General features: G+C 41.6%; 1 protein-coding gene across 1 annotated transcript; it reads right to left on the reverse strand.

The window, feature by feature from the left end:
- Window positions 1-22053: 22053 nt before the first annotated feature.
- On the reverse strand, window positions 22054-60376 carry LOC129328853 (serine protease inhibitor Kazal-type 5-like). Its single transcript, XM_054978161.1, has 15 exons — window positions 60286-60376; window positions 55785-55810; window positions 54043-54173; window positions 49755-49809; window positions 46878-47008; window positions 46729-46789; window positions 45253-45389; window positions 44391-44496; window positions 40906-41018; window positions 38602-38689; window positions 32974-33101; window positions 31437-31500; window positions 28473-28594; window positions 25544-25592; window positions 22054-22555 (listed from the first exon to the last, which is right to left on the reverse strand). Exons 1-15 carry the CDS (start codon window positions 60335-60337, stop codon window positions 22547-22549), a joined length of 1272 nt encoding a protein of 423 aa, XP_054834136.1. The 5' UTR covers window positions 60338-60376; the 3' UTR covers window positions 22054-22546.
- Between the last annotated feature and the right edge of the window lie 11713 nt (window positions 60377-72089).

Consider the following 72089-nt stretch of genomic DNA (forward strand, 5'->3'; position numbering starts at 1 on the left):
ACACATGGAGAAGCAGCTGAGATTTCGCGGCTTGCCAGAAGTGGAAGGAAAGACAGCGCAAGAACAGATTACTGAGGTGTTAGCTGAATACCTGGGAAAGGAAGAGGAGGAAGTTGTGGCTATCCTGGACGTGGTATACCGCGTAAATTCAAGAATTGCAACCCAGAGGAAATTACCAAGAGACGTAATTGTGCAGTTTACGACTCGAAATATGAAAGAGAAGATTGTGACTAAACAGTTTCAAGATCCATTGGAGATTGATGGCAAGACGATAATCATTATGAAGGAATTACCCAGATCAGTGTTACTAGACCGGAAAAAATATAAAGCGCTAGTTCAGGTTCTGAAGGACATGAAAATCAGGTATAGATGGGAAATACCAGAAGGAGCGTCCTTTGAATTTGGAGGGGCCAAAAAGCGTATCAGATCTGAACGAGAGATGGAGCGTTTTATAAGGGACAATGAAAAGGACTTACCAGCAACAAGATTATGATCATGGAGTGTAAAGTATTATCTTGGAATGTAAATGGACTTAATTCACCGAACAAGAGAAAAAGCATTTTCCACTGGCTATTAAAACAAAAATGTGATATCGTATGTTTGCAAGAGACCCATATTCGAAAACAGGATGTAAAATATTTAAAATCGAAAAAATTGGGTAATGACTTTGCAGCGGCCTCTAATAAGAAAAAAAGAGGAGTGGTGTTGTATATAAAAGAGGAGCTGCAGCCAAAGTTTGTAATGAAAGATGTGGAAGCCAGATTTATAGCAGTGGAATGTATATGGAATTTAAAGAGAGTGCTAGTAGTCGGAATTTATGCACCTAATGGAGCAAAAGAAAGCTTCTTTGAGGATTTGAGGAAGCAACTAGATGAGCTTTCATATGACCAGATAATTCTTGCTGGAGATTTCAATGGAGTGACAAATTTGGAATTAGATAAAAAATCACCAACTGCACAAAAGAAAAGAGGATTGTTACCAAAGTTATTTTTTGAACTGGCACAACAGGAAACCTTAGAAGATGTATGGAGAAGACAAAACCCTAAAAATAGACAATTTACTTTCTTCTCCGCAAGACATTCTACACTATCGAGAATTGATATGATCTGGGCCTCAAAAGACTTAGCGTTATGGACTAAGGAGGTGGAGATAATGCCGATGGTAGGCTCGGATCATAATCCAATTATGTGGAAATTGGGGAGAAGGAGCAAAAGGAAAGGATGGAGAATAAACGAGGATTTGCTACAAGAGGGAGAGAATATGGAGATGCTGAGAAGAGAGACAAAGTTCTTCATACAATACAACATGAATAAAGAAGTACCGACCAACAAAGTCTGGGACACCTACAAGGCAGTAATTAGGGGCATACTAATGGACTTAAATGGAAGAGCTAGAAAAAAGAGAGAGGAGAAGAGACAGGAGATTATGGAGAAAATAAAAGCCAAAGAAGTACAGTTAAAGAAGAGACCAGGGAAAAAGAAAATTTATCAGGACATTAAAATACTTCAAGAACAGCTGACAGCAATGAATAACAAAGAATTGGAGTGGAATCTTAAAAGATTGAACCAAAAAGCGTTTGAAGGTGCAAATAAACCTGGGAAATATTTGGCATGGCAACTGAAAAAGAGAAAGGAAAAGAAATAAGTCCAATTTTATTCAATAGGGTTTACTCCCAGGACAATGTTTTTAGTCCAAGTGGCTCTCAGCACTGGCAAAGCTGCTTGCTCAGTTTATGGGTAAAATGAAACATGTTTTATATTCAATGCCATAACATCAATGCAGCAGCATACAAGATATATCTGAAAAGACAGGCCAAGAGAAAAACAACAGGAACTACTATCAGTGGGAATCAAACTAATTAGGGCCAAGCTACAAGTGATGAATGACACAGGTTGGACACTTGTCAGCACAAAAGAAAAACTAGTCACACTCAGCTGAGTCATTGTGCTGCCGGACCCTTCCCATTGTGGCTGTGATTTGACATGTTGGTTTGGTACTGGAGCATGACTAGTATTTCTTTTGTGCGTGGAACCTGATTAATGCCCTGAGGAAGCAATGAATTGTGAAACGGGGAAATGGAATAATATGCAGGCATAATCCCGTTGGCGTTTGCATCAGAATCTTCAGCCTTCCAGTGTACCACCCACATATGGACATTTATTTGGATCATCATGGTTCTTCTGTATACATTGTGTTCTAAACCAACTTACTTTTGAGTTCATTGGTTATTGGTCCTGGTACCTTGCACATTACTAATTGACATTCATTGTATTTATTGTATCCTTATTATTAATTGACATTTATTGCATTTATTGCATCCTTTTCATTGTATTTATTGCATTCTTTTGGTCTCTGACCTTGTATTTATCTTGCAACATATGTTCATTTGACTAATTATTGGAGGAATTAATTTTTGTACAAGCTATTTATTTTGTATTTACATTACACTATTACCAACATATATAAAAAGTTTTCCATAATTGTTTAGTGTGGTTTTCGCTGCCTCCCCCCCCTTTCCTTATCTTGGTCTAGCGGGAAGAGCATACCCTCGTCTTTTTTCATTTACTCTTTAAAAACAAGAGCAAGCCCAATTCAGCTTGGAAATGTGATGTGGCGGAAGAAGGGCTCCTGCTTCTTCCCCACTGTTTTCATGAATTGAATCAGTGCAAGGGAGAACTATTTCCCCCTTTTTGCAGTTACACTTTGCAGCTGTGCATGATACCATTTCAGTTCAGGAAAACAGCATTGTTTGGGGGGGGGGAGGCAGGAGCCCCTCATCCTGCCATGGGACAGGTCTGAACCAAATTTGTCAATCTCTCATTTTTAAAGAGACATTCCCCACAGGTGTTGTGCAGCTAGGCAGGGCCGGTGCCAGGGCTTCTGGCGCCTGAGGCGAGATACCTGCTTGAGGCCCTCGCCCTGTGCGCGCATGCAAAGCACGTGTGCACTTCGGCCCTGCATGATGATGTCACTTGTTACATCATCGTGCAGGAGTGTCCCCCTCACCTGAGGCAGGCGGCAGTGGTGAAGGGGCAGGGAGATGGCCCGCTTCCCTGCTCACTGCTGTGCCGCCTAGGCACCCGGCTTGCTGGGAGCCAAGCCAAAACAAGCAGCAGTGGCAAAGTGGCAGACAGGTGAGCGGGGATGCAGCCCGCTTCTTGGTCGGGGGAGGGGTCATCAGGAGGCGGCACGGCACCTCCTTCAGAGTTCAGCGCTCGAGGAGGCTGCCGGCACTGCATCCATGGATGCATCAGGCCTGCGGCTAGGGGTCCTAGGTGCCCAACAGTGGTGAGCAACCTCCTGTAGTTTGTCCACTTGCTTGCTGGTGGTTGGCCACCTGTGGGAGCTTCCAAGCCACCTGACAATTGCTTGCCACTGGCAGGCACCCTGGGTACAAGCGCAGTGTGCTTGTTCCTGGCAGACATGACAACATCACTTCCAGAAGTGTTGTCATTGTGCTGGCTGTGGGAGTGCTCCCACACTTTGCTTGGGGCTGATTTTGGCCCCAAAAGGGGCATGATACTGGCACTCACCACAAAACGCAGGCGTTGTCCTACAGCCAGCACAATGACTTCAGTTCCACAAGTGATGTCATCGTGTCAGTGCAGGAGCACATGCTTTGCACGAGAGCAAGAACCATCATGTTGGTGAATACTGGGTCCCCCCCTTCCAGGTTTAGGGACCTGACAACCCTATGTGTGGCTACAGGGAGAGTAAATTGACTCTGGGTCCCACAGACCTGACTTTAAAAAATGTAATGTCTAATTTGGCATTTTAGGTTGTGGTCTCTCCTCATTACCTGAATCTCCTCCAGTTTGCCTAACCTCTCCTACTCTTAATTCATTGTTATTTGCTAGAGCCTTGAAAATCAGTGAAAGCAGAGGGTGGGAGGACACAGCACAGAAATAAAGTGAAGACTGATGGGATAATTTGCGTGATTTTCATGGAACTCGAAGTCTATGTCCACACCACCACTTACCAAAGCAGGAATTGCACCCCCCACCCCCACCCAAAAGAAAGCACAAGACATCCTACAGAGGCAATGTCAGTTCTCCCATCTCCTCCTTATGATCATGAAGGACAGTAACACTTACAGTAAGCAAATGTAATTGGGGTTGCCAGGTGTCTAATTTTGATTTGGACAGTCCAGTATTTTGGAGGACTGTCTGGGGAAAACATTCCCTCCAAACCAGACACCTTCCCTTTCCTCCTCCCCTCTCCCCTCCTCTGGTGGTGCGGCACATCCACTGGCAAGAGAAGTGGCCAGTCAGCCTGGGAACTTGGGTGGCCTCCTGCAGCTGTGTGGGCAGGCCAACCAACCCTGGTGGCCTCCTACAACTGTGTGGGCCAGTCACCCCAGTGCCCAGGCAGTCTCCTGTGGCAGCATGGTGCTGCCCAGGAGTGGCCAGCCACCCAGACACACACTCCTGAGGTTGTGTGGCACTGTCTAGGAGCAGCCAAACAACCCAGGTGCCTGGGCAGCCTCCTGCTGCTATGCCACACTGCTCTGGAGTGGTGCCCAAAAGTGTGTGTGCAAGGGTCCCCAGCACGATGATGTTGTGTCATATTTAAAGAAAAAATGTGGCCCAGAGTATTACCAGACCCCCCCCCCCCGGCCTGTTCCTGGGGTCTGGTAATACTCCAGACCCCATCTGGCAACCCTAAATGTAAATGTAACCCGTATCATTTTCTCTTTAACGTTGTTTTATTTATATTAAAAGGCTTGGAATTTAGAGCCCAGGGAGCCACAGAGCATGAGCAGTTAGTAAAGTTGATCCTATATTACAAACTGCAAGAGCCCTGTTCCCCTCCATCCGTCTGGCCTTCAGCAGGAGAAAGAAGGTCTGGAGCTTGACTGAGGGAACTGCTAATTTCTCTCTCTCTCTCTTTTTTTTTACAAATTTTTATTGGATGGGTCATTATACAAATATAAAAACATACACAGTTAACTTTCCATCATATTGTAATACCCCCCACCCTTTCCCCCCTTTCCTGTTGACTTCCGACAGTTTTCCATTCCCTTTATTACCACTTAAATAAAACCTTAACCAAGCTAAAATATATATAATATAATATAATAATACCTATCTAATGATAAATACCATTATCCAACATTCCATATCCTTTAGTACTATCTATCCATAATATCCAATAACCTACAATATAATATGTCCCCTATATTAATAGCTATATACTACATTCTAAGAATGGGTCATAGTAATATATTTTATACCCTTGCATATCTTTAGATAGCACTATTACATATATCTATCATAGCTATAATGTTCAAAATTATTAATATCCTTTATATTTTTATCCAATTCATGACGTTATAACCTAGTAAATTGTAACAGGAACTGCTAATTTCTCTGCAGGCCCAAGACAGAGAAATAAAGCAGCAGGAGGAGCAGCAAGACCCGCTGAAGGGTACCAAGGAGAAGTAGCAGCCCTGCACCTCTTAAAATTAACATTTTGGATTTGCTGTTGTCTTTGTGTTACTGGACATAATTTGTTAGGACTTGCCTTTGTTCAGAGAGCCCTTTTTAAGGGAACTGAAGATCCTGCAAATGTTGCTATTTTCATAGCAATTATGATTCAGTTATACCTGTGGTTATAAAGTTATTGAGTTTATGATAAATGTTACCTTGTAGATTATAATACCTTGAGCATTTTCTTTGTGAAGCAATTTCATAATTTCTTGCCAAGCCACAATGGTGCTGTCATTTATTTACTTGAATTCTCCCCCCTCCCAACTCTCCAACTGGGGAAATAATTTAAGAGAGGGATCTATGCGGCCAGGGTTCTGCTGGGTTACACAAACACAGAAACATAGCTTGTCAGTAGTTAAAGAACAAAAGGAATCATTTGCTCAGAGCCTTGTCTAAACTGTGCTGAGATCAACAATCATCTCATTTCTACATATTTTGTAGTGTGAACAGGAAAAAGCAGTGCCTTATTTGTTATTCTCAGCTACATACAGTTAAGATGTGTAACATATCTCCCGATATATAGTTTAGGTAGACAAGTTTGGCACATCTTAGAGCTTCTGAAATGCCAGTCTGTAAAACAATTATTTGACTTAAATATTTGCCCAAGGTGTGTCTGTTGCATTGCTTCTGGCTGTTATATATTGTTAATTGCTAGCCAGAGTGAAATGATGGATGAATGGTATATCAGACTGCACTCCAAGTAAAATATACTCCAAGATAAAATGGAGAAGAAAATAATATAAGCTTGAGTCCCCACTGGGGAGAAAGGCAGAGTATAAACAAACTAAGTAACAAAGTACTAAATGTATTATGAAGAATGAGTTACGCACTGAGCAGAAGGATGGAACTACAATCTCATTTACCTTGCATTAAATGTTGACACTCAATATAGTTGTTATTAATTGCAATAATTATGAAAGTGAAGTGTTTCATAATTACCTTAATTAATATGAAAACAAAATAGCCTATCATTAAAAAAATCATAATTTTCTTTCATCTATATATCCAATTTTCAGCTGTACCAAATATGAGGATACTTATTTCAGGAGATTGGAGGCACAGACAGACAAGACAGACCTTACTATAAATCTGAAAAATGCTCTGTTTGCAGAAAAATCTGAAATAAAAAAAATACACGAGGGGGTTAACTCCCCCCGCCCCCGAAAATGGTTAAAGGATTGCCTATACCTTTAAGAAATGGATGCTTTCAGTGGCCATTCTTAGGCAACCACATCAGTTCTCAGCTTGGTTTCCTTCAGTAAAAGGAAGAGCTCATATCAGTGCTATTTTGACATTTGAGGGAGGACTCAACAAGGCCAGGACTTGTAGCAACCAATAGGTGATTTGGATACCACATGACTTCCATGACTCAACTGTCCCAGCTATTTGCTACTGTTTAACAGCAACCTCATGAAAACCAGGGTGGTGTAGTGGTTAGAGTTTTAGACTAGGATCTCAAACCCATATCCTGCAATGGAAACTCTCTGGGTGACATTGGACCACTTACAGGCTCCTCCTCCAGTGGCAGCCATTTTGTGGCTTACCCTAACCCACCACACCATGTCAGAATTGCAAAGTTTCCCACAGGCTCAAAAAGGTTGGGGGCACTAGTTATATATTAATTTTACAAGCATGTAATAAAGTCCTACTTGATTTTTAAAAGAAAGATTCCTTAGTAGTTTGTGTTGGTAGGTCGTGATGGTTAGTATATGTACTTATAGTTTTCAGCTCAGTGATACAGTGATTCATGATAAATGAAAATACCTTTTTTTCCCCTCGGCCTGTTTTCTCCTTGAACTCTGCCTTTTAAAGAAGGGCTCCTAAGTAGGCTTTCCAGGTCCCTCAAGGCCCAAACTGGAGGATGGGAGGAGGTCGGACACAGGGTAAACTCACTGTGTATGCACACTTTGTGCATGCGTAGTCCAAAACCGTTGTTGTTGTGCCTGTAATGATGTCATTCCTAGCACAATAATGAAGGGATGTCCCTTGTGCAGGAGTATTTTTGCTTGAAATCAGCTGATTTTAAGCAAAAAAAAAAACCCATGCGGTGATCTTCCCCTTGTTGGGTTAAGAATGACGTCATTCCTGGTGCAACAACTAAGACTCCGGAGTGCACAGGAGCTCCCATTCGTGTTCCTCACACCTTCCCCCCCCCCCACTGGCCAGGTAAGAGGTGGGGGGCAGTAGATCGGGGGATCCCCCACCTCAACTGAGGGACTGGGAACCCTACTACTAAGGAAAGCTTTTGGTACAAGCAGGAACGACTGGAGTAAATAAATCACATTATTTCTGTTCATTAAAATGTTTTTCAAAACTTTTCATTACTTTGTCATATTTCCATAAATCCTCCTTACTCCCAGTAAAATATCATCTACCTGGTTCCTCTTAGATAGATTTAGGCTTGCCAGGCCTCCGGCTATAGTGGGAAGCCTCCACCCAGCAAGCTACATTCATGCTGCTACTCTGAGCAGCAGTGGGAGAAAAATAAAATAAAATAGCTCTAGGAATTTCTGGCAATTCTTATAGCTACCCTTTGTCACTTCCTGGTTGTAGCTAGAAGTGATGTAGCAACATTGACAATGTCAGTAATGTCACACTCACCCCCCCCCCCCCGTGTCCCCACCTCTCTTGCTGATCTGTAGAGAGATCAGTGTGTTGATCTGCTGTTCTTCTGACTTGCTTTTTAGCCTGAAGCTATCCAGAACCTTTCAAATTTGCAAGTCCATTTGGGCCATTCACTAGGGGTAGAAAATGGAAATAGCTCAGGATACTCAACATTTAATAAGCCGCTTCCATTTCTTCTCTCCTTCACTGTTTGTTGTTAGTCCTTGGTTTTTTCAGTACTATATTTTTCTCTTTACATTCTTCTTCAGGCTTGTAGAATCTGCCGCACTGCCAACTTGTGTTCTTAACTGAGCAATTAAACACCAATTTGAAAAACTCCAACACTTGCCAGTAACAGAAAGCAGTACACAACATGATTAAATAGACTGATTTAACTAACTGTTCACACTCTAGGCTTCCCCCTTTGTCTCCTCTGGACATTCTACCACTTTGGGCTTCACTTTGACCACCGAACCAAAAATTTCTCTCACTGGATCAACTGGACTGTCTAAGGATACAAAAATTAGAGGATAAGGAGTTCCCATTTTCATTATTATTTGAGGCCAGTAGCGCCTTAAAGACCAACAAGAGTCAAAACTCCCTTTGTCAAAGTTTTGACTCTCAAAAACTTGTGTGTGTTATGTGCCATCAAGTTGCTTCTGACTTATGGTGACCTTGTGAATGAATGCCCTGTAAAATGTCCTGTCATTTAAAGCCTTGCTCAGGTCTCGCAAACTGAAGGCCATGGATTCCTTTATTGAGACAATCTATTTCAAGTTGGTTCTTCTAAAGTTTATACCCTGAAAATCTTGTTGGTCTTTAATGTGTTACTGAATTTTACTCTTGCTGTTCTACTGCAGATCAACATGGCTACCCATCTGAAACTGTTTTCATTAGTTCTGCTTATGGCTGTCAGGCCTCTCACTTTGACTGAAGGCTTCTTGTGTTAGCTCTTGTTCATGAGACTGCAGGATTAGAGTCCCCAGCTGCCTAATGACATCCCTCTGTCCCTCACTTTGAAGGTAGGAGGCTGGCAATTCTAGGCCAAGTAAAATGTTCCCTTGTCTCACCCAATGCTGGGGGCCCTGATAGTGTGCACTACGATGTCCCTTTCAGGGAAACGCTAGGAGTGAAGTAGGATAGCTCTAGGAATTACTGAAACTCTATGGTAAAGCAGATGACATCACAGTTTTCTTTTAATTTCTCCTGCCACCACTCTGAGTGGCAGTGGGCAACTGGAGCTGCCAGCAGGAGGTCTGGCATCCCTGCTCCCCCACGAACTATCGTCTGGGAGACAGGGAGCATTCTTCTCAGCACCATGATCAGTAGGGGTGTGCAAAATGAAAATATGAGCCAGGAATTCATATGGAAATTGCTGTTTCTTTTTGTTAAAGTGGCTTCCAGAATGGTGAGCCAAATCTGGGAAACCAGCTTGTAAAGACACCCTTGCACCAAAAAGTTGGTGTGTTTTGTTTCAGATCTTACTGTGGAGCAGCAGGCAGGCACTGGGCCGCAGCATCTAGTTTTCCCTGTTGACATTGTCTACCAATCTGATGCCAAGAGGAGAGAGCCAATACATTATGTTATACCATCTAATTAACTTTGTTGACGGAATGGGGGAATGTGCACAATGTGCATGAGTGCATCTTTCCCCCCCCAGTGCTACCCAGGCAATGGCATTATTTTCTTGCCAACTAGGTTCTCACAAGGGGAGGTGCACCAATCCCTCCCTGTTTATTGCCTGTGGAAATATACGTTTAACTTCCTTGGAGGGAAGAGAGAATGACAGCACTACTTAGATAACAGCATTGTTTCCCTGCCTATTCTCGCAGTCAGTTCCTTGTGCAGGTTTCTCTGCAACCAAATCTACTGTGGCAACATCTGATGTTGTGATTTGTCCTTTCAATTAAAACTACTCATCACTTATTTTTAAGTGCCAAAAGAATGCTTTTTCTGGACTTTTTGGTTCTGGAGTTCAAAGATCAGAGCTGAGTTGAGTTAGATACTAACACACCAAGTCACTTACTCTACTAGCTTCTGTAATTATAGAATAATAGAATCATAGGGTTGAAAGGGACCTCTAAGGAGACATGGGCACAAATCAAAATACGAATCAAATTTTGTGATGAATCGGACCAGTTCGACTTTTGTGAAACGTGTTTCATGATGCCATGGTTTTCATGAAATTCACAACTTTTTGGGCCAATTCATTCAATTCGTGAATGATTTGTGATGCCAGACAGGCTGGTGCCGATCCATTGATTCCCTAGGCAACATAGGCCTGGAATGTCTGCAGACCTTTCGTTGCCATTGGAAACCCCAATCTTAGCCCACATAACCTTGATAGGCACCTCTGCCTGCCAACTGGAGAGCTTCCATTCTGCCCTATACAGCAAGGAGCAGGGGGGTTAATCCCCGAGGCAACTGAGGAGATGGGCCTTCTCTAGCTATGGGAACACCAATCTCATCCATCCAAACTCTGTTAGGCAGGTCTGTCTGCCAACCAGAGATTTCCTGTTCTGCTCTATGTGAGCATTTCTTATATAAGGCACAGCTCTCTGCCTTGCACTTTTCAGTTCCAGTAGGCAGAGGGAGAGGGAGGACCTGTTGCTGGGATTTGGAGTGAGAGAGTGGAATTGGGAGATTTTGGCTGGATTTGCTGCTGCTGTAAAAGAGACTGAAATGCCTCTTTCTTATTTTCAGCTTTTGGCCTTGCTGGGAAGGTCGTTGGGTGAGGGTGCCTTCTTTCCTCCACCCCACCCAACCCCAGTCTCAGGGCATTGCCTGGCTCTGGGGCCTAGCTTGACTGAGGCCTACCTTTTTCCCTTTAATTTTCTTTGCTTATATTCTTATTTAGAGCATTTGTTCTTGCTGGCTTGTTGGGTGAGGGTGGGTGGAGGAAAGCCTGCTGAAGTCTCCCTGCGAGTTGGACATCTCTGGATATGAAAGGGGACATTGATGTGCCCTGGGTTCTGACGAATCATGAAACTAATGAATCGTTTCACGAAATGGGGAAATTTTGTGAAAGTTCATGATTCATGATTTGTGGAATGCAACAAAACAAGAAATGCTCATTTCGGTTTTTCCCCATTTCGTGCCCATCTCTACTCTAAGGTCATCTAGTCCATCCCCCTGAACAATGCAGGACATTCACAACTATCTCCCCTCTCCATACACCCAGTGACCCCTGCTCCATGCCCAGAAGATGGCCATCAGGATCCGTAGCCAAACTGGCCTGTGGAAAATTGCTACCTGACCCCAGCAGCTCCTTCTCCTTCTTCCTCTCATGCTTAACTCCTCTATTCAAAAACTGAAACTGAGGCCATTTTCATGTTTTAAAAATAGCATGATACTTACGGAAGGCTGCTAGCTTCCTTGTCCGATTTTTGACACCATCTGTTTACAAATTGGAGGCAGGCAGCCATCATCACGGATGGTGCCAAAAATCATACAAGGAAGCCAGCAGTCTTCCGTGAGTACTGTGCTATTTTAACAACATGCGAAAATGGCCTGGAAAATCATCCAAGATGAGTATAAAGGATAATTTATTTTTGAAAACATATATGGAAATTGGTCTAGACTTGTCTGGAGTGGTTGTCTTGTGAAGGGAGCACCTAGGTTGCTCAGAGAGATGCACTGCTCAAGAGCCATGACTCTGGTCTGTTTCCTCCTCCACCCACATTAGGGCACTTGAATGGTCTGTCACGGTTGTCACTGTGAGGAAAAGTGTTGCTGGGCAGGGTTAAGGTGGCCTGTTTGATTAATAGAACTTGATAAAAGCCCTAGAAGACTTCACTCATAGTCATTCAGGACTTTCTCTGAGTCAAATAGCAAATTTCTGCTACTCATCCTATGCTGCTGTAGCATAGTGGTTAAGTGGCTGAGACTTTAACAGCACTCAGCTGGTTCAAATCCCAGTGCCATGAGCTCAGCGGGTAAGTCACTTCTCTCAGTTCCAGTTCCCCAGCTGCATTGTGGTGATAATGACAGCACCGACTTTATTTACCGCTCTGAGCGGTGCACTAATCTGTCTAGAAGAGTGGTATATAAGTGTACTGTTATTATTATGCAACAAACAATCTAGTTTTCTCTTATAGTTTCCATCCTACTGCAAGCTTGCCTCCACTACCATCCACCATCCACTTAAACATTATTTTTGAAAAATTCTCCACATCCAGCTTAAGTCAAGCCCCCTGCAAGCCATTTGCCTACTCCACCCTTTCAAAAACAATCCTGTCTGCCCACAGACAAAGGAAACCACATGGGGAAAACATAGGTCTGTTTACTGAGGGGGAAATTCAGACAATCACTTGGGTGATAGAGATTGGTGGTGATTCAGGGAAGAGCACACATATACCCCATTTTGCTGTGGAGCATTGAGAGAGTCAGAAGGAAGGATCCACCCCTCATTGTGGTAATGAAACTGTAAAGCACAAGGAAACATGACAGCAACAGGCAACAGCAGGATACAAAAGTAATAATTTATTGACACTATTATCACTTAAAAAAAGAAAAAAATGATCCAAAACCAGGATTTTTAAAAATGTTGCTGCACTTGTTAAAGCATTCTCCTGCTTGAGTGCTGCCCTGCCACTGCTGCCCTGTTACCACTTTGCCAGTTTCCCACAATATTGTGCACTCACTGACACCTTCTTTTGAGTCTATTGTTGTGTGCATGTGTAGTGACTTGAGGAAAAATTCAGTGGGTTGATGAGGGAGGGGGACTAATAGTTGGTGTGGGTTTTGATTAAGTGCAAAAATAGCTGCCCCATAGCCTCATTTCCCCTCCCCCACCCTCCTAGAAAGGACATTGTGCATGTGCACAGCCAACACTCGCCTTGATGCCTTCCCCAAGCATTCTTCAGGGTCAATAAACACTGAACCTTGTTGTTGTTTGTGCTCAAACTCAGTGGTCAATGGTTTAGAGGGAGGACTGTGTTCTGGTTGATTTTGGTGCTGTTAAGTGCAAAAACAGCTGCCCCCAAAGTGCCTCAAGGTTCTCATTGCAAAGAATGGGGCAGAAATTCATGTTAATGGGGAAAAACACCAATAATGGTAAATAGTTTGTCTGAAAACCCTGGATTCAAACTGAAACAAAAATTGTCACCGTTCATACCTCTACTTTTCAAACCACATTTCTTTTGATACTTTTGAGGAGACTATGACAGTTAATGGTGGAATAAAATTTATGTATTTGGGTTTTTTAGCCATCAGTATGTCTCATTTCCATTTTTATAGTTATTAGCATTTCTCTATAGAAAGAATAGATACATGCAGCACCTTCTTCAGAGATCTGAAAATTGGACCAGTTTTTCCAATTCACTTGAAACTTGGAGGGGCTTTTTAAAAAGGAAATACTAGATTCCCTGAAATTATGTTACCATTTGGTTAAAAACTAGCCAACCTGGAAAGCTGAGTCCCCCGCCCCCACCCCCTTAGGAGATGATGGAGCAGATGTCCAATATTTCCAGAAATGAAAACTTTTTACAAAATTAATTTATTAAATGATATTAGTACTCCCAACTAGAGATGGGCACGATCTGGATTACGATTAAAAAAAAACCCACGATAATGGCAATCTCCCAATCGTGACCTGGTGGATCGTTGTCTTCCACGGCAAACGATCCAGCAGTTGGGACTCTGGGGCGATCGTGATAGGACCGGGAAGCTAGACATTCAGGCGCCAACCACCTGTTCCCCTGGCAACGGAGGCAGGGGAATGCCTGAGCTCTGTTTGAAACTTGATAATATTTCCCCTAGCGAGGAAAAGCAAACAGTTGAGTGAAAAGGTGGCTTCCTGAGAAAAATATAAGCAAAGTGATTGGGAGAGGAATGGGTTAAGAGAGAGAGAAAACTTTGAGTGCAGCTATCAGTGCCGTTGAAAGAGTTAAGAAGAGATCTCTTCTCAGTGTTAACTCTTTCAAAAACCCCTTGCTTTGAGAGCAGCTATCAAGCTGTTTTGCACTCCTCTCCTGAGTTCGTTCAGTGCTGAAAGAGTTAACTGAAAAGAGATATCTCTCTCCTCCTGGCTTCTCAGCCCACTGCCTGCTTTTTGCAAGAAGTTGGTATGTGATTTGATGTTTCATTTGTGTTTTCCTATTTAAAAAACCATAGGATCCGCGAGGATCCGTGTGGATCCTGGTTTTACTTTCTTCCTGTTTAAAATATGCTTTTGGAAGACTGGCTGCTTGCTTTTAAAATCGGGTGGGATGGAGGATTCTATCCCTGATTTTTTAAACAGCTGGCTGAAACTTGTTGACGGGGTGTCTCTCTCTCTATTTGGAGAGGCAGGGACGGGTTAAAAACTCCCCCCCCCTCTGCTCTAACTGCGTGTGTGTGTGTGTGTGTGTGAGAGAGAGAGAGAGAGAGAGAGAGAATGCCAGGTTAAAAACTCCCCCACCCCTGCTCTAAGTGTGTGCATTTGTGTGTGTGAGAAAATGTCCCCTCCCTGAGGGGAGGTGGCTCGTCGCCGGGTTAAAAACTTTTTTCCCCATCTGCTCTAAGGGTGTGTGGGGGGGGGGGGCGCCCCTCCTATCCCAGATCCCAGATCGGAAACGGGACTTGATCGGAGTGAATCGGTGATCTGGGGTCGTCACCAGCATGGATCCACGAACAGCTTGATCGGTATTTTTTTTTGGATCGTGCCCATGTCTACTGCCAACATTTTCTGAAAATGGGAAGCAAGCCCTTTTGAAATTACAAAACAAAATGAAAATAATAACTTTTCAATTTCATGCCCCTATTTTAAATTGTCTCTTAATATGAAGCACATCCAAAAATCATCTGGAAGACATTTTTGTATACCTCTATGACAGGAATTCTATGTACCTCACCACTGAGTTTGCTGTCAGAGAACATTTCATATGGCAACTGGTTTTATTGTTTGTCTTGCATGAGACAAGCCAATGGAGTTCTTAGAAGGCATTTTGGTTCACTGGGTCCATGCCTTGAAGCTGGAGAAAGATTTGGGGGGGCTTATATGTCGGTATCATTGATACGTCATATTATACGTTTTGATCAGTATTTGACATCTTTTGTTAAAGGTATGGTTGCTGCAACGGCTTCTCTCATGGTTTTAACCTAATACTCTTGTTCACATTGATTTTGGCAATAAATAGGTGATGAAGCAACCTCTTCCCTTATTTGTACATGTGCGTGGACTAGAAATGGAAGTGTCTGCCAGCTTGCTTCTCTGTATCCTTTCAGTTAGTGCAATATGGATGGTTATGTACTGCCACATATTTATTGAGATTAAGGGGGAAAAACTTCCTCAAACAAAGAAGTAATGGATTTTGAGAGTCAGATGCCAATGCAGATGAGTGAGGGAATTAATGCTAACTGGGAATTTCTTTAAGTCAGGAAATGAGACATTTGGCAAGGCTTGTATATGTGTCTCACAGACAGAATTATTGATGTTGTACCTGTTGGTTTGACTCACATTAAACTCACCTGTCAAATACAGGGCACTGATCTTTTTGTCAATCAGTGCAGTTGTTCATGAACAGTTCAAGTCTTTTGGGTTAAGTTTCACAAATTCAAGCATTATAATATAATACAGCACAGTACAATGCAATTCACAAATGCACATTCTCACAGTCCAATGAGAGTTCTAGTTTCCCACCCAACCTATTATTGCTACATCCAAATTCAGAGAGAGCAAATCAATCAGTCTGCCAGTGATTGTAAATAAACACATTTTTTTTTAAAAAAAATCTTATGGATGGTTTCATACATCCATGTTACTGAAGTTATTTCAGGCATGCACATTTTTGTACAGCCTTATGAGAGGCACAACCATACCCCTACATACACAATAATTTAACTACCTCTCTTGACAATCATGACCCTGAAAAGTATCAATTTCACCTAATGCACAAATGCAAAATCCTCTGCAAGGCAAGGAAACTGTGGGAAGTGATGGACTTTATGCTGTCTCCTAGTCTCAGGTTTCAGAGGGGGACAGCAAGAGACCCTGCAAGATAGAGAGGTCAAGGGTCCAAGCATCCTTCCCTTTCTACTATCATAGTCTTATCCCTTTGAGTGTTATTTGTTACTCTTAGGGACTTCTTGCCTTGCATCTTCAGCTCTCTCCTCACTCTCTTCTCCATCTTGTACCCATGAGTGCTGGACATACTTCCTGCATCTCTCAGCATCCTAGTTTAAACAGTTAGAATAGAATGCTATCTTTACTCCTTTACTTCCAGTGGAATTACTTAAATAAAGGACTTATATTTCTTTGCTAAAGATAAAGCCAGGCTTCTAGTCACTATTTGTTCCTCAGCACACATGCATATGCTTTGCTTTGTTGCACTCGCTAGAACACTGTGCTTCAGAAACAATACCCCACCATGACAGATACTGCACAGTCACAAAGCTGTTCCAGCTATTTGAGATGGACGCCAAGCATATGGAAAGGTTTCTGGATGACTTGAAACCCGAGGCATCTCTGCTACACAGTGTAATTATAGATCACTCTGCTTACAATCACAGCAATAAGGATCACCCAAAGCAAAAAAATGTAAAATAGATTTTCAAGGCTCAGCACTTGTTCCCTGAGGAGATTCCTAAGAGACTTCACAATTGCTTTAGTTCCCTCCCTGGGCTCTTCAGCCTGCTGGAGCTTCTGCTGCTCAAGGGGTGGAGGCATGCCTCATGGCAGCCTCCCCACACTCTCCCTCTCACCACTTCCCTTCTCTGGCAGTGGCTGGGGGGGGCACCCACTTTGTTCTGGCTGGTGGATAGGGCATGCCTGAATTCTCAGGCAGAATGTTGGTGATTGATTGCTTTGGTGGTTTGTTTACAATGAGGTCAACATTTTCACAGGATTTTTCTTCCAATCAGAACTCTTTTTCCAATAATGGGGAGAGGGGGAACTGTGCGAACAATTAATATTGGGGAGAAATCCCACCCCAGTGCAGAGTTGCATAATGAAACAAGCAAGTAATGAAACAAACAACAATGAGCCAAATAAAAGAATGGGCTTTCACTTCTGAAAAGACCAGAAGCAAGGTGCGAAAAGGGTCAGTGTTGAGAAATCAAAAAGAGTCCAGTAGCACCTTTAAGACTAACCAATTTTATTTTATTGTAGCATAAGCTTTCGAGAATCAAGTTCTCTTCATCAGATGCCTGATCCGAACTGGTTGAGAAAGTGTTGAGAAAGTATTTAAAAGCTTCTGTTTTAGCTCTCTGCCCCCTTCCCCACTAATTCTCTCCAAAGCTAGAAGCCATCCACAGCTGCTTTACACAGGGTTACCAGCTTCAGCTTGGGAAATTCCTGAAAATTGTGGGGGGATGGACGGACCTTGGAACAGTGGAATAATAGGAAAGGGAACTCAGCAGGGATATGATGTCATGGAGTCTGCCCTCTGACTATACAGTTTCCTCCAGGGGACTTACTTGCTATTGTTTGGAGATCAGTTATAATTCTGGAAGAACTCGAACCCCTGCCTGGAGACTTATAAATCATTGTTTTACTTTATAGATGAAATTTGGGGGGGGGGGGGTTGGAGATTCTCAGAGCTATGTGCAACATGTAAATCCACTCTAACTTGTTCCTTTATAAAGTTTGATTTCATCTCTTGTTTCCTTTGCATGAACAATTAGCTGAATTATTTATAACTCTTTAAGCAATTAAACATTGAATCATAGTATTTAGCAAGTGTTCAAACAAGACTGAAGGGCTGAAGACTTACAAGAGCACTTCAAGAAATTTTAATGATTCTCACTATACATGATAAAAGACCAGCAGCCATATCTGTACAATATAGAAAAGTTACTGGGAGAATGCAGAGAACTTGGAAACAGATGAAATTCTTCTGCCAAAATGTACAAAGGACTGCCACAGTATTTTCAGCATAAAGGAATTGTTTACACATGACATAAAAAGTAAAAGGAAGTACATCCCAATGTTCTGCTAAAATGTCTTGGATGTATGTATCTGTGAAGCTGTATAAACTAATGGAATATTTGCTTTGAGGTAAAGGATAACAGAGATAATTCTACTTGTTTATATGGCAATTTATCAGTAGAACTAGTGCAGAGTCAGGATTGTGCAGTCATAGGGGATGGGATAATATGGTAGCTTCATGGAAACCTTTTAGTCCTCAGGGCACACTTCTATTCTTGATACTTTTCCCTATGTAAAACCCTTAGGAGAAATCATTCATGGTTTTGGAATTTGGTGTTATCAGTATTCTGACATTACCCAGCTCTATATCTCTCTGTCCCATTCTTCTGTTGATATGGCAGAGAGCTTGAGCTACTGCCCAACTGCTGTAGTTAAATGGCTATGAGCAAATAGATTGACATTGAATCCAGACAAGATGGAGGTAATGCTGGTTGGGAAGGATGAAGTCTTGAAGGACACTTCTAATTTTTGATGGGTTTCAGCTGACCCTGCTAAGACCCTATGACTTGATGACTGCCAAAAGGTCCTATCATTGACAGCCTTGTTCAGATCTTGCAAACTGGAGGCCGTGGCTTCCTTTATTGAGTCAAACCATTTCATTTTGGGTCTTCCTCTTTTCCTATTGCTCTTCACTTTTTCTGGAATTATTGACTTTGCCAGAGAGTCTTATCTTCTCATAATGTGACCAATTACAATAGCCCCAGTCTTGCTATTTTAGCTTCTAGGGAAAATTCAGGCTTGATGAAATCTAGAACCCACTTATTTCTCTTTTTGTCCATCCATGGTAAAACTATCCTTGAGCACCACATTTCAAAAGAATCAACTTTTTTCCTGTGATCTTTCTTCATTGTCTAACTTTCACATCCATACATAGTAATAGGAATACCATAGTATGAATTATCTTGAGCTTGGTCTCCTGTGACACACCTTTATCCTTAAGGATTTTTTCTAGTTCCCTATTGGTTGCCTTTTCAAGTCTCGATCTCCTTCTAATTTCTTTGTTGTAGTGTATAGTATGCATTATAGGTTTGCTTTATGAGTTTTCTCACTCTTAGTGCTTTGTTTTTGTACCTATGCAATGCCATTTTCCTCATGGTTTAACATATCATGCCTAATACTTCATACTTTGACTGTAAACCTAAGGACACTTTCCTAGGAGTAAGCCCCATTGAACAAAATAGGGCATCCTTCTGATCAGACCTGTTTAGGATTGCTCTCTTTGTTTCAGACTGTGGTAAATTTAGTCCTATTACATTGCTTATTAGCTATCTCCTCCTACTCATTGCATTGACTTACATTATGTAGAATGCTGTGAATCTGGGAGAGAAGGGCAGATTATAAGTAAAATAAATAACATATCATGACAGACTAGAAACTAAGGCTTGCATTCACAACCCAAGAAAGTAGGCAACACGACAGTGCAGGCAGAAATATACAAATAATAAATGAAATACCATAAGGCAGCATATTTAGCATGAATGTGGTAGCATCTATATACTGGGAAATGAGGGACTGAATGAGGGCACAACTGGCATAGTCACTACTCACCCTGTAAAGTAGGTGTGTGTGTGTGTTATGTGCCATCAAGTCACTTACGACTTATGGCAACCTTATGAACGAAAGACCTCTGGAACATTCTATCAACAGACTTGCTCAGATCTTGCAACTGAAGGACATGGCCTCCTTTATTGAGTTAAGCCAACTAATTTTGAGTCTTCTCTTTTCCTACTGCCTTCAACTTTTCCTAGCATTATTGACTTTGCCAGAGAGTCTTGTATTCTCTTGATGTGACCAAAGTGTGATAGACACAGTTTTGTCATTTTAGCTTCTAAGGAGAATTCAGGTTTGATGTTATCTAGAACCCATTTATTTGTCTTTTTGGCCATCCATGGTATCTACAAAACTCTCCTCAAAAACCATATTTCAAATTAATCATTTTTCTTCCTGTCCACTTTCTTCATCCACTTGTTTTCACATCCACACATTATAATGGGGAATACCATCATTTGGATTATCTTTATTTTGGTCCCCAGAAAGACATCCTTCTCTTAAGGATCTTTTCTAGTTTCTTCAGGGCTGTTCTTCCAAGTCTCAATCTTCTTCCGGTTTCTTGGTTGCAGTCTCCCTTTTGGTTGGTGATTGAGCCAAAGAATAAATAATCTTGAACGATGTCAGTTTCTTCGTTGTCAACAAAATTGCATAATTCCTCAGTAGTCATTACTTTTGTCTTGATGTTCAGCTGTAATCCTGCTTTTTGTCACTTTCTTTAACTTTCATCAGTAGTCATTTCAAGTCTTTGCTATTTTCTGCCAGTAACATGATGTCATCTGCATATCTCAAATTGTTGGTGTTATTTCCATCAATTTTCACTCCACCTTCTTCTAAATCTAATCCAGCTTTCCTTATGATATGTTCTGCATATAGATTAAGCAGACAGAGAGATAATATACATCTTTTTCTGACACCTTTGCCAACTGGAAACCATTCTGTTTCCCTATATTCTGTCCTGACAGTAGCCTCTTGTCCAGAGTATAGGTTGCACATCAAAACAATCAGATGTTGTGGCATACCCATTTCTTTTAACACCATCCATAGGTTTTTGTGATCCACACAGTCAAAAGTTTTGCTGTAATCTATTAAACACAGGCTGATTTTCTTCTGAAATTCCCTGGTATGCTGCATTAGCCATTGTAAATTTGCAATGTGATCTCTAGTGCCTCTTCCATTCTGAATCCAGCTTGCCTATCTGGCATTTCTTGTTCAGTAAGAGTCTTTGCTGTACAATTTTGAGCATCACATTGCTTGCGTGGGAAACTAGCACAATGATCTGATAGTTGCTGCACTCTTTGGCATCCCCTTTTTTCAGATTTGGAATGTAGAATGAGCATTTTAAGACTGTGGCCCATTGTTTCATTTTCCATATTTGTTGACATATTCTTGTTAAGATTTTGATGGACTAAGATCTGTAGCTTGAAATAGCTCTATTGGTATTCTATCTACTCCTGGTGATTTGTTTCCCCCAATTGCTTTGAGTGCAGCCTTCACTTCAATCCAAGTAAGTGATAGCAGACAGAGAAAGAAACAGACAGTGATGAGGTGGAGAAGGGTGGGGGGAGAGATAAGAGCTGGAGTTACTGTCATGGGAGCTAGAGAAAGAAAGAATAACAACAACAACATTCGATTTATATACGGCCCTTCAGGACAACTTAAAGCCCACTCAGAGCAGTTTACAAAGTATGTTATTATTATCCCCACAACAATAATCACTCTGTGAGGTTGGTGGGGCTGAGAGAGCTCCTAGAAGCTGTGACTGACCCAAGGTCATCCAGCTGGCTTCAAGTGGAGGAGTGGGGAATCAAACCTGGTTCTCCAGATTAGAGTCCCATGCTCTTAACCACTACAGCAAACTGGCTGGTAGGAGTAACAGTAGGCATGGAACAAAAAGACACAGAGAGAGAGAGAGAAAGAGTATCAATAGCCATGAGGGAGGGAGAAAGATAGAGACAGACAGAAAGTAAGAGAAGGGATGGGGGAAGAGGAAAGGACTTTGTAAATGTTATTGTGAAATTCAGTTGTTTGCAATTTTTAAGTGTTTTACAAATAAGGGTTAGGTGTTAGAAAAGGCTGTATGAGAATGAACCAAAAGTTAGTTATTTTTTATAACAACCTTGTAAGGTGGTTAAGTTTAGATTTTTGCTATAGGTAAAGAAATCTAAGGAGCAGAATGGCATGTTGATTTACTCCCCTGGCATAAAATATATTGTGTCTGTACCTGGTATTGTATCTGACAACTGGATATAGTGGGTAGGCAAAACTTTTCTCTATTGCACTTCATTTGAACTTTTTCTGTGTCTGTTCCAAACAGCAGCTACTGAAGAACTGCTGAGAGACTGAGCTGTGATTCAGGATATTTTCATTTCAAATTTCACCTTTTGTCAATGGCCTTAGCCACGTTACTCTTTCTTAGCCTGTGATCTGCAGCATGGGGTTAATACCGGCCTACCTTAAAGAATTACAAAAATAAAATAAGTAAAGCACTTTGAATGCTGAAAGAGCTATATAAATGTGAAGTTTTATTATTAAGGAATCCATGCAACTGTTCATTGTAAGGAAACTCTTGATGTGAATGAGCACAATATTATTTGAATTAAATCAAGGTCAAAGAAACAATGTACTGAAAGTTCCATCAACTGACATTGTTATTCCTCCTTCTATGACAAAAAGTAAACTCTTCTACTGATTAAATATATCCTTAGGTATGGAAAACTGTTAGGGATGCTCCTAATTTATTTTACTGGAGAAGCACATTGAGACTGGTGGAGATGACAGGATGTTCCAAAGAGAGTACTGGAGAGGCAAGAATGGAACTCAATAGGATGATATAAATCTGATGGTTTACTGGGCCATTGAAGTCCAGCCCCATCTAGGACAGTTCAGGATTGTGTCAACTGTATTATCATATATGCTGCATAAACAGAAGAAGGATGAAGGCAGGCTTTGAAGAACTTGAAGATTCATTTATTTGCCTGATGTCACATGTCTTCTATCACTTGCCCTGGAGAAAATATAAGACATTTAGTACCAGCAGTGGCTTGTTGAGAAAACAAATCTCTGTAAAGAAGCTGTTATTTTGTTTGTTTGTTTGTTTGTTATTTAAAGCATTTGTTAGTAGAGATGGGCACAAATTGAATTATGACCCAAAAAACCGCACGAACCAGTTCGGTTCGTGGTTCACGAACCAGTGGTTCATGGAAGCTTGTTTCCACGAACTTCCACAAACTGGTCTACTGGTTTGTTTGGGTCATAAAGGGGCAGATTAACATTTCCTGTGGCTTGCAAGCCATAGGGCCCTTTAAACTGCCCAACTGCCCCACATTTACCTTGCCCTGCGTCCATTTGAAGGTTGGGAAGGCTGTTTTCAGCCTCCTCCGCTGCCCTGTGGCCCCACGCAGTGGTGGAAGAGGCCAAAAATGTTCCTGCCCCTTGCAGGAGGAGGGGAAGGATGCCACTGGCCTGCAGGGCAAAGTAAGTGTAGGGCTGGGGCTGGGGGGCTGGGGCTGGGGGCTGGGGTTTGGGCAGTTTAAAGGGCCCTGCGGCTTGCAATTGGCAGGCCCTTTTAAACTATCAGCTAACAGGTGGCGAGGGGGGATCCCCCCCTGCTGCCTGCCTTGCAGGAAAGGGCCCTTTAAACTGTCAAATGCTCTTTTCCCTGCCGCTGCTAAGCAGCCGGAAAGGGGCATTTAAACCCCATGAACCACAAAATGGTTCGTAAACTGGCCCCAGTTCATGCCGGTTCGTGGTTCCTGGTTCGTGAAAACCCATGAACCACAAACCTTGTGGTTCGTTTTTCTTGTGGTTTGTGCCCATCTCTATTTGTTAGCCACCTTTCTATCTTACAGCACTGAAGGTTAGTATTATTCATAACACCCTAGAAATGTTTAAATCTAAACTATTCCCCAAAATGTTGTATGGTGCACCAATTTGGGGATTTGGAAATTTATACCCACTGGAAGTAATACAAAATAAATTCACTCATATGATGCTGGGAGTTCCAAATTCCACATCATCAGTTATGGTAAGATCAGAGTTGATCTTACCCCCCCCCAAGCATCACTCTTAGTAACACTGGCATACAATGAGATGAAAGATACATCGTGGAAATCTCAGGTATTGTCCCTATTGGTTAAATTAGGTCTATCCAAAGATTATTTAAGGAGCTACGACTATATAGCTGCTAGATGTCTAATTAAACAAAGACTACTGGACAAAAGTGCACAACATGACCAGGGGCTTCTTGGTATCATGAGTTCAGCAACTTTGTATAAACAACTTATATCTCATCCTATAGCCCAGCCAGCTTATTTGGATGACCTAATGGTCACAGAGTATAGGACGAAGTTCGCTAGGGCTCGGATAAATATACTTCACTTGGCAGTAGTGAAAGGCTGTTATAACAAGATCTCATTTGCTGATTGTGTGTGCCCCTGTGATCATAAATCCATTGAAGATATGACCCATGTTATGTTTCGATGCCCGAGATTTGCAACTATTTGGGAGAAGTATCTTAGAAATATTTTACAACTGATGTCAGGGAGATCAGAGCAAGATAAATTAGTGGCGCTGTTGGCAGATAAGGATAAATGGATTACAATGCAAGAGACAAAGTTTGTAACATTGGTAAACAAAATACAGTTAAGACTATTGAAGTAACTTTTATTAATTTAAAGGTATTAATAATAAGTTTTTATTAGTAGGATTATATTATATTATATTATATTATATTATATTATATTATATTATATTATATTATATTATATTATATTATATTATATTATATTATATTATATTATATTATATTATATGCTGCTATGGATTTTGTGGATTCAGAGTTTTAGATGGAGGTTTGTTAACTTTTGTTTAAATTCTATGATGTAGTAATTTAGTATTAATATTATTGTATTTTTCTTGTTATTTGCTATGGCTGTGCTGAAGCAATAAAGCATTCTGACTGACATTACAGGTATGTACTTCTGCATGTTTTTGTTTGAATCACATTGATATACCAAGTGATTCAATCCTTAACATTTAGATGCCAGGTAAAGGTGATGCTATTTAGGAGAGTTTTTGGGATTCCTATTTAGAGTTATACATTGTTGCTTTTTAGGGATGCTACCAGATTTCATGAACACACAGAGCACTTCACTTTTATCCTCCTCTTCCATGTGTTCTGGGAACTCTGGTTCCCACAGCACCTAATATTAACTATCAGGCATTTTGGGCACGAAAATGCATGGTGGGGAGGGAAAAACAGGTGGCAAGTAGTCTGATTTTACCATTTCATTGCTCCCCTCAATAAGAGAAATGTTAGAATGGGACAGAAGAGGAAAGTAAAATTTGGGTTGCTAACTGCCAGGAGTGGGAAAGATATCCAAAGCTAAAAATATGCCTGGCTGAAGGAAAATAGAAAGAGGTCTTTCTTTACAGTGGAAAATTGGCATGAGTAAGAGAAGCTAGGAATCCCTTACCCACAACCACATCCTTCCTAGTAAATACCCCTCTGCCCATGCCTTCAGTTCCTATTATCTTGGCAGCCATGGGTTTGGGAATGTAATTGCTAAGATGACATCATATTCTAAGACTGAGGTCCAATCCATGGCTTATACTACTTTGTAGTAGCCTATATCTCTGTTCTGTTAATTTACCCTTTCTTTACCTTGGCCCTTCTTTATCCCTGAAGCATTCTGGCAACCTGAAGTCCTTTATGTCTGAGAACAGAATCATAGTGAGAGTATTGCAAAGTACTGCAAAATGTAAAAGTCCAGATTTGTCAGAGTCCCCTTAGCAGGGAGGGGTGTGATAAGCAACACTTTTCTAAAAAGATTGCTGGTAGGACAAAACACAGAGTGAGTCAGACCACATTAATTATTCTACACAGTTGTGACCTCCCTTGTTATTGTAGATGGGTCACTTAGTTATTATAGGTATTATAAAGCATGTCTCGGTCTGGACTCAGCTGATATAATAAGAAAAGAGCAAAGCAAACCTTAGGACAGGGTCCAATATTCTTTATACCAATCTCAGATTTCATTTTCCTGGGAAAAGAGAACAAATTAGTGCAACCACACACGCAGTCCTACTGATTTTACCATCAGAAAGCCCATTGTACTCAGGGTTAAATTGAGGTTCAGACTGGGATCTCCCTTGTGTTTTTTTTACTGAGCAGTAGCAGACTTCTGATTGTATCAGAGCTAGGAAAAGAGGGGCTTATGCATCTCCCTCATACTGTTTTTTTCCAAACTTAAATTGCCCCTAAGGGTTGCCACTCCCCTTACCACTCTTTGCATATCTCTGCTGCAAGGAAATTTTTCCCACAAGTGTGGGTCTGTGGTTTCGATATGGGGAAGAAGGGGGCTTCAGCCTTCCCTCCTGTGTTGTTTTCCCAACACAACCTATATATTTACATCCCCAGAACAGATCAAATAGTACCTCTAGAGCATTTGACTTATTCCCAATTTTCTTAGCTGTTGATTTCCAAGCATTGACTCGGTTTCATTATGGTTCTTCCGCATGTCTGCCCTCCCTTTGCATTTTATAGTTGTGGAGTTGTTTTATTTTGTTTTGCACGTGTCTTAAATAATCAGGATTTTCAGGTGAGGATGCTGTCATCATTGAAGTCATAGCACCCTCTTTTATTTTTTGTACATGCTTATAATGTTATATCAATATAAGGGCTGATTTTTAAAAAAAAAGATTGAAAATGAACACATGAGGAAGTCTTTGCAAGGGAAATCCCCAAAGGGGAGCAGCTCTGCCGCCACACCTTACCTCCCCTTGCTCAGTCCCAACTGGAGAGCCTCACTCAGGCTGACCCAGAGCTATGAGGCAGAGGCCAGCACTGGCAGGGCAAACTGGCCTCTCCTGAAATAGAGCCCAAAGCCCAAAGCAAGAACGACTGTGTGATTTTCAAACTGCTTTTATTGGCACAAGAAGTGGTCACTACCTCTTCCCCTGGGCCCCCAAGAGCTTTCCTTTTTCATAGTGTTATATTGACCTACCAAACAATAATACATGTAGCAGATTCTCTGAATTCCCAGCTTTCATCTTTTTTAAAAAGCAAGTCTCTAGTCCCTTCCTTTACAGTGGAAGAGGCTAGAGACTTTTTTAAAAAAATGAAAGCTGGGAATTCAGAGAATCTGCTGCATGTGTTGCTACAATGGTAGGTAAATATAATACTCTGAAAATGATGATTTTTAAAAAGATAGAAAAAAAAAACAATGGGCAGGGAGGAAGAAGGTGGAGGAGAAGAGCGGCCCATCAAAAAGTGGGTAGGAAGTGGGTGAGAGCAGGTGGAACTAACAAAACCAAGAAAAAAATCAATTCAGAAAAAGATTGGAGTAAAAATAAAGGAGGGGGGAAATGGGGGGAACCTCCCCTCAAAGCAAAACCTAAAGGCAAAAATGTATGTGAAAATCATGGATAAATTGAAGCAGTATGGGCCAGAACCAATGGGAAAAAACCATTTGGAAACCCCTATGAATTGGGAAAACAGCACAGGAGGAAGACCAAAGTCCCTTCTCTTGCCATGCCTTGGTCCTGATCCAACTTGAGGCCCTCCACGTTTTTGGGAAATTAGTTCCTTCACAGTTGACATATAAAAGGTAAAGGTCACCCCCTGTGCAAGCACCGAGTCATTACTGACCCATGGGGGGACGTTGCATCACGACGTTTTCTTGGCAGACTTTTGTTACGGGATGGTTTGCCATTGCCTTCCCCAGTCATGACTGAGTCAAAGTTAGGTTGGGGAAACCCATCCACAAGACATTAAAATGGCTGTATCTTGTAGTTTGGCTCTTAATTAACGTGACATTCCACTTATTTATACTAAATTCTCATTGGCATGATCTCTAATCCTGTTGTCAGAGCTTTGGATAGATTTCTTTTCTTACTCAGGCTGAATTGGGACTACTGCTCACAGCTTCCTCATCTCTTGTAAAGATTGCGTCACAGGTGAGTAAGGATGAGACAAAATGTGGTTTGTTTCAAATTCCATTTCAATTCTGAGTGTTCTTTTTGAAAAATGAATCTGTAATACTTCTTTTAAAAACCATTTTTCCTCATGTTGAATTTTTCCAACTGGAAACAAATTTTCAACATTTTTGCATCAATAATATATAATTCAGAAGCAAACAAGAATCATATATGACAAGAACTAAAATGTGATGAAGCTTATTTTCCATGAAACATTTTAACTTTAAATTATAATCCAGCCCTTTGAATTGAAATTAATAATAATTAAAAAATCTCTTTGCCTAAATGTTCTGATAGGGGGAGGGGTTGTCATGGTGGGAACATAATTTTTTGTTAGTGTAATTTATCATAGCTCTTCCAACAATTACTTCATATTGAGAGATTTGTTTCATTTTTCCTAGCTAGCCTACTCCTTTACTGAGAACATTGTATTTTAAAGGTATTTTGATGTTAACAGTCTCATCAAACACATAAAACACTCAAACCAAATTCCATCCGCATGCAAATCATATTTCCATAACGTGAATTACTTATTGGAATTGGCCTATTTTCTCCAGCAAAGTATAATCTTTCCAACAGTGGGAGGTGCAATTACACCATCTGCCAGAAGAGGGCATTAAGGCCATGGCTGTAGATTTTAATTTAATTTCTCTCTTTCACATACACATGACTTTTTCACAAATTGGTAACTTAACAAGTTTCTGACATTTTCTTCACTAAGAAAATGCAAATGGTTCTGATGTCATGTCCCTCTTTATGTTTATAGCATTCCACTTAAGTCTGTAAAAATAAAAGGAAGACTAAAGAGGACAGTTAAGAGGCCAGCTTTACTGGCAGTTGCCTTTTTCTTAGGAAGCATGTCTTAACTGATGAAAAAGAGGCATATGACCCAATGTGAGCCAAGGAGGCTGGTGAGGCTTATACAAAGGAAGTGGTATACTCACAGGATTCTGTCACAAAGCGTACACTCGTTGCTGTATGTCTCACCATCTGTGCCGCAAACCTCCTGAGTACTCCTCTTGCAAAGGACGTTTCCTCCGGTCTGGGAATACTTGCTGCAATCAACCTAACAACACAGTAACCAAAATCCCAAAATCAGCACTTGCAGAAGATGGCTTCACTTGGCCTTTCTTCTCCAATATCCTTATGTTTTTGAGCAACATTGGAAGAGACACTTGAAGAATGATTATCGATAGATGTGTAACCCTGACTTTGAGGAATTCCATTAGAGTTAATCCTGTTCTCAAATTATTCACAGAGCTGAAACCAAAGAGAATGGTTCAGCTAAAAAGAATACAAATACTTCTAATTTGAATTGTTTTCTATGTTCACATAGTGTCCTCATGGATCAATGGGTACCCCCGAGTTTCTAAATTGTAGCAGTGGCCAAGAACCTCCTTCTCTGATATGCTTCCAACCGCTGTCACTTATGCCTTTGTCACCTCCAGGTTTTATACTTCATAGAGGCTGTCCTTAGGCCTAAATATTATGCACAACCCAAATCAGGTTGGGTATCCCCCAACAGAACTCATATGTGATATCTAGGCGATATCATCCCCAAGTGCTGCAGGGCTGGTTTCTGCTCCTGAATGCACTGTGAGGGAGGGGAAGCTTCAGCCTTCCCTCCCACCCCATTTTTCAGAACTGGAGTTGCGAAAGGGAGCAGTTTGCCCATCTCTGGAACTCCATGTGTACTGATTGCAACACATGATCCCCCAGAATGGAGAAAACAGCCCCCACCCCCCGCAGCCATTTCAGCTCTGGAAAATGGTGGGAGGGAAGGCTGAAGATCTTTCTCTCCCTCCACTGCACTCATGAGCAGAAATTGGCCCCGTAGTGATTGGGGACAGTAGTTCCTGGATGTTACATGTTCTGAAAATCAGGTTTGGGAATCTCCAACCCATCTTGAGTCATACATCATGTGTAGTTGAGCCCTTAAAAGCCATCCTGATTTTCAGCCTGGTGGTGAACAACACCAAGGGACACCTCCCTGACCTAGACATTATGATAGCATATAAGAAACAAAGCAACCTGGAGGTTATAGAGGACCAAAACTTCTTAGAGGTTTATGCCTGGAAGGCAATAGTAAGCCAGCATAGATCAATAGTCCTCACTTTTCCTACCTGACTTTGCCAAGAAGGATGTCTGAGTCTAATTTGAAATTGGTTGTTCACATTTCACATTTGATGGGGTCCAGCTTATGCTTGCTAACTCAGTTAAGAGCCTATGGTTCACAATGGACCCAACATTATTTCTGGACAAGCAAATAACTGCAGCCATAAAATGCTTTTTCCCACCTTCAATAAGCCTGGAAAATGACTCCCTATCTTGCCTCGGCTTATCTGGCCATGTGAACCCATGCCCCATTCCACTGTAACTTCAAGTCCAGACTATTGTAATGCACTCTACATGTGTCTGCCCTTAAAGTCAGCTTGGAAACTCTGGTTGATATAGAAAATGCTTCAACTCAATTGCTAGTGGGAGCTAGGCGGAACATGCATATTACACCCATTCTGCAGTCACTCCATTGGTTACCAATCTGTTACCAGGTTCAATTCAAGATACTGGTCATCACTACAAACAGAATTGCCCATCTACAAAGCCCTTCATGGCCTTGGATCTGCTTACTTGCAGGATTGCCTCTCCTATTAGGTTCTGCTATGTGAGCTTTGCACATCTGAGCAAAACTTTCTAAAGGTGCCACTCTGAAAATTGGTAAGATTAGTAATGACCTGTACATGTACATTCTTTTTTGTGGCCTTCCCCTTGTAGAATGGCTTGCCTGAGGAGATCAGGAAGGCTCCCAAACTTCTAGTATTTTGCAGAATGTGTAAAACAGAAATGGTATTGAGTGCATTTTTATCAAGGGGTTAGAACTGTAGTATAACAACAGCTCAGTAGGATGCTTTCATAAGGGAAATGCTGTCCCCCAGACTTAACTGGGGGATTCTTTTACAGGTCATGCAGGAGAGTAGCGTGCAAGTCGGCCATCATGTTGAAGGGCAGTGGGAGGCTCCCTGTGGCCTTGGTGGGGCAACTCGTGCCACCGAGATTCAAATGCTGAGGCCAGCCAATCAGAGCAGGCTGGCCTAAGTGGCAAGGGGCAGGGGAGAGGGCTGTGGACCTGGGAGGCACAGTCTCCTCTCAGGTGCGCTGCCGGCCCTTTTAAGGAGCGGCAGGCCCTGTCGCTCAGCACTTAACTCCATCATGGTTGTTTTGTGTATATTTGTTGCCTTGCCCCCGCCTCCAGCTCTCCTCCACCCTTTGGTGATGGCTTACATTAAATATTGTAGTATATTGTAATGTTTATTGTATGCATCACCTTCTTACTGCATTGTAAATCTACTTCCTCCATTATGTCTTAGATTTCAGTTTGCATTTTTTCTAATTCTATAATCCTAGTCCTATTGCGTTTTATCTTTGATACCTTATGCTGTCTGATTGAATTGCATTTTATATTTTGTAATGTTTGCCTTGAGTCTCACCTTGAGCAAGAAAGGTGAGAAATAAACAAACAAATAAATAAAAGCTGAATGCCAACAGTGGTGTCCTATTACCCCCTTTGTCAGGCCATCTGTACAGGAACCATCAAAGTTTCCAGATAAAGTTCTTTAGTTACCACTGATGCAAGTTTTCAGGAACCAGTTCTACCCTCATTTATCTGTCATAGCTTCTCACAAATAACCCTATTTTGTATCTAAAGCTGCAGGATCTTAATTCTGGGGCTTTGGATTGCTACAGTAATGCGAGCAATAAAAAAATATATTGGTGGATAAAAGCAAACAATTATTATTGAAATCATATACATGCTTACTTGGGATTAAGTCTCATTGAATTAAATGAGACTTACTTCTGACTCCAAATAAATATGACTAGATCAAGCTGCAAAGAATGAAGGACAGTCTCACCTTTCCATTAACAACTTTAGAGCATTCCCCTTCATGCTTCAGTGCAAGGACATCTTCAGTTCTCCTGCAAAGAGTAGAAAGGGTATTAAGTGGCTTTCCATTATCATAGAATACAATTATCCAATAAATGCTTGGAACATACTCAGGACAACATATATCCTGATGAAAGAAGACTATCAAACTAAGAGTGGACAAGTACTTGATGATTCCAGTACTTCTCTAGTCTAAGCATCCCAAAGTGGGGTACTACTCTGTTGTCCTCGAGTATGATGAGGAAGGACTGAAGGTGCTCCTTCAGTCATAGATTTGATGAGCTACTGGTTGGAACCTTCCACATTCAGGACATCCCAGTACTGCTCCCCACCCTGCTTTATGTCTTCTCTGTTTCTCAGTGTCCAGCACTATCCCAGCACTATACATTTCACAACTAGACAAATGCAGCCCTTCTATCAAGAGAAGTGCTGGCCGGCCAAATCAAGAATGTTTTCACTTGAGTACTGGGTGTAAATTCAGGGGAGTAACCATGTTAAACTGCTGTAGCCAGCATTTCAAAGAGTCTTGAGGTGTCTTAAAGACTATATTGTATTGTAGGCTTTCATGAGCTGGATCCTATTTCATCTGATAATGTGTGCTATGCATCTGATGGAATGGGTTCTAGCTCACAAACATTTGTTCTATAATAAATGTATTAGTCTTTAAGGTGTCACAAGACCTTTTGTTACAGTACATGCAAATCAGTCATGGGAAACGAGCTCGTAAAGCCTATACCTGGTGGTCTCCACTCTCCACACATGCACAGTCACATGCACTTTGTACCATGCACAGAATTCAGTTTTGTAACTCTGTAAAAATTTGATAAAAACTATAGTAGGACCCAGAAGCTGAATGCTGCATATGGCAATTGGTACATATGAGTTTCCTCATGGACTGGAACTCAGAAGGCACAGGCTTACCAAAGGTTCTCCTACACACCCCAATGGCTAAGTGGATCAGTTCTTAGTAAAGGAATAGTGATTTCAAACACTCAAGTGGAGCTTGGTAAATTGCATATCTTTTTATTTAAGGTCAATGCTGGCTACAGTGACATGATTTTTTACATCTTTCCATTTTCAGAGTCACAATTTATCCCAACAGCTTCTTGAAGATGGGTTTTTGAAGACACTCTGAAATTGTAAGGAATTTTTGCACACCATTCATTCATTCATTCATTCATTCATTCATTCATTCATTCATTCATTCATTCATCCATTCATCCATCCATTCATTCATTCATTCCATTACAATAGATGTCCTCATTGAACATAGCTGAAGCTTCCAAATGACTGATGACCAACACAACATTCTTAAAAGGGTTCATCATTATTCCTAATTAGCTATCATCCTTTTAATTGGGAATGTTTTAAATTCTGCATTTGTCATGGCAAATCACCACGGAAATGTTTGGTAGCTTGTTATGATATAAACACAATTAATGCCCCACAATGAAAGCTTGCATCTGCCAAATTACATTTACAATGCATTATTTGTTTATACTTACTCAATTTCCAAGCACAGGAGACATTTATTGCTGTATGTTTTTCCATCAGTGCCACAAACAGGAGACCATACAGAGCTGCAGGCATTCCCTTTCTCCTTTAGAGCAGCTAAAAGCTGGCCACAGTTCAACTGAAAAGAGTGTGTGGGGGGGATAAGTTACGCACTTTTCAGATGTTCGTTCACGTGGCAATCTAAAATTGTTTCCAGCTAGGCTAAAGTGGTAGCTAACTAGTTGTCCTATGAGCACAAAAGAGATTATGGCTGTCCAGTTCCTCCTGATGACTTTAATTGTGAATAAAATTATGGCTGACAAATGTCATTGTTAAAAGCTCTAGATTGACTCCTAACAATTGGATCTCAAATGTCACACAACTTAACACTCACTCATTAAACAGGCATATTCTGCTGTAATCCTAAACACACGGACTCAGGGTCACCCAGTAAGCTTCAAGGCAGAGTGGGGATTCAAACCTGGTTATCCATGGTCCTAGTCCAACATTCTAACCACTATGCCACCTCAGTCCTCTAAACATTAACTGTTCCTTATTAAAATCACAGTTTGCATTACTCTGTGTGCCTTACTCTCAATCTTCTCAGTAATGTTTCGGTAACAGTAGCAAGGGACTACCCCAGTGAGTAAAAAAGATATACAAGGAAGCTTCCCTGAACCCTATTAGCAATACTACACCAGCAGAGCTTTCCTTAGAACCAACTAGTGTACACACTAGGGTTGCCAGCTCTGGGTTGGGAAATTCCTGGAGATCTGATGGTGGAGCCTGTGGGAGGGGTTTGGGGAGGAGAAGGACCTCAGCAGGGTATACATTATTTATTTATTTATTTTATTTGACTTATAACCCACCCTTCCCGCAAGTGGGCTCAGGGTGGCTTCCAACAAAATATACTGTTAAAATACAATAAAACATTATTGCCAAATAATCCAAATAGCATAAAAATCCAGGTGCCACCAAACAAATCAGGCTACTGCAAAGTCACCATAAACCACGGGCAGTGCCATGATGTAACTCTAGGGTGGTTGCAAAAGGAGGGTATGGTGATCAGAAGGGGGAAAAAATGCTGGCCCCAGTCGAAGGCCCAGTGGAACATCTCCATCTTGCAGATCCTGCGAAACTGTAAAAGGTCCCACAGGGCCTGGATCTCCATTGGGAGAGCAGTCCACCAGGCTGCAGCCAGGGCAGAAAAGGCCCAGGCCCTAGTTGAAGCCAGTCAAATGTTCCTTGGACTGGGGACCACCAAAAGCTGCTTATCCACAGAGTGCAAGGTCCTATGGGGGACATAATGGGAGAGGCAGTCCTGTAGGTATGCAGGTCCCAGTCCATGGAGGGCTTTAAATACTAGAACCAGTACCTTGAACTGGATTTGGAACTCAACCAGGAGCCAGTGCACCTGGCATAACACAGGGCAGATGTGAGCCCTAAATGACGTCCCCATAAGGACGCGTGCTGCTGCATTCTGGACCAGCTGTAACTTCTGGGTCAAGTCCACAGGCAGTCTGGCATAGAGATAGTTGTAGTAGTCCAATCTAGAGGTGACCATTGAATGGATTGCTGAAACTAGGTCCTGGGAACCTAGGGTGCCAATTGCCTGACCTGCTGAAGATGAAAAAATGCAGATCTGGTAATGGTGGCAACCTGGGCCTCCATAGAAAGTGTGACATCCAGGAGTACACACAGGCTCTTCACCATCGACGAAAGCTGTAACTGCACTCCGTCGAGGGCTTGGAACTGGATTCCCAGTTCTGTCAACCCACAATCCAGATACAGAACCTCCGTCTTCTGGGGATTCAACTTCACCATATACTCCACCCTCCATAGCAGCCATTTTCTCCAGGGAAACTGATATTTGCAATCTGTTGTGATTCTGGGAGATCTCCAGGAGTTCCATGGCTACTGTTGGATAAGCCATTGGCTGTAGTGACTGGGGTGCTTTTTACCTGCCGAAGCTGGTAGACCAGCTGAGGACTTTACTAGGCAGAAAAGAAATGGCCACTATGATGTATTCCCTGAGAAGATCTAGATTAGATTACAGCAATACACTCTACATGTGAGTGCCTTAAACAAGGGTACTCACTGGTATCACTAGTACAAAATAGGAATGTGCAAAATGAAACAAACGTGCAGAAATACACCTGGGAATCACTTTTCATTTCATTAAAGTGGCTTCTGAAACAGTGGGCCAAATCCAGGAAACCAAGTTATAATAGCACCCTCCCACCAAAAATCTTGTCTTTTTTCATTTCAGTTCTTAATGTGCAGTGGTGGCAGCAGGCAGTCAAGTACTAGGCCAGCAGCATCTTATTTTCCTTAACAGCATTCTACCAGTCATATCCCAAGGAGAAAGACTTGTTACGTAACTCTACTGGAAGGAAGGGGGAATGAGCAAATGAGTCTTTCTTTCTTTCTTTTTTAGAGTGCTACCTGGGCTCTGGTCTGTGGTTTGTCCCATCAGGACATTTAGACAGTTGGTTACTCTGAGGAAAATCTACTTTTCAGGTTTCCAAACTACTGCAACCTGTGCCCCTCCCCCCCCCAAAATCTGGCATCTGCCAAGACACTTCCCAAGCACTATTGAATAACATGGGACTTACATCTGAATAGACCTGTTTAGGATTGCTTCAGTAGTCTTTTGAGGTTCTTTCTTTTTCTGAATCAAATGGCAAATATGTACCCCAATGAAACTTCAACCACTTCACAGTTTCCACCTACACAGCAACCAATCTAGTTTTCTTTTCAAGTTTCCTATCCTACTTCAATCCCACACCTCCCCCTGCCCATCCAGCATCTACCAAACATTACTAGAAAAAAAACTCAACATCAAACTTAAGTCAAGCCCTCTGTGAGCCAATGTTCTACTTTGCCCTTTCAAAAGCAATCCTGCCTGCCCCCAAAGCAAAATGAAAACTTATGGGGGAAACATAAGTCTCTTTGGGTTGGTGGGGGTTCATATATTCTGCCTGCCTGCACTTGGGCAATGGAGAAGATGGCAGTGATTAATGTGAGAATGCCATATTTTGTAGTGGAGTGCTGAGTGTCAAAAGGAAGGATTCAAGGGAAAATGGCAGTAACGGGCAACAGCATGATGCAAGATTAATCGGCACTGTAGAAAAAGAAAAAAGTGAACATGAAGCAGGATTGTTTGTAATGTTGCTGCACTGCACTGGTTGGAGCGCTCTCCAGCTTGGGAGCCACCCCCACCACCATCCTGCTACTGCTTTACCTGCCAGTTTCCTGCCATAGTGTGTGCCCACCAATAGCTGCCTTCTTTGGGGTCCATTGTTGTGTGTGTATGTGTTATCATATTTGACAAAAAAAAATCTGGATTGATGGTTTAGACTGGGAGGGAAATAATAGTTAATATGGTTTTTGGTTAAGCATGAAAATGCCTGCCCCAGAGCCTCATTTTCCTCCCACCCAAAAGAACAGGGTGTGCATGTGCAGCTGCCCAAAACATGCTTTGATGCCTTCCCCAAGCATTCTTCAGGGTCTATCAACACTGACCCTGTTGTGGTTGTGCATTTAAACTTGGTGGGTTGATGGTTTAGAGGGAGAACTGTGTTCTGTGCAATTTTAGTGCTGTTAACTACAAAAACAGCTGCTCCAATGAGCCTTGAAGGTCTCATTGCAAAGAATGGGACCAAAACTCAAGATGAAGAAAAAAACCAAACAGATTAGATCTGAACCAGCAATGCTCCACCCATGAAGAAACCAGTAATGGTACATAGTTCATTCAGAAACCCTGGGTTTGAAGCTGAAATAGAAATTTTCACAGTGCACACCCTTAGTATAAATGCTGCAGCTAGAATGCTGGCTGAAGTGGGTCATAGGGAACATCTTATTCCAATCCTATTCCAGCTACACTACCTCGCACTTTGCTCTGGGCTCAATTCAAAGTGCTGATATTGACCTTTAAAACCCTATTCAGATTGGGGACCAGCATGCCTGGAGGGCTTCCTCCTCCCATATGAACCTTTCCAACCCCTACAGTCATAAACAGAGAGGCCCTGTTTCGGGTGCTCCTACTATCTGAAGTTAGAAGGCTGGTAAACTGAGAATAGTCCTTCTCAGCTGAGGCACTGCAAGCATGGAATTCCCTGTCCAGGGAGATTCTTTTGTCCTCCTCTATCACTATCTTCTGCCAGCAGGTGAAGACTTTCCTTCTGTTTATGTATTTGTGTCTGTGATTTTGTGTTTTGCTGAACTGCTGTTATTGTTTTATACAGATGCATTTTAAAATGGGTTTTAAAAATATTTTGGCTGCATATCCCATTATATTGAGCATTACCATTAATCAGCTATGTGCTGACTTGCTTGCTTATATTTACCACCAGGCATTCATACTAGTTGTATGTTTTTGTCTGGTTTTTTATCATTTGGTGTCTGTTTTTTATCATTTGGTGATTCAAAAGCATAAGCAATACAATGTAGCCTTAAACAAACACAAATGACAAAAAGCAAGATAACTGACCTGATCTTTAGGTCTGGCATTTGCTGTGTAACATTTACATGCTTTGATGTAAACACACAATGAGAGAAGGAAGTTACAAAAGACAGCTTATAACAATTGCCTACTATAAGTCAGGAGAATGTACCCACCAGTTTCCCAGAGGGCAACTTGTAAATTCCTAAACCACATTGTAGAAGCCAGTTGCCACAATAAACTCTCTGATCACCAGGACTCAATACATATTCAAGCATAGCTCATAAATGATGTGATATGGCCATTTATATGGTATGTCTGCATTCTTTGTAAACAGCCACAGGTTACATCCTTTGATGTGGCACTTCCTTGTTATTTAGTAGCTGACATAAGTGACTATTTTGATTGCAGTCACTAGCGGGCAAAGTTTCATCTGGCAGTGGCAATTAACATATCTCACATTTACTGGATGTTTTGGTATCCAAAGGCACAGCCACATTTGTGAACAGCCAAACAGAACCAACTGTGTCCTTCCATGCATGTCAAATCATTTAGCCATTTACACACAACATGGAAAATAATTTTTCATAGAAAAGATAGTATCTATTTATGTGTCCTCCAAAGATTCCAAAGTTACTTTAAAATCTCATAGCTTAACCCTAATCATAGGAATTGCCAGATTCAGCACAGGATGGCATGGTGTACATTTAAGAATTGTAGTAGAGAAAAAGTTGCAAAGCTTAGGATCAGCCATATCTTCTGAGGTTTTTTTGCAAAAGGTTTAGGACTACTGTCCCCTATTGAAATAGTTCGCTTTACTGTAATCTTAGATGTAACGCAAAATATGAATGTAAGATCTCAGCCTGAGGGGTACAAATCATGGCCAGTCTTTCCAAGATTTTATGTATTTGTCCCAGAGAATCTAATATTCCTACAACATTAATGGATCAGATTTGAGGTGCTCTTTTGCTGTTGCAACGGCACTTAAACTAATGAAATGGTGCTTCCCTTGGCAAAGGAAGGAGGATTCCCCCTCCCAGTGCATATCTCCACTATCCCAAACACTGGTCACATGGCCTCCCTGATATCCAGGAACACGATTCGGGGGAGGTTCAGTGGGCACATGGCATCCACATAGTCATTTATATTTTGTGACAGAGACTTGATCCATTATGATATCACAAATTGATTTTACCTTGTGGTCAATGACAGCTTTTCTTTTATTTTTCCGGTTGAAAGGCCGCCTTTCACAATTTGCATTGGATTGCGATGACTCACCTACCCTAGAAGAAAAGGGAAGCACATAAATTTCTTTAATCCTTTTAAAAAGCCATAACACCTTCTGGCAGCAGAGAATTTCACAATTTAATTATTAGGCATTGCATGAAGAAGGTCCTTCCCTTTTTTGACCCAGAACCTACTGCCAAGCAGTTTCTTTGGGTAACCTAAAACTGTTCTGAGAGGCAGAAATTAATCTCTTTGTTCTCTACAGCCACACCTTCCATAATTTTATAAACTTCTATCATGCACAACCCATCATCTTTTTTTAAAAAAATACACGCTCCTTTAGTCTTTGCTTATACGGCAGGCAGCCTACAAACCTGATTTGAATATCAGCCTTGGCACCCTCAGTCTGGCATATGGGGCTGACCATCATCACATTGCTCTTATAAAGATTACTATAATGTATGTGAAATGCTATGACCGCTCAAAAAGTGCTATATAAATGTTAAAGAATTGTGATGATTATTACAATTATACAAACTCTGCCTTCGTCAAAGCAAGCCTGAAATCAGGATAGTTTTCACAGCAACAATAACAATAGCAAAATCAAATAGTTAAAACAGCTAAAAACCTATTTACAAATAATAAAGTGCTAGCCTTTTCTAAATGAAAGGATTTAACCTGTCTTTTCAAAGACAATAATATTGGACAAAACCAAGCTTCCCTAGGGAGGGTGTCCACTGAGTTAGCTGTAAGTAGGGTGGTCATTTCCCCAGTTGGGGGCAGGGAATCCCTCACTCCCACCCTCCACTTCCACCCTCCACCCCCACCTGGCTGATGGGGAGGACAGGCGGGGAAATAGGCCTCCTGGGTGCACTCCTGGGGCAGCGCGACAATGTCACTCCCGGAAATGAGGTCATCACACATGCCCAGGAGTGCGTGCATGCAAAGAAGAACAGAAAGTTAAATGTCAGGTTCCCCCCTCCCACCGGGAGGGTAAGGGGACCTGGCAACCATATATTCCCAGGAGTCATCCCCATAAGACACTTCTTGTGCCACTGGATATGAAGCGAGTTCTCCCTTAAAATCTCAAGATATGTAGCAAAACTGAGAAAGAAAGCAATGCCTCAAATAGCCAAACCCAGGCCATAAATGGTCAAAACAAACAAACATTGTTCATTATCTCATGATGACCTGCATCCATAAGAAAATAAACTACCATATTTCTGGATCAACTGATGCTCAAGAGTAGCTGCATGTATAATTCTTTATGGCAGATCAACTTTAAATGTCACAAAAGCATTGGTTGCTATTGTTCTCATTTCTAATAAAACATGCTCCTAGTTACTGCTGCTATGTATGGCTTCAAACACTGGGTTGGTTCTTACAGTTTTGTTCCATTAGCAACATTTGCAGGGTTTTAAAAAACTTTTTGTTTAAATACAGGTTCCTTACAATTTACATTTAACTAAAGGCCTGAAATGTTACAAACAGAAGGGGTTAACCAAATTTGCAGTTTATGTAAGACAGAAAGAAGCAAGAAAAAAATCTGAGCAACTATAATATTGGTTGTTGTAGATTTTCCGGGCTGTATTGCCGTGGTCTTGGCATTGTAGTTCCTGACGTTTCACCAGCAGCTGTGACTAGCATCTTCAGAGGTGTAGCACCGAAAGACAGAGATCTCTCAGTGTCAAACTGAGGAGAAGATGTTAGCAGATGTTAGCAGAGATTTCCAGGATATCTCCAGGACCCACTTGGAGACTGGCAACCCTAGGGGAATCCCAAAGAACCTCTTTGTCCAGGGCCTGTGATGTTTCTTAACAGCCCATGTCAGCCCTGGAGCACTTTGTATCAGAAAGTGTCTTGTGCTGGAGAAACACATGGGTGCTTTTAGGATTCAACTTAGTTCATGGACTTGGCTCAGCAATAAAGAGAAATGCATCACTCATCAGATGACAATTAACCTTTACAAGAAGGAATTTCCAATCACCAACACTTCTGTTTTGTCTGTACTCAGTCCACATCATCAATTTCATCCACCAACTAGATGAGAACTGAAGCAGGAGTTCCTGGTTCAGATCCAACAAAAAGGAGGGATAGCATTGTACTCCATATCTCTGAATAGACATGCTCGTGTCCCTGTTTTATTGCAGCAGAATCTAGTGAGACATATTTTGGATCTTAAAAAGAAGCCGGATATTTACATACTGATCCCTTCATTATAGATCAGAACTGACAGGTTTTTTGCATGCTTCCATATTTGTTGAATACTCACCCTCCACAGTTGGTGTATGATCTGTAATCACCCTGGGCAATCCTACCATCCTCTAAGCAGGGATTATTTATATCATTTCTGTTAAGAGACCCACCAACTGGACTGCAGTTTTTCTATTAATGGAAAAGAAACATGTTTGATACGAAGATTACCTTTGTGCTTGTTCACAAAATGTAGGACTTTTCTGCTCTTAGAAGCAAAACAGTCCAATGCAGTATTCATTCTCAAGCAGAAAAAGAAGCTGTTAGAGCAGCTATTGCCTGCTCCTAGTCCTAGGTAGTGTACAGAACTCAGGTCAGTGTTGCAGCAGTTCTGAAATCCTTTGAGAAAGAACTTTGTAGAGGGCCCATAAACAGCGCAAATAAGCAAAAAGAAGTACCCTGGTATGATCACTGTAGGGAAGAGATGGCTATGAAAGTGATTACACAGAAATATGTGAAAGCCATCCAACAATATGGGTGGGATGACACCTAGAAGGGGACAGAAACTTGGGAACTGGAAGAGGCTAGAAGGCCTCTTCCAGGGGATTTCAGGAAAGACTTCTTTGACCCACAAGGAGGTGATGAACAGAGATAATAAAACTCTTTGGCACAGAAGGGGAAACTCACTTTAGCTGTAGCCACACCTGGGCTACAGCTGAAGTCAGCCATTGTCATGTGGAGGACTGCCTGAATAAAGACATCAAGACAATGAGAAGTTTTAAGAAAATTGTAACTTTTACGTTAAAGAGCCTGCCTTAGAGTAATTGCTGCTAGGGCATGTACAGAATGGAGGACAGAGGGACTGTTTATATCTTTCTCTTTGGATCCCTCGCTCAATCTGTTGCTGTGCTGATAGTATGCATGTGACCATTTTATTTTTAACAAATGCTTTTTAATTTTGAATGCTAGTATGTGTTCTATGTATCACACAGATGTCCACCATTCAAACACACTATTTAAAGTAGGTGACAGGAGAAGCAGAGGTCATCAGCTGGCAATTCGTTAATTTCCTATTGGTGTACAAGTACAGTAAGCTGTCTCTGTGGTAGCCAGGAACTAGATAGTTAGAGACACAGACATGAGTCAGGGACTTAGAATGGCAACACAGGGAAGGGAAGCTGGTCTTCTCAGTGGGTAATTCCTACAATGGCCAATTGGGGGCAGCAATACCAAAAGAGGGAGAAAGAACCCCTCTGAGGGTCAGGAAAGCCAGAGAGTGGTGCTGTCAGAGACTGCCAGCTTAGATCTCAAGTAACTTCACTGCACAAGTCCAAGGATGCGTGAGTTGAAGATTTATTGATAGTCTAAGAGCTCAGTACAGTACAGTAGACATTGCTGTGTCTCCAGCTCTCCCAAAGCATGTCATAGAGGAACAATGTTAGTCAGTATTATACAGCATGATCAGGCCCACCAGTGAACCCCCAAACCCCTCAATGTATGGCAGGGACCACAACCCTGACAAGTGCATTACTTAGCAGAGACTCAGGCAGCTGCTGGTGCTAGATGCTTTGGAAGGCACAATGGAACAGTGCCCTTGAGTCAGTGGAGCTGTTCCACCACAAACACTTATACTAGTGGTCAATACATCCCACAAATTAATTATGCATTGTGTAATGATTTGCTTTGGTCTATCCCACATTTACTGCCAAAATTATAGTATTTTGGAAAGGGGAGAAAAAATTCTCTCTTGCCCATTTTCTCTATACCATGCATATTAAAAGCAAGCAGGCCCAGACAAAGATGCCATGTTTGTTTGGGTAACAGAGGGAAGATTGATGTCTGATTGACGAAGCTGGAGCCACAATGAATGGAGTCTGCATCACCAGAGAATGGTATTTTCTTCCAGATATTGATGGTGTAACAGTTCCCCATATGGAAAACAACTAGCGCAGGAAAATTGTATGGAGACTGGAGATAAACAGTGTACAAAACAGTGATGGAAGAACCAATCTTCTCAAACAGTCCTCAACTTGGGTTCTGTTTTCTTTTAATCTGGAAAATGGGCAACACTGGGCTTGCATACTATGATAGCATTGAGCCATATGTTAATATAACAAGCTCAATTAAATTGCCTGGAAGCAAATCTGATGTAATATCCATCAAGCATCACAAAATTAAAGTAGATTCATGGCACAGCACTGCGCCATTAAAACATTTGATTCTAACTACATAGCTCAAAATGATCTGGCCGTACATACATAACTGACAATGAAATGACTGAGTTGTCACTTTGGAGTTGCATTGAGTATGAGGAAAATATGCTCGTGTGAATCCACTATTACCCTTTTAAAGTGCATCAGCAGCAGAATTGCTCAAGTGAGTTTCATAAGTTCATATGAGAACCCTAAACGTTCTTATATTGCCTACCACACAGGATAAAAAACATTCCCTTCTGTCACTTGCTTTAATCAATGTTTTGATTTCATTGACTGAAATATTAGCTTGGACCAATCTAAAAGTTCTGTGAATAGAAGTGGGAATTATTTTCACTGATTTCCCCTCTGCTGCAGTAGGCCTCTGAAACCCCCAAGCTATTCCACAGGAGCAACATTTCTAGTGGCCTTTTAAGCTGCAGTGTAAGGAGGAGTCATGCTATGCACATAACTTCCTTTAAGATCCTTCCATCCAGTGGAATCCAAGCCATTATTTAAATATTAATTTGCAATCTTTGTAGATGGCCTTTCAGTCCTAGTTACTATAGGGATTTACAGTAAAAGCAAATTAAAAACACATGACAATTAAAACAATAAACACTTGATAAACACATCACCAATAGGCAGGAAGCCTAACCAAATAAGAGAAGGGCAATCTCAAAAAGGCATAAGAAACACAAACCAACAAGCAAAATTTGCTTAATGTAATCTCTGCAGTAGAAATGAAAGCTTTCATTCCTCCCAAAAGTGAGGAGAGACTGTACATGCTGAACCTTCAAATGGAGGGTGTGCCAAAGACCAGAAGCCACTACTGAAAATAACAATTTCATGGAAATGAATTAACCATAGGTTTTCTGTGTGCAAACAATGAAATCAGGAGGCCAGAACAATATGAGATCGTTGTGTCATCTTTCAGGTGTTTGAGCCTTAGGGGCTTTCTTTATTCCTTTTTCCCTCATAACATTCTTCTACAAGATGAGAACCGTATCCAGGTGAACTACCTCCATAACAATGAAATATTCCTAGATTCTGTCCCTTCCTAACTCTGATCCTGTAAAGACTATTAGGCAATGTTCATCACACAGAAACTGTGGTTAGTGTTCAGAAATTACCACAGGCTGTTAAGTCTTTCGGCTTAACAAATATCCAGCCTGCTAAAAGCCATTTACTAGCAGCATGTATTGTAATATCTCAACCTGAAAATGCCATCTAAGTTATGAATATTCTGGTGTAGAATCTGAATTTCCTACACCATGGGAATGAAAACAAACAAAATGACTGGAAAAAAGACAGCATGGGAGTGGAGAAAAGGTAACCATCAGGTTGCTACTTGTACAACATTCCTCCTCACCTGATTTACATCTCCTCGGTTTACATTGCCTTGAACAATTCTGTTCCCATTAGCATTCTGGATTGTTCCTCCACCACCAAACTTGCCTTCTCTAATTTCTTTTTTGCTAGAAGGTACAGAATGTCAAAAAGAATTATTAGTATGATCAGGAAAGTTGGATTCACCTGTTAGAACTTAAACCATTCAGTGCAAGAATGAATTACCCATAAGAGCAAATACAATCTCCATGTAAGAGAAAGGAAGCAAGAAAATAAATTTATATGGAGAGATTGAAGGTACTGGGCATGCTTAGCCTGGAAAAATGAAGACCGAGGGGATGACCATACTTTTCAAATACCTGAAGAACTGTCACACAGATCAAAGACTTGTTCTCTGCTGCTCTAGCAGGCGTAATTAAATCTATGAATAGATTTTGGCTGAACATTAGGAGAAATTTCATATTAGTGAGGTCCAGCAAATGGAACCAATTACTTAGGGTGTGAGTGGGCTCTCCATTGCTGGAAGTCTTCAAGCAGAGACTGGACAGCCTTCCATCAGGAATTCTCTATATTTTATGCACTGGGCAGGAGGTTGGGATTCTGCACTGATGGAAGAGGGAGGAGGAGTAATTATATCCCCTTCCTCCTCCCCACTACAGCATTCAGACCTGCATGGATATGAGTTCCTGTGGGTCCTGGACACTGTGAATAAATTATTCTGGGCTCAGATGATACTGCAGTGGGGAAGGGAACATGGGAAAGATCCCGGATACTTGCACTGATGGATTGTGGGCTCCAACCCATTGGTAGCAAATTTGTCATTCTCTACAGTTTTCTAATTCCTTCTAATAACATCATTTTCACCTGTGGTTTATAAGACTCACAATATTTCTGCACACATCAAGCATGTGTTGATATGCATTCGGCCAAAAATGTCACGTATTGGGTCATTCTCACGGGTGCAGGTGAGTCCTCCATCAGGTCTCACTTGTGACCGATATTCATAGCACTCATCACCCCTCTGCAGGGAAAGAAAATATTGTTTCTTGTGAGGTGCCTTCTTTGTTTTGCTGGAGGATATTTATCCAGTATAAATGCTTCACATATACATTGTCAGGGTGTGACAGGGTGAACCACATCATGCATTACCTGGTGTCTGAGTGGGCTGTTAGAAGAATCATGAATGCCTTTCTTAGTACCATATGTTGGGTGTTGCCTCCTATGGCCAACCTAATTATTGTTCTTTGGCAGGGATATTCAAAGCATGCAATTGATCTGAGTGATAAAAGAATCTCCCCCTCTTTTCCCAACATGCTTAAAATACAGTCAATGTTTTTTCCAGATTACAGCAGCTACCACTAGGTAGTCAACACCACTAAAACCATTTAGTCACTTCATACACCACAACATCAGCCATCACAGAGTGTGATGGGAATTTAGGATCAATAGACAGTTCAGTTCAAGGCCAAACAGGGAAGAAAGAAATACCTTTTCCATTTGGCCTTCCACAGGGTTTCTCTTATCAAAACTGCTGCCTAGACATAGGCACGGACCAAAAAAAACCAAATGGCCATTTAAACTGCCCCTGTAAATATGACCCAATGAACCAGTATAAAGTTCGTGGAAGTTCTGGAAAAGGAGCTTCCATGAACCTTGGTTTGGGAACCCTGAACCAGCCTGTTTCATGGGTTTTTTGGGGTTGTATTTCGGTTTATGCCCATCTGTACTGCTGCCACCCCTCCCAAGTTGTCATCTGTACTTTAAAGGAAAAAAGACAGGCCCTTTTAAAAATTCCATGTTTTCCCTTTTAAAGTGATATTAATAGCACGAGAGGGGAATTCTGGGAGAAGCAAACAGGGTTTAGTAAGACCAGTGAAATATATCACTGTGAGGAATCTGAAATGGAAATGAAGCAAATATTGCTTTTGTTGAAACCAGCAGTTCTGTTCCAGGATTTGCATAATGAAATAAACTCTAACTCAATGTAAAACACAGAATGCAACAATTCTTCAAATTTATATTAGGAGTAAATTTAGTTGTCATGGCTTATGCGGGGATGGGGAAATTTAAAGGCACCTCAGGGAAACTAAGATGAGTGCATAAGCCAACACTTTGCAAATGCACAAAAGATTTTACCAACTTCTGCTGGTATAAAAATACTCTATCTAGCAGCAGGATAAAACATCTTTACATGTCTGAACCATGTAACAAGTCTGTGATTTTTGCAGCATGCTTCAGGGCAAACCATGACCATGAGTAGTGGAAAACATTCTACAAGGGCATTGCAACATCCCATGAATCATAATGGAAATGCAGAATGTTAATGGTTGGATACAAATCTGGATAAAGTTCAATCTCACCTCCTTTCTTTCAATTTCTGCTTCCTTCTTCTCATATGATGCAGTGTAACCTTCATTTTTACTATGAAAAAAAGGTTACAAAATATTACGCAGCTGTGAATAGCATGACTTGACTTAGTTAACAAGCTAACGTGTCATTCTCTACTCACAACTTTTGTGCACACATCATGCACTTATTGCTATATTGTCTGCCAAAAACATCACGAACTGGGTCATTCTCTCGCGTACAGATAATTCCTTCTTTCTTGAAATACGGCATGTATTCACTGCAGCCGTCATCCTACATTGAAGGGAAAAGATTAGTTTTTCTTCTTGCAGCCTTACTAAAGATAGAATCTACCTTAGGTCATAAATTTGCCAGAGTGATGAAGGAATGTAAATGCCAGTTTATGGGATATAAGAGAACAATATGATAAACATGTTGATCGATCACCTCTGACTAAATTGAAACCAGTAGATAATTTGTAGCTGGGAGGTTTAGAAATATTTTTGGTATAATATGATTTAATCATGCAGGTTACAGTCCAGGTAAAGGTAAGCATTTTTAGGCCTTTTTATCAACAATTTGCTTAAGCACATGTTCACTCACCTGTAAAATCAGTAAGACTGGGGCTTCCTTACATGTTTCAAAGTCCTTGTGCTTGCTGAGCAATAACATAAAGATTTTGAAGTAGGCGTTTGATGGGAGTTTTGCGTCTCCCAGATTCACTTGTGTCCTTTTCTCCTTCTTAGTGGATTGCATAAGCAGAAACAGATTTAGTCTTCCCCCTTGCATTGTTTTCTCCTCCTTAAAGCACTTAATGAAGTTACTATTGGCTCTTTTTATGAAATCATCTTATTTATATGGCTGATTATAAGTTTTGCAATAGAGCCAATAGGGAGTCCATAAGGCACTTTAAGCTGGAGAAAACATGGAGCATGGAGAAGTCTAAAGCCACTTCTGCCCATGTGCCCCAGAAGCATGAAGAAAATGGCTTCTGCTTGGAAGTCCTCAGGACAGTGTTCAATAAACATGAAGACTTTGTAATGCAGAGATGAATAGAATATTGAGCTAGATCATCCAGTTCTTCCGAAGCAGTGGGACACAGCTTTAAGCCTTATACCTATTGCTTCTATGGCTTTTAAGATGTGACTTATTCAGCAAAAAAATATGTTTAGGTATATCAGACACCTTGTTAGTAAAAGATTAAATACAGTGTCCTATTGCTTACATTGTAACTTACAAGATGTGTCTCTTAAGCATATGCTTTGGATATGACCTGTTATTCAGTATTTTTGGAAGGAAGTCATTACTCATATTAATTTTGTATTAGAATATTCATTTATTTTTGAGGATGTTTTTATACTTGTAAATTATTTGCCTGTCTCATAGAACTTAACTGATGGTCAACAGAGATGGACCCTCTCCTTGCCCTCAGAGCCATATTATTCATAAGGCTGACTAGGCTGAAGCCTTGGGGCCCCGCAGGGACTAGGGGCCCACCTTTTTTTTTTTGCTGAGGAACACCCCCTCAATGAACTTAGTTGTTCATAATCTGATAAATATAATCTGATAAATATTGGGATATAAATCTTTAATACCAATAAATAACTAGTTTGGAGTGCCCCTTCTAAAATGTGAAGATGAGATGGCTGTGAAGGAACATTTTATATTTGGCTATGGATGTCATATATTTAAGGCTGAGAAGAAATATTGACAAACTACAGGTGCAATTTTAGAGGTAGAGCAATATAGCCATTAGAGTTTTAGACTAGGATGGGGAGGCCTGGGATCAAATCCTTTCTCTGCTGTGAGGTTCACAGAGTGACTTCGGGCCAGTCACTCTCATAGAATTGTTGTGATGATACAAAAGGGAGGGGAGAATTATGTTTGCACCAACACATGTTTGGAGAAGGATAATTTTTTTAAAAAAATGATAGCCCAGATATAGGCAGAATTCCGGACTGTGTGAGACGTTTAATCTCATGTGGAGCTGCAGTGAAATGAGCTGTCACAAAAGCCTGTACTATCAAATTTGTTTTTGGGACCATTTTCAAAAGGTAAGCCAGGAGGCAAAGCCAGATCCCCATTTCAGAAACAAATTTCACTTTGCACAGCACCTTTGATTTGTTGCGATGTGTTGCAGTAACAGCAGCCCTCCACTGCATGCACACATCTCCATTCAGATACAAGGTGAAATCCCTTAATAAGCTCCAGCACACTTGTGTTTCTGATCCATTCACAGATATCAGAAAACATTGGATACCTAAGACTGGCATCCTCTTCCCTAAACATGTCTGAATCAGCTATTGGGGATACCCCACAATAAGCGTGGATCTACTGGAGTATCTCTGTGGACAGAAGGATTTTCCTCACCAAGTGTGACCATTTCACACACATACACACCCTTCCAATGTAGCTCCAACTCCCCCAAATGCTGTTTCTGGGAGTGCCCTGTCCAGTGAATCCAAGCCATTATGCAATATATATGAGCACAATCACAGAAACCAACAGGGAAGCACATCCTGTCTTCATTGGGAAGTGGAAGATGGTGAGTAGGCCTTCAGTTCCCAGTTTTCAAATTTCCAGTCTCAATCAACCCTAGATCAATTAATAAAAAGCTAGTGGTGAGGGGCAAAGAACCACAAACTAACACAATTGTTGCTGGGAATTTTTTTTTGTTCATAACATATTCTGGTAGTCATAAAGTGTGCATTGAAAGTGGACCACTCCTGGTGTGTTTCTAGAGAGACATCAAGAAAGCTGTGAAGGAAGAGACCATTCCATTCCACATTTCTGTGTACAGGTCTGCACTTGTATTATTCATTTTTAAAATTGTGTTCAATACAAAGATTAGTCAGTATCCTGACTCTTTAAATTCATTTAAACTCTTGTAAATCTGAGGTATATATTCCAACTCACAAAGATATTTGAAGTCTTCCATTTCAACACTGTCACCACCAAAATCACTTCATCAATTACAGGATTAAGCATCATCAGATTACATAATAAGATTTCTCAGGATTTAGTAACAATTCCTTCCCACCTTTTCTGTAGTACTCGTAGACCAGCCATCATTAATAGCGAATCCTCTTTTTCTTCTATTAATAAAGACAATAAATAGCACAGGGCAGGGTTATGAATGGAGAATTTAAATGACATATAAGCTGTATGAATGCAGTCATTCCTACAAATGGTTCCTTCTCATAAGAACATAAAAAAAGCCCTGCAGGATCAGATTAGTGGGCCATTTAGTTCTGCGTTCTGTTTCACATAAGGGCCAAACCAACTGCCCTTAACAGCCAACAAACAAGGCACAGAGGCCAAGGCCTTCCCCGATGTTGCCTCCTGGCACCCATATTCAGAGGTTAACTGCCTCTAGATGTGAAGATTCCCTTTAGTAATCATACGTGACTAATAGCCACTGATGACCTATTCTCCATGAATCTGCCTCAACCTCTTTTAAAGCCTTGGCCAACGAGAATGTCGAAAGGGGGAATGTTAGTCCAGCACAGTTTTTGGCCCTGGATTGGCCAAGTTAAAAGCCTACATCTCTGAACAAAACGGATTTCAGAACTTGACTTTATTTATTTATTTACTTTATTTATTGAGAGTGTTTTAATGACACCTTTCCAGGAACCTGTCCAAGGTGGCTCAATATAGTTTGCCATCAGCAATTGTGACTTTTGGCGAGATTGCAGTGATACAGCACTGGGTCATTTTTTGCATTTTATGAGAAACATGGAACTGTAAGTGCCTCTAACCACAAGTACCTTTTAATACTGAGACAAAACATTTATTCAAGGGGGGCAGCCTGTCCAAATGAATTTTTGCAAGACCTCTCCCTCCAGACAACTCCACCTATGTTTGGTCATGCAATATATTTGGGATATGGAAAGGCATGGATTGCTGGACTTTTGGTCTTACTTGGAGTTAGGGTTGCCTGCCTTGAAACCCTGGAAGACTTTTGGGTGCAAAGCATGGGGAAAAGGACACTGGTAATACATAACATCACTCTGGTTGTGTAATGTATTGGTCGAACTGTAGCTGATAGAGAACTCAAGGCTTTGCTATCAGTGGCCACTAAGTACGGGTGGCAGCAAATCAGGAGAGCCAGATAAAGACCAATCACTGAGCTGTAAATAAGTTACAATGTATGTGAGTTATGCAAACGAGGGTATTCTAAAGTACGTGTTCTCATTGGCTATAACTCTTTGGGAGGGAAAACTGGTATGTATATATATTGAGGGTTTCTGTCAGTTGTTGTTGTTGTGTGTGGTTATACTGAATAAAGAGCTGTTGGTTTACTTCAAGTCTGAACCCACTATTTAATAGGTTGTAACCCAAAAGTGACATCATCTTAAAAACCATAGAAATCAAGAAGTTTCCTAGAGCACGGCCAGTGTCACTTCCGGGTTCTAGCTGGAAGTGATGTTAATGCATCAACCTTGTTCCCCCTTCCCACATGCATTTCCCCATAACTTCTCAAGTAAACAATAAATGAGAGAAAAATTAAGTCTGCACCTATGTCCCCCTCTCTAAGAATGGAGTGCCAGTATGGTACTATCTAACCAAGGGAATGGAGAAAAATCTAGGGGAAAGATGGGCTAAAGGCAGCCTTTGCCTTTCAGGGTCAGCCTACCTCAGGTTTGTCAGGCCTGCAATCAGCAAGAGGGTTGGGGGCAGGGGTGACAACAGGTAGGCCTAGGAATTGCTGGAAATTCTATGGTAAAATCTGCGGGTTTACCACAGAGTTTCCAGCAATTCCCAGAACTACCCATTGTCATATTGACAAAAAGGCCTACAATATTTTTATTTTTCTTGTGACAGCAAAAATCACCAGGAGATTGCCCGCCATAAGTGGACACATGGCATGCCTAGCCCAGCTTTAGGATGTCTTGCTGTGCCTTGAGGCCACCAAGATCTCTCTCTGTCACTCTCTCACCTCTTCCTAGTTCTCAGACTCTGAGGGTTAAGAGGCCTACTAATCTTTGTGGATCTTCCTATCTTCCCAGTCTCCCTAGATACTTGTGTAGCATAACTGCATTAGCGTGCTTGCTAGGAAACTGAACCTTAATAAGCTGGGTGGAAGATTGGTAGGGAGGCAATTTGTCTTTATATTTAGAAAAGCTAACATTCATTAAGCTTGTTGTCATTTTTGCAATCTTTTGTTTCAAATGTATTGACAATGCATAGTGGTTAATGGTTCATCTCTTCAGTTCCGAGTGTATCTTCTACTGGGAGTAGTTTAAAAGTCTTTTGTAGGTTCATATCTTATTTGCTTATGCTTATGAAAAGAGATGGGCACAAACAGCAATACGAACAAAAAAAAGCCACGAACAGCCCAATCTGCTGTTCGTGAACAAGCTGTTCGTGAGGCCCCATTCTAAACAAACAGGTGGTTGTTGCAAACCTCTTTCGTTGTTGTTCATTGCTGTTCGTCAAGCCAGACAGTCTGGCACCTGCAATCAATTCCCTTGGCAACATAGGCAGGGATTGTCTGAACTCTGTCTGAACTCTTGCTGTTACCCTGGAAACCCCAATCTAAGCCCAATTTACCTTGATTAAAGTATCAATTAATTACAAAGTATATTAAAGTGCAAGTGCTATAACTATTTCATATTACTTGACTATTTCATATTGCTTGAATCCACATGCATCAATAAATAAATAACAGGGAAATCATTTCCGATCATTTCCGTAAATGTTCAGAGGACTATGGAAGACTATAAAGAAAGACACTAGAAAAAGAGACGAAAAATGTGGAAAGAGGACTCTTTATTATACTCGGATATCTGTTGAGTTGGATCGGAAATGATTTCCCTGTTATTTATTTATTGATGCATGTGGATTCAAGCAATATGAAATAGTCAAGTAATATGAAATAGTTATAGCACTTGCACTTTAATACACTTTGTAATTAATTGATACTGTGCTTATTTCATTTTTGTTTCCCGGGAGATCTCTCTTCTTTTTGCTTACTGGTTACGGGAACAGCCATTTTGTTTGCTCTGCAATTTAACTTGATTGGCAGGTCTTCCTTTCGAGTGTGGAGCTCCAAATTTGTTACAACAAAGGAGCAAAGAGCAGGGTGGAGGGGGCTCCCAGCTCTGGCTTAGTTTGCAGACAGTGGAGAGGGAGAGAGTTGCTGTTGGCATTTTGATAGAGTGCATTGGAGTTTGAATTTTCTTTGTGTGTGGTGGGATAGGGATCTACCCTTTCAAGTTCCAGGGCTGCTGCCAGGCTCTAAGGCCAAGCTATTATTTATTATTGGTACCTTTCCTGGTGCCTGGTCAGGTGGTGCAGGCACCATCTGAGGAGTGGTGCACCACCTGGGAGTGGTGCAGTAGGGATCTTGACTTGGATGATGGCTGGAGGAGAGCCTGCTGGCCCCCACGAACAGCCAACTACAAACATGTTTGTGAACAGGGCCATGTTTGTGGTTGTTTGTGAGTCCCTGTTCATGGATGGCAATGAACAACGAACATCGTGTTCATTTTTTTTTCTGTTCATGCCCATCTCTACTTATGAACTGCTTGTTTGTGTGTCCCACATTATATACCTCTTTCTATATCCATTTCTTTTATCATTTATTCATGTATCATGCAGGCTGCTTTCATATTGCATTATACAATAGTGCCTTCCAATGTTCCATTTAATTTAATTTAATTTGAATAATTAAGTAGTAACATCTTGGATCTGTATGTATTTTCCAATTGGCAGTTGTGTCCCTGCTGGGGTGGTAGGAACCCAGAGGCATTCAGCATAAGGGAGCATCCCACATATTCCATCTCAGAGAGTGTACTCAGAGAGAAGCAAAGATCCCTGTATATTTTAACTACATGTTTAAAATATCATACAGGAGAAGGCATTTACACAAGCACCCTTACCATGCAACAATGAGCAGACACACAGATTAGCCTGAACATGTAAAGTAGCTCTAAGAGTAACCTGAAGAGATACAGGAGGAACAGGAAATAGGAATGTTCCATCCTTAAAGGAACACTCACATGTATCACAATAGGTACACATTAATGTTAAACAACTGCATAATTTTTAATGTGTACTGTAGCTCTCTTGCTGGCTTAGAAGAATATGCCAACGGGATTCTTGAGTTCAGATTTCGATTTTGGTGGGCTAGAGAAATGGCAGAAACTGACCTCTCTTTTCTGGGAGTTATAGCTTGCAACATTTGCCTCAGACAAAGGTTTCTGCCATAAAGATGAAACTAGGAATATGTCTGTAGGAGGAGAAGCACAAGGAAAATAACCGGTATAGCAACTCTTATCATCACTTTAGTATCCCTGAAGTAATTGCTTATATATAATACTCACAAGACTTCACGGCACATGACACACTTGTTTGTGTGTGTCTTGCCATCTGGACCAATGATAGGGTCGATGTCTCTACTGCAATATAAACTCCCACTGCGTAATAAGGGTTGGAATTCAAGGCACATGCCTTCCTAGAGGGACAAAGGAGCATTTAGTGAGGCTTGCCTGCCTTAGGCTGAATCCTTAAATTGTTTACAATGGAGTCAGCAATTTGAGGAATACACAACCTTTTCCTGTGCTTTGCTTTGCTTTCCTTAGCTACTGAGAATCAAAAATGATGAGCACTAGGGTATCCATGACTGGATATTTACAGCATCTTTTAGAGCTTAATTAAATTGGGGTAGTAGGGATGAAAGAGAATATTTAAATGATCCCTTTTGATCCCTGCACAAACTGAACCCCCCCCTCCCAGCCTATAGCTCTTTAAAGAGCCAGTTTGGTATAGTGGTTAAGAGTGTGGGACTCTAATCTGGAGAACCGGGTTTGATTCCCCACCCCTCCACTTGAAGCTAGCTGGGTGACCTTGGGCTAGCCACAGCTCTCTGGAGTTCTCTCAGCCCCACCCACCTCACAGGGTGTTTTGTTGTAGGGATAATAGCAACATACTTTGTAAACTGCTCTAAGTGGGTGTTAAGTTATCCTGAAGGGCAGTATATAAATCAAATGTTGTTGTTGTTGTTGTTGTTGTTATAAGAAAAAAGATTAAAAATGGATCTCCACCTCTTTCTTTTAAAAAAATTAACAACAGTGTCCGTCCCTTTCAATTTTAATTTAGCAACGGTTTGCAGGGAAAGGAAACTTAAACCTCCTCATCTAAATTAATACCGAGTTTCAAGACTTATATCAAGCACAGGAAAAGTCCACAAAACAAACTAGTTCTTCCAGATTTCATGAAAAGCTTTGACAATTTTGGGGCAAAAAACCTTTGGTCAAAAATAAGGGCCAATATACGAGACTTTTTTTGAGAGGTGGGGGTACGTCTGGGTTCCCCAATCAGACTCTCTTACCATGTCATTCTGCTGGGAATTCATTTCTGGAATGTGGAAGACTTCAATCTTCCTCTTATGTAGTTTTCACAAAACCCAAAACAGTCCCAGGTATGTCATTTGCCCCACTGGGGGGGGGGGTGTCTACATATGTGGGTCATCCAACTGAAGCCCTTTCCCCCCACTTCACCGTGGTTCCAGTTTAAAAACACTTGGAAAAACAGTTCCCAGCAGTGAGACATGTGGCTGTTGGTAAGAGAGTTGGGTTGGGGGGAGGGATCATATATGTGTTGACAGGTGCCTTGCAATCCTAAACAGAGCTTCCGCCTTCCAAGCCCATTGACTTCAATTAGAAGGATGTAATTCTGCTTAGGAGTACACTATAAGAACACAATCATATTTAAAATGCTAAAAAGAGGATTTTTATTTATTTTTATTATAAAATATGATTTCACATGAAAGTGATGAACTGCAATGACTACATTTTCATTCACTAGATTCTCATATATCTATTTGAGCATTTAAACTCTCATTTTTGCTTCTGTTGAGGTCTACCTATTATTAACACATTATATATTATCAACTCAATAACCTAAATTTAATTATGAGCCTCATATTATGATATCTATAGACTGAAGATATTTGAGTGCATTCATAAATATGTTTAAAACACTCTTTCATATTTAGGAGATTCCTTCTTTACAGGTTGCATTAACAAACTAGTTAAGGGAAATGAACAGAAAAGTTTGGACTAACCTTGTACCTAGCTTGAGTAGCAACATCTGCAACAAAAATACAGACACAGGTGGTGAACTTTTGGAAAGTCCTTCAGAAAAAAAATAAAAGCTTTACTTAATTATCTAGACAGGGAGCTGGCTAATCTAAAATTCTGGCTCCAATCAAACTATGTTGTGTTGCATATTGACTAGTGATCCCAGATAGGGGTGCTCATATCTATCCAAATTTAAACACAAATAGACGTCTGTAACCGCACACAGATCGCTCTTCTTAGACTGGCTTGAATAGAATTTACAGTGATTTTGGTTGCAGTCTTCTCTTGAATATCTTTGTCCAGAAATAAATCTCATTGATTTCAGTATGATTTATTTTTGAGGAAGCATGATTACCAGAAGAGCTGTCCGCCCTAGGTTCAATGCTGTTAGGAAGCAGTGTTTCCCACCCCCCTCCATTCCTTCACATCATTAACTTGCATTTGTGTACCTCCTGAGGCTTCCTCAGCTTTTCTCTGATCTTTCTTAAGTCTACTTTGCTCAGACATTTTGGGAAATATCTCAGTAAATCCAGATTGCTGCCATGGAAAACTTGGGATTTTTCTACCCATATTGCAGCCCTGGTTTTCCCCTCAGTGGTCATTTCCTCTCCTCTGCCACCAGAGGGCTTTTATTTTTTAAAAAATGGCACTAGAATATCATTATATCGTTATACCATTGTAACAATATATGTAACACATACTCTGAATGCCCAGTTTTCAGTTTTTTTTTTTTTAAATGTCTAGTCTCTTCACTTGTAGAGACATAAGGGTAAAGGCATATCTCCACAACAGAAGGGGCTAGAGATTTACTTTGGGGGGGGGAAAGAGAGCTAGGAATTCAGAGAACCTGTTACACATATTCTTATAACATTATATTCTTATAACATTATATCAATATAATGATATTCTACTGCCATTTTTTTAAAAAAAATGCCAAAGCCCAGGTAGCCCAGAGTAAGGGAAGTGGCTGCATGCTTCTGGGGGAATGGGACAGGACAAGTGTGGAGAAACCTACCATATGGGATCCCCATTGCTGCTGCATTTTATCAGCAGGTACATCAACAAAGGAGAAACCACACAAACCCATCTCCATGTGGAAATCACCTATGATTTCCATGTTTCTAAGGGCCAAGTTCACCCTTTCACACCTTTAAAAGAGAAATCCTTTCTATATATCATGTATTTGCAGATGTCTCCTTTGTCCATAAGTGGTGAAGAGAAGCCTATCAGAACATTGTTCTCAGCATGATGTTTAATTTAATGGGAACTTTCTCAAGTATTTTGTGACAACAAGATTGTATCTTGGGTTGTTCAACTATTCAGCTAATGCAATATTTGAATATAGATGCAGTGAACTATACATTAACTAACTGCAAATACCTAGATTCATAGATCTGAAGCATAAACAAAATTCATCTCACACCACAATATTTTCTGCCTACTTCATTTCAGTTGCAACAACTTGTTCACACACACCCTCCCCTTATAATGTTTTCAGCTCTGGGTTGAGAAATTCCCAGAGATTTGGAGGTGGAGCCTAGGGAGGGCAGAATTTGGGAAGGGGAGTGACCTTAGTGATGTATAAATGTCATAGAGTTAACCCTCCAAAGCAGCTATTTTCTCCAGGGGAACTCATCTCCATAGTGCTGAGACCAGTTAAAATTCCATGAGATCTCTAGCCCCCACTTGGAGGTTGACAAGCCTAGCCCAAAAAACTCCCTCTGGAATAACCAGGGCTTTTTTTCAGGGGGAATGTGGGGGAACAGAGTTTCGGAACCTCTTGAAAATGATCACATGTCTGGTGGCTCTGCCCCCTGATCTCCAGACAGAGGGGAGTTTAGATTGCCCTCTGCGCCGCTTGCGCAGAGGGCAATCTAAACTCCCCTCTGTCTGGAGATCAGGGGGTGGGGCCACCAGCCATGTGACCATTTTCTCCAAGGGCAACCCACTGAGTTCCACCACCTCTTTTCCCGGAAAAAAAGCCCTGGGAATAACATATGGAAGTGCTTCTTGAGGGAAGGAATCAGTAGAAATTAGGGTCCCCTCCTCCCTTGCTTGAGCAGAAGTACCTTCTGTTTACACAAGAAGCCCTTTGGATCCCAGCCCCCGATTATAAAACAAGAAAGTGTCATTATCATAATTTAATTTTAACATCTGCTTAACACCCAGGCATGTCTGCATGAAACCCATAATTTACTGAGTGAGTTACAGGAAGTTCTTAGCAAATACAAGGTATTTTGAGGCATTTGTCATAAAGATATGATCCTTCTTATCAAATCAAACCCTAGCAGACCTATTCTCAACCAAGCTCATTCATATGCTCAAAAAAGTATGTGGTACCCTCCTTACAAATACCTCAGAAATCTCACATTTGAACATCTCCTGTCCCCACATCAGATTCACCTTTGGTAGCATTCCATATCAACTTTAAAAAGAACCAGTTCTTCTAATTTTCCAGATGCTCAGCCTACAAGATCCATATTTAATTGTCCTTCTCCATTTCCAAAATGTGATTAAGTTAGGAGTATTTTATCACATTATTCATTTATTTATTTACTTCTTTTAACCTTACCCTTCTCCCCAATGGGAATCCAAAACATCTTTCATCTCTCTCCTCTCCTTTATTTTATCATCATCTACAACCCTATAACTTAGGTTAGGCTGAGAGTGTGTGACTGGCCCAAGGTCACCTAGCGAGCTTCCATGGCGGAGAGGGGGTTCAAATCTGTGCCTCCAAGATCCTGATGTGACACGCTAACAGCTATATTATACTGGTCATCCAATCAGTATGGGAACTATATAAATAAAATAATATTCTCCTTATTGAAACTACAGCTCTAAAGTGCCTTTTACAATTTCTCTTTTAACATTTTTTCCAGTCAGTACATCAATTGTTTTGAGTAAACATCATATAATTTGTTTTTTCCTACAGCTCCTCCTCTTTCTCTTTTGTATGCAGCACTAGAGCAGGCTAATTCATGCTATCTTCCTCTTACAGGTACATTGTGATAGGCATAGTTTATCACGTACCACAATCTGAAGACCACTGTAAAAGCTGCAAAAAAAGAAGATGCAACACTTGCATCAAACCTCTAGGTTGGGGACCTAAGATGTCCCAGACAAGACAAAGTAATGTGAGAGCACAGAAAACCACCATTCCCTGATACCAATCGGAATGAGAAACAAACCAACAGGCTGTACTGGAATTCCAGATTACAGAAAAATTGAGTGGCATATGGAACAACCTAATGCTATAAAATGAGGCCTCCACACTTAAGAGACATTCAAAGAAGCAAGTGCTAATGCCCTCCAGTTCTAGCCAATAACCCCCAAGCATCATCTCTGTCTTTCCATAAAGGCTTCATTGGTTGCCCCACATGACAACTCCTTAGGCCCTGTGAGAGTAAGTCTAAACTATTGTCTCCAAGAGAGGCCATACTGTGGATACTGTGACACACGGGTGACGAGGTGAAGATCTAAATCAGCTGATTCTGGACTAGGGCCTCAAGTAGCACAATTCATTTATAGTCAAAGCCATGAACTAATCTAGAACATGGAAAATGCAACTAAGGTCCTGAAATCTTTAACCACCAACTTGATCCAAGTCCTACTGTACTTCCTCAGGCCCAGCTACTTAGATTCACTTCTTTTGCTATATCATAGATAAATGTTGACTAATAAGCCCTCAAAGAAATAATAGAATCAAGAACAAAAAAACCAGAAGTCTTTTATTTTCTCTGAGGACTCATCTAAATCAATAGGATTCCCTACACTTTCTGACTATAACATAGCCCATATAAATAGGATGATGTTACTAAATAAAACAACAGTAAGCATTACTGGGTCATACTTAGTTGACCTGTACTCACATTCTATCACTTCTTTCTGACAACCCCCCCATAGTGTTAATCTAGATGTCAATACAAATAATGTAAAGACTGTAGAATCACACCCTGCCTATCAAATCCTTGTCTTCACTTTCATCCCTATCCAATGGGAACACATTTAGAAGAATTAAAAATGTGTTCTAGCTGCCCCAAATACACAAATCACAATGCATTTTCTAATAGATGGATACCATTTACTCAGAAGGTGTGGTGGAATAGTCCTCTCCAAAACAAGAAAAATGGATATAAAAGATTGGCAGAACAATCTTTTGAAAAGTATTTTCACATGTAAAAGATAAAGATATTTACCAGTGGTGGAACCATACCTATTATTTGTTTCAAAAATAGTCTCAAAAAGATCTGTGTCGCATGGGTGAAGTAAAATATGTTGGTTGTTCTTAATGCTGGCTTTTCCTGGTTTTCTCTTTTCCAAGAAATAAAGAACTAAAAGTCACTGACTCCTGTTCCTCAGGCAAAGACAGATATTTTTATTTTTATTTATAGTCCACCTTTTTATTCATAGTCCACCTTTCTCACTGAGACTCAAGGCAGATTACATTGTATATGGACCTGTAATGGTTATAATAAAGCAACTTACCTTCAAAGTAGCTGAACAGTGTCAGGACCACAAAGACACTTGTTACCTTCATGATAAGAATAGTGGTGGTAAGCGTGCTTTTATTCTATTAGTTCATTGCTCACAAGAAACCTCACAGAGGTAAGCTTCAATTGTATAAGTAGCTATGGGAGGCCAGTTTCTCCACCTTCCTTATGACATAATCTTTAGAACAGCCGTCATTAGCCATGAAAACCAGTCTGATGAGGGATGATTTAAATTCTAATGATTCCATCAACATAATTTTCATCAGGATGGGACAGGCTGAGAGTTACACCCTGGATTTTATCAAAATGAGACATTTACCCGTAGAGAGTATCACATTTTCTAGTCCAAGTGGAGCATCTTAACTGTTGGAAACTCCATCTAAGAGGTACACTCAAATCATATATCATAATGAGCAATATATAACACACTTTTGATATCTTGCACTTCAGTGTTTGGGGACATTTACACTTTAACAAACAAACCATTTCAAACAGAGCCAGTATAATATGAACTCACTGTTGCTGTACAGCAAGCTATTGCAGCCCAGCAGTGAGGGGCTAGGAGTAGACATGGGCACAAATTGAAAAAAACTTGAACCACATGATTCATGGTTCATCACGTTCCAAGAACTTTCGCTGGTTCATGAATCAGTTCATGGTTCATGGCATTTCAAACACCCGGCGCCGGCTGCTGAAGCCATCGCAGGGTTTTGAAACTGACAGCCCCCTTCTCCTGTTACCTGGAAGTGGCAGGAGAAGGCTGTCAGTTTCAAAACACCCCACGCTGGCTTCATCCGATTGGGTGAACTCAGTGTGGGGCGTTTGAAAGTCACAGCCTTCCCTTGTTGCTTGCAACCAGCAAGGGAAGGCTGTCAGTTTTAAAACTCTCCACGCAGGCTTCATCCAATTGGGTGAAGCCGGCACAGGGCATTTGAAACAGACAGCCCCCTTCTCCTGCTGCTCATGGGCAGCAGAAGGGGGCCATCACTTTCACACACCATGTGCCGCCTTCAGCCACTCGGCTGAACCCAGCATGGGGTGTGTGAAAGTGACAGCCCCCTTCTCCTACCACTTGCAAGCAGCAGGAGAACGGGGCTGTCACTTTTACACACCCCGTGTGGGAATTAATGGATCGGCGGTGCCAGCCTGTCTGGCTGCACAAACCGCTCATGACTCTCACGAACCAGGCTAAAAAGTCATGGAGTTCGTGGAAAATGCAGCCCCACAAACCGCATTGTCATGAACCACAAACCAGCCTGGTTTGTGCATTTTTAAAATTCATATTATGATTCATACCCACCTCTAGCTAGGAGGGGATAGGAGGCAAGGTGATGAAACAACAGAACTGCTTTGTTCGGAGTTAAAAGGGGTCACAACTTTATTGAAACACAGCTTAGGGAGCATTGGCAATGTATGGGGGTTGGATCCTGAGCATTAGTTAAACCCACCTGCCAGCTGATGCGCCACCATGCCCCCTCAGCCTGTTGCAGTTGTTCAATGTACCTCTGGTCCTTGGCCTAGCTGCTCCACACATTCAAAGAGAAGTTCCAGGGCCCGGGAGATCCCCTGCAACATGGCCTGCCCTAGTGCCATCCTGAGCCCCCAGCATTCTTGGGTGCTCCCTCAAACTGGCTCTGCCTGGTGGAAGCCAAGTGACCCTGTGGGGAGACTTTTGGGGCTGCCCAGCTGCTGTGCCGCATAGGATATGGCCCCATGGGTGCATCCTGGGCCTGCCTAGGCCAAGAGGAGGTCATTGGCCATCCCCTGGATCTGCTGGGCCCGCCCGAAGGCCTGGGCATGGCTCACGCTGTCACCCTGCTTGTTTGGCTACCAGCTAAACAAATGCCCCCCAAAAGCTGTTGGGGCATTGAAGCACTGCAGGAGCCACATGGCATGGCCGCTTCTGGACTGTCTTTAAAGGTGCCTACCAGGCTGCTGGCTCTGCAGCCACAAGTCAGGGCTGCAAGCTCAGACAGCCACGAGCAGTGCAAGCTGGGAGCTGTAGCCAGGAGCTGCAGCCAAGAGCAACTGCCACCATATGTTTTCCATAGTGGGGGGAGCTCCTCACAGCTTGCTGGAAAAATGCACAGTAAGAAGGGGTGAAGCCACTGACCCTATATATGCCAAGTTGCTGGACCTGAGGGAAGACTGTGCATCCCAGGTCCGGCTACCAGCCCCACCTCCCTGGCCAGTCATGATTGGCTGGCCCAGGAATTTGAATTTCCTGGGCATGAGCCTAAGGCATCAGGCTGCCAGGGAACTCCAATGGTGGCCACCCTTCCTCCCCACTCCTCTGATGCCCCACGGGCTGCAACTTGGCCACCTAGGTAAGTCTGGGTGCCGATATTTAATGTAGCAATAGTAGGTATTTGTGTCTGGATTCCAGAAGCAGAATATCTGCAATGAATTGGAAAACACAAACATAATCAGCTGTGGGATTAGCAAATTTTAGTAGAGACCTTGGATCAATCATGTAATCATGAATTTACACTAGTAAGAGACGCAAAATGTATTTTCTATGCATGTCTTAAATAACTAGTCCCCCCAGGGCCTCTCTGCCTACATACCAAAGAAGAGGGGAGAAGTTTAGCCTTCAGGAAATAGATAACTGGACATTCCTGTGATGCAGAGGCAGGGGTAGAGACAAAGGAAGAATTATGAGTTCTCTCCCCCCTCCCTTTGGAGAGGTGTGTGTGTGTGTGTGCGATGCTGTCGCGAGAGTGAGAAATGGAGAATAGCCAGTCTAAAGGTATAAAAAGATCAGATGCTTATTTTGAATGTGACTTTCGTTTCTCCAAAATGATGTCATGAGCCCTTAAAAGTAGCATGTGCTCCTTTGTTCTCTGGTACACTCTGAGCTCACTTGTAGCCTGTACCCTATTTGCAAATATACGTTGTTCTTTACATCAGCCCTTGTCTGTCTCATCTCTCTTTTGCTCGGCGAATTGGAAGGAGCAAGGGGGAAGGCACTTTTGTGCAACACAGCTAATCTGCCTACACTTGCTGTTAGCCTTGGCTATTGACTGCTAATGGAAAGTGCTCTTTTGCGTTAAGTACTCTTGCACCAAATTCCCCATCACCACTTTTCCCATTTGTGTGCTCATAATTCTACAGAAATAGGAGCAAAGTAGTGTAGTCCAATACTATCTGAAGAAGGGAACTTTGACTCTCGAAAGTTTATACCCTGAAAATCTTGTAGGCCTCTGAGGTGCTACTGGATTTAAATCCTGCTAGTCAAATGCTGTGCATCCTGATAGATAAGCAGTATCTGGTACATATACTTCTGATGCTCCACAGTGATTGGCCCTGGAGTTAATTTAATGCTATCCAGCAAGGTGGCTAGGGGAGCAGAGGGGGAGTAGAGACCAGGCAAAGGAAAGAGAGAAGCCCCTCTCCCTGACACCGCTATTGCCATCACTGCTTCTGCAAAAGCCAGGTACAGTTCGCAATGGGAGAGAGCAGGTTGTATTCTGAGTTGAAAAAGAACTGCGGCAGGAATGGGCCCAGTGCAGAACACAGACACACATAACTAGCCTACCAAATTCATAGTAATTTAGGCCAATTCACATATTACAAAGTCCTCATGTCCCCTGTGTGTCTAGTCAATGGATGCATTCTTTGAGTTCTGGGCTTGAAATTCAACTCTTAAGTATATCTGGGCCTGATTCAGATTGGGACGACCTTCACTCTGCATGCCATTTTCCCTAACTGAAATACTCTTGAAATACTGAACCTAACTGAAATACTCCATTTGCCCCATTGAGGAAATGTATGTGTAACCCATCAGTACATACAAGATTCCTCAGCAGAAAAATGGCAGTTCCCTAGGACTGTTTCAAGCCAGGAAAACAGTGTGCATGTGTGGAGTTAAGTCTCCTCCCCCTGGGCATTGCAGTCTCTATTCAAGGCCATTTCCACATGTCCTTAAAAGGATGACCCACTCACCAAATGCTGCCAGCTTTTTCCCTTCACTCAACACACCTCCAATTTCAAAATGGTACAGGGCTGTTTGGCTTATGGTGTGGCAGATTCCAAGTAGTATGACTGTTTGCAACTGTCCAGTTGTTATCGTCTACACCTATTGTTGTGGTTGATGTACTGGTTGGGCATATAATATCCTTTTGTAAATCATACTTTGCTACTGTAGGCAGTAAATGATGCAATCTTTTAAAAAATGTCAGCAAAATCAGTCCCAATGATCCCAGTACACGGTGCCTTGACATAACCATGGGTACTGACATCTCTCTTGTCAAGTTGGATGGCATCTGTGTAATAGAACAATACTCCGCAGTTATGCAAGAAACATAATTGTTCCTAACAAAAAATTAACTTAACATCCAAGAGTAGCGAAAGATCCACTGCCTCAAGAGAGTCTTTTGTAAAGAGAAAGTTAATTTCATGACTACAACCAGTATTTGTAGAGTAATCAAAATAATTCATAGCATAAACTGTTTGCCTGCAGGAGATGAGAAGGGACTGCCCTTCATACATTACATTGAACAGTCCTCCCATCACATACGGGTTATTTCATGGGTGGTTCACAAAGGCCAGCTTAGTCAGAATCAACCACTATAATACAAAATCCTTTCATTACTGAGTTAAGTAAAGTGAAAATTCTTTTACAGTTCTGTTCTCCCTCCCCACTAAGGAATTGTTTCAGCCATTCCCAATAGTCAGAAGTACAAAGTCCTTGTGGCTGTCCCAAGGACTTCATATCAGACAGGCAATCCTGATTCTAATCATGACTGTGGCACACATGGAGAAGAGGCCTTTGCCCTCAAGCTATTTTCATGTCCTGAAAGAAGCACCAGGGAGCTGTTATTTACTCTATTGTGAAAATTATGTGTAGCTGTTTTAAGTTACATAATGCTTTTGAACTTACAAACAGCAGCTCCTTGGTTCCCAGATGCAAAAGTCGCAGAGGGCCATTCTCCATATGTGCTACTGTCATGATCAGAATCTGGCCCATGTACATCTGGGAATCACAAAGCTCCCAAGTTGTGGTGGCCATTAGATCTTTGTAACACATGAATCGGCCCTGTTACAGTTGACTACTTTGCTATTAATTAATGACACTAAGAGGGAAACCTCCTAGGCATTCCCCTTGCCCCCACTGGAGTTGCATAGGCTATCAGAGAGAAAAGGTGGGAATGGGGAGGTCACATTGGTATATGATGTCACTGGGCAGTGCTTTAGGAGTCACCAAAGCTATGGTTTAACCGTAGAGTTTTCAGAGAATCCTAGACCATATCATTTTCAGGGTTTTTTTGGCTAGAAATGATGTTGTGCACCATTGCAATGTTGATACACCTGGCCCCACCCACAACATTCTCCTGGCAGGTTGCCAGCTGTGGCTGGCAGACCTACTATTGATACTACAATATCAATAGTGTTGGGAAAATTCAGCTTCAAACTTTTGTGTGGGCTGAAGGAAACATGTTTTCATGAAAGGGACCTGAGCTAGATAATTTTCATACCATGCCAACTATACATTTTACTTCTACTTTGGGGGTAAAATAAAAATGTTTTACTGTTTTTTTCTTTCTGCAGAATTGTGGTTTATCAACAAAAATATTTTATTTCATAAAACCATTATTTGTATCAAGGTGGTTATCTGAGCTACCAGTTACTACTCTTACCACATTGGCAGGGAGTCAACACATATTCAGTTTGCAAGTGAGCAAGTTTCAGAAAATGAGATAATTGCACCCTATTATTGCCTATTACATACATAGAGTGCTGAACTGTGATACTATTTTGAGAACTTCCCACAGTTAGCTAAAAAAGGAAATGAAATGAAAATTAAATGTTTCTTACATGTTACTCAGTATGGTAAAGGGGACAGAGGCAGGATCTATAACAAGAGGTAGAATGAAGTGGTAAAATGCTGAGATGGTAAGAGTAGACTGTTCAGCTTCAGATAGTAGAAGAAGAAACATTTTTTCAGTCTCCTCTCACATTTAAAATGTTCGCAGTGAAAAGATTAAAATTCAAAACTGTGACACCTTGCACCTACTGTCTGAAGTTCTACAATGTCAGTGGTTTTCTCATTGTCTCGCATGCTTGGACAGACTTGACAGAAAAAGAAATTTATGATATAGATAGTGGAAGACACCCATTTTCACAGTGAACAACACTCATCATCTCTATCGTGACAAGCTTGACAGGATGCTTTAAAAAAAGGCAAAACCATCATAAATGTTAATTTGTGAAAAGGAAAAAGGCCATTTCAAAGTTTGCAAGTCACTGGCCTTGCCTCTAAACACAATGACTCCTCCTCAACCTTGTGGAGCTTCAGACACTTTTGGAATGATGAGAAAAAGGAGTGGGTGCCATTGGCTACTTCCAGAGTGGGACAGTCACAAAAACACTGAGAAGTTCCACAATATGTTGGGATGTTCCAAGTGAGCATCCACATTGGCACTTCCTGAAGGCAATGCTTCCTGGTCTCTTCTGAAGCACTTCCTGCAGTAAGAAGACAGAGGAATGTCAGGATCAGCTTTTTGCTTTGAGGAAGAGGCACTGCTTGGTTTCCATTTCTGAAGAAAAGGGAAGATTTGCTTCTTGCACAGCCAAAGGGAGAGATGTCCACACCCAGAACCATAAGAAAGTCTGTGTCTATGGACAACCTGAATCTGCACTGGCTGTGCTGCAGATATGTGTCTCCTGGGCAGACATGTGAAAAAGGCAGTCAGAGAAACACCCTACCCACCTTGGCTCTTTATTATCTGCAAAAGTGCACTGGTAGAAAGTAGGAACCGACAAAACAGCTCCTTCCTCTACATGCGTGATTGCAAACATATCCCTCCCCACACATACATCATTATGAAGGTGAGCATGGTCACACATAAAAGAAAAATTCATTTGGCATTTCTTCCCATTAAACACATGTTTAGTGCACATGTAATCAAGCTTCTAAGTCCCTCAGCTATCTGAGCTGAAACAGGTGGAAACCAGGGATAGGGTATTCTCAGTTGTTGGATACTGCACCTCCCTTGTGATGTTTGGTGTAGTATATTTGTTTTGTTGGGCATCTGATTGACTAATTTTTTTTACTCTTGTTTTTCTACTGCGGGACTATTGGATTGCTTCTATTGATTTATTTTAAATTGAGATTTTTTTTTTATTTTGTTGGCTCCTTTGAGCAAATTTGTTATTTGCAAGGAAAGATTTTAAGTAAATAAACAAGAATAAGAAGGCAATAGCAAACTCTAGGGCAAGTGAAGAGTTTTTGATACAATATTGTGGTCTACTAAGAAACCTGTTTGTGATTTAGGATCAGAGTAATTGGCAAACTAGTGACCCCTACATCAGATACATTTCATGTTTATTTAGACAAATATGCAAAAGATTGTTTCATCTTGAAAATTAAAGTATAATTAAAGCAGCTGATCCTGCCTAGGTTAATTAGAATCCCTCTGATAACTTGTATGGAAGGGGAATTTAACAGGGAAAATCATAGTCCCATAATAGGAATGGGGAGACGAGGGTTAAAATCCTCACTCAGCCACAGTCCTTGCAGTGTGACTTCAAGCCAGCCTCTCTTTTGTTCTCTCTCTAAGTTTAGGTAACCACATAGGGTTGTTCTGAAGACAAAAAAGTTAAAGGGTAGAAAACCATGTATATTACTCTAAGGCAATGTGACAGGAAAATGAGAAGCATGCTGGCTGCATAGATCAGGAGAGTGGTTGGCCTGCCCGCTCGCTGCCAAGTCCCAGGAACCTGTTCTGGCCCTTAAAGGAGCCTGGGGGAGGGGTGAGCTTGCAAGCCTCTGGGAGCCGCCAAATAAGGCTTGAAGAGCCGTATGCAGCTCGCGAGCCACCATTTGGCCACCCCTGGTTTAGTAGGTTCCTCTGCTGAGGTCTCACACTCACTTTTGTTTTATTTTATCTGAGCACCTGTGCTGCCTGCCCATGTGTCTGTGTAGTGGTTTGGTGTTCTCCTCCCCAAAACATGGGAGGCACTGTCCATCCGGTCATCCGTCCATCCATTCCAGTAGAGTACCATCCCCTCATCCTCTGTCCATTCAGTGCTGTCATGTCCAGCAGGTGGGTTTTGCCAGCAGCTGTTCCATAACTTTCATGTCCCAGGGTGGGGGAGGCAGCCCCCCCGGGGGGTTAAGAATAACCTCCCCTAAATGGAGGAGGCATCCATACATCTGTCCGATCCGTTCACATCCCAGGGTGGGGGAGACAGCCACCCCGAGGGGTTAAGAATAACCTCCACCAAACAGGGGAGGCATCTGTCCATCTGTCCAATCCATACATGTCCCAGGGTGGGGGAGATGGCCCCCCTGGGGAGTTAAGATTAATCTACCTCAAATGTGGAAGGCATCTGTCAGTGCTGCCATGTCCAGCAGGTGGGTTTTGTTGGCAGCTGTCCCCAAGAGTGGGACTTATAGTACCCCCCCCAAAGAGTGGGAGGCATCCATCTGTGGCACGGGGAGCAGGAGAGAGGTGTCCAGAGTGTCATCCGCCTCCCGGGCCATGAGGAGGGGGCAGCCACCAACAAAACCCACATGCCATACATCGTGGGTGCCCCTTAGGGCCCAAGGGGCACTATGGGCCACCCCTGAGCCTGTGGCACTGGGGGCGACAGAAAGGAGGTAGTCTGGAGTGTCGACCGCCTCCTGGGCCCATGAGCAGGGGGCAACCACTGACAAAACCCACATTTCGGATGTCGTGGGTGCCCCTTAGAGCACATCTCAGGATAAATGGTGAGGTTTTGGAGAAACATCCAGTTCCTCCAGTCAACATCCCAAACTCTTAGGGCTGTCCCTGCTTGCAGTTGAGTCCACCCCTCACTCTATTTTCCCGGCCTAGGTCCACACTGCGGCCGGTAATCCTTCATCCTCCTTCTGAGTCTGACCCAGCAAATCATGGTCCATGTTTCTGTCAAGCACTCTGGCAGCACTTGCCTCCCGTTCAACATATTGCAATCTTGGCCAAACTGGGAGGGTGGGTGGGGGAGAACCTGCTGAAATCTCCCTGCCAGTTTGGCATCTCTGGGTGAAGGGGGCTGTTGAAATGCCCCCGGTTCTGATGAATCACAAAACTAATGAATCAATTTGTGAAATGGGTCGATTTTGTGAAAATTCATGGTTCGCAATTCATTAAACATGATGAAACATGAACATCTCATTTTGGTTTTTTTCCGTTTCATGCCCATTTCTAAGCAGCAGCATATGCTTAGCAGAGGTATTCAGCTCTATTTTCACTAGGCCTTTAAAACCCCTCTTTTCTTCCTCCAATGCAAGATTTTGCAGTACTAACACATGCTCTAATCACACTTGCTATGCTATCCCCTACCTTGTGTTAACCAGGGGCAACTTACAAAGGCATATAACACCATTGCCCAGAACAGAGATCCCTCTTTCCTCTCCTCTTTCTGTGCTGCATTTAAATATACCACCGTTACCCCTCTTCTAAACAAAAGAACGCTTTTCCGTATCTTTCTTTAAACCTCTCTTCAAAATTAATCTTTTTTCTGTTAACCTGTGTTTTACTCACTTGGTCCGTACCCCCTCAGTATTTGTCACTGAACAGACTGTGTACGTTCTCCTGTTATCCTTATGACTGTGTTCCTGTCCTCCTTTTGTTATCTCATCCTGGAGACATCTCTAGAATTAGGCAACCTGAGGTAGCAGACCTGACAACTGCCATTCTCACCTAGAATTCATCCCCCTTACTTCATCACTCCCCTACTCCTCCTTTAAAATTATGTGGCAAGCCACACATACCAGTACATGAAATCTCACCAGATTCCTTTCTTTGAGAATTCAACCACCATTTCTGGCCACCTGTTGCCAATGTAACAAAAAATAGTGACCAAATAATCATACAAAAAAGCAATCTCATGAGATTTCAGGAAGCTCTATAGGTTTGCTGTCCTATTTTTAATGGCTGGAGCATTGAACAGGTAACAAGAATAATCTCTTCTGGGTGTGGTTGCAGCACCAGTAAAGCAGTGGTTGGGTGGAGTTACCACAGCAACAGAAGTGGGCAAGTGCTGGCAGTGAGGAGGTGGTTGGCTATTGTCACCTCTGCCTCAAACACAAAAATTCTTGAGCTGCCACTGCCTCCTCCCATGTTAAATTTAGACTGTAAATTCCTTGGGACATGGATCTGTTTTGTTGTTGTTGTTGTTAACCTGTTAAATGTCATGTGCATTAACAGTGAAATAATAATGACAACTGTGTGTGCCTGGCTTCCAGGATAAGTCACTGAGTTATATGCCTCAGGTATTATAAGACATTGGAATGGATTCTACCAGATGATGAAAAAGAAAAGAAGAGGTCCCTTTTGACCTTTTTGATATTTTAATACACTTCTCCAGATTCCTGCTTGGTGTAGCTTATAATTAAAATAATAAATTATTACTATACTATACGATCAAGCCATTAAAACTAGCCCAGGGATATAAAAACAGCATAAAATTATCCATTAAACAGAGCAGACCAAAAATCAGCTAGAAAAATAAACCTTAATTAAAAGCCTGGATGATAAAAAGACATGTTTTAGCCTTATGCCTAAAATACAGTAAGGGAAGCAGAAGGTGAGCTTCAATAAGGAGGGTATTCCAAAAGCAAGGTGCCACCACAGAACATGCCCTGTGTCTAGTTACGCTGCAAATGATGGGACTTGCATGGATAAAAGCCATGTGAGGAGGGGAGTTGGGTTAGACTAATTGGAAAAGCAGATTAGATCCACCCCACTATCTGCAATCTTTCTCTATAATCTGGATACACTGTAACATAATTTATCTTTCTATGAACTGAGGAAGAACTATAACACTTTTGTTGAAGATATGGGAGTGAACGGACAGACTGACATAATACTTGAAAGCCTAATGGAATGAAAACCAATGCCAAACTTTCTAGAATTTAATCTTTATATCTGAGATAAAATTGAAACAATACATTTCAGGGTGGAGTTTTTATAGCCTTCTTTGATAAGTGCAGAGGCAGACCATTGTGCAAGCACTCCCAGCCCAATAATGAAGGGAGGAAAGTAACATACTACTTTAATATTCATGTTGATTTTAATAGAATACATACTATTGGTTGACAGCAAGCATCTATAACAGACAAGGTTATTTGTTGTAAGTCACCTGCCACGATATGCTTTACAATACAAGTCACCTTTCAATTAAGCCATCTTAATTTAGAAAAAAATGCTGTAGTGTAGATAGTGAATAGAAATGTATGGCACAGCCGTAAAGAACATGACTTATAAAGTTCAAATTCAGTCCCAGATATTTCTAACTTAAGGATCTGGGGAAATGACTGCCCGAAAGCTTAAGGAGCAGTTTACCAGTAAATTAGATGTTACTAGGCCAGATGATCAGAACAACTCAATATAAAGGCGGTTCCTTACAGGGACAGCCCCACAAAAGTTATCTTTTTCTATTGTGCAGTGAGGACTTCAAGATCCTGCAATTCTATGTGGGTGATATTCTGGGGCTGTAGCTCAGGGCACAGTGCCATAAGTTTTGCATATCAAAAGCCCCAGGTTTAGTATCTGCGATGTTCAAGGGTCTAGTGCTGGGAAAAACCTTTTTCTGCTGGACATGTTATCTGTTAACCAATGCAAATGTGAATGTTAGTACTGGAGATTTAAGGGGCTAAAAAGACAGAAAAGAGAAAGGAGTGGAGCAAAGTCACTTCTCCATATGTTCTGCCAGTTGTCATTTATTCAATGGATAGGGGGAGGATTCTTGTTACCTGCTCAATGCTCCAGGCTTTAAAAATAGGGCAAAAAACAGGGGGGGGGGGTTCCTCTGAGCTAAAGCAAAATCCAA

This window comes from Eublepharis macularius, chromosome 4 (assembly GCF_028583425.1).
Source record: "Eublepharis macularius isolate TG4126 chromosome 4, MPM_Emac_v1.0, whole genome shotgun sequence".
In the NCBI taxonomy this organism is placed as follows: domain Eukaryota; kingdom Metazoa; phylum Chordata; class Lepidosauria; order Squamata; family Eublepharidae; genus Eublepharis; species Eublepharis macularius.

Excerpts from the sequence above, each read along its gene's own strand:
- LOC129328853 (XM_054978161.1), bottom strand. The coding sequence starts at position 60,337 with ATGAAGGTAACAAGTGTCTTTGTGGTCCTGACACTGTTCAGCTACTTT. Across the intron at positions 55,811-60,285 it reads ACTGTTCAGCTACTTTGAAG|ATGTTGCTACTCAAGCTAGG; the intron begins GTAAGTTGCTTT and ends TTTTTGTTGCAG. Across the intron at positions 31,501-32,973 it reads CTCCTGTGCTTGGAAATTGA|GAGAACTGAAGATGTCCTTG; the intron begins GTAAGTATAAAC and ends TACTCTTTGCAG.